Raw genomic sequence first — 72089 nt, forward strand, 5'->3', positions numbered from 1 at the left:
CTAAGATCACAAATTTCTTACTTCGGACTTGGCAGTCTCTAACTAACCTAGTCTAAAATCTTTAATTTCTTTTATAACAATCCTCTCTTACTTGAAAACATGTTTGCAAAACTGTCAAAAGCATTCCTAATTTTTAATAACTTTTTACATTTACTTTTTAATGTCTTTTTTCAGGCACTGCGGTTGGTGTCCTACTATTTAGTAATAGTATTTTGTCCTACCCTAAAAAAACTGACATAACTATCGCCTCTTTATCACATATTTTTCCGTGAGTCTTGAGTATGGCACCTTGCATTGTAGCGTCCATAACACACCTCCGTTCTCCACTTATTGGTCCCTCCATGGTTTACATGGATTGCTGTCCCTGAAACCATACTTCTGTCTAAGCCTACTTCCTTTATATACATCCTAATATACAATTACTTATAGTATAGGAGATTATTTACATTTTTTACTATTTGGTTTAGCTTGAATTCAAATGAAAGTAGATTAACAGAGTATTGCTTACTCAAATCAGCAAGATCAAATCTGTTCGAAAATCTTTTCTAAAATTTACTTCTTTTCCAAAAACTTAATGAATATAAAAGAACTAGTTGCTATTGCAAGCAAAGGTTATATTAATTTTTTTCTGTTTAACTTTCACTCCACTTGAAAATATTTAATGGTAAAAAACACATTTGCTATAAAGCAATTATTTACAAACATTTTTATAGTACATAGTTACCACTTTTTATGTAGTGTCTCTTTTCATCACTTCTTCCTCATAGTTTCACCACTATGTAACAGAAATCAAAAATTGTATGTACAAAATATACATATATTTTCCACATTCATTCAAACTCCACTTGCAAGAAATATTCTTCATCTAGATCTCCTTTATTAACTGCCCTTGTCACGTCCGGTTATTCTCATATTTGTACATGTCACTCAGCCTTCAATCACAAACTGACCACCATCTCTCTCACCACAAAACTTACTTCATCTTAATCCCATGACTCCATCTTACACCTACAAACACACCTTCCCTGATAGAGAAGAATATTACAGAAGATAGATTCAGCTCAGAATGATTAGAAGAGGAAGACTGGAAATACGAAAAGAAAATGAAATAGCACTGCCAGTAACTTGAGCACCTAGCATTGCATAGGTTGCAATGCCCTCTGAGGCCTCCAAGCTTAATTCACATCTACCTCAGGATTAATGTATCTTTTTAAATCAATAGTATTTCTTAAACCCATTGGTTTCCCCGACTTCCAGTACACTAATCTATATGCATTTGGGTGTGGTTTTTCAGTAATTCTAAATGGACCCATACATTCATCAGTGAACTTTTTCGTCTCTGCTGTAATCTTTTTTGATTTCTAACTGAGAAATATAACCACCATCGGAAACTTAACCGAAAAAATGAAATTGCTGGAATGGACTGGCTACATTTATTCTTAAAAAGAAATCAGGAACTCTCAATCCGCAAATCGGAAGGAGTTTCACAAGCACGGTCAAGGGGTTTAAGTACGAAAAACGTTTCAGACTATTTTTCATTGCTGCAGAACATCTTGATAGAGCATAACCTCCTTGATAAGCCTGGAAATACATTCAACGTAGATGAGTCTGGACTTCAGCTGAATAATAGACCAGGTTACGTGTTGGCAGCAAAGGGGTCTAAGAACGTTCCAGCGATAACATCCGGTGAAAAGTGTGAAATCACATCTGTAATCGCTTGCTGCAATGAAGATGGCATGTTTTTACCCCCATCTTGTGTTTTGAAGGGAAAAAATGAAAAGGCCGAGTACAAGGACGGTATGCCGTCGGGTTCCATAATATTAATGCCATAAAAGTCGGCGTACGTAACAACTGATATTTTTCTTCTGTGGCTAAGGAACCATTTTGCACCGAGGAAGCCTGAGGGAACAGTCGTGATTATTTTGGATGGACATAGCTCTCATTGCAGCAGCGTGGATACATTAGAGTTTGCAGAAGAAAAAAATCATAATTTTGCTCTGTCTACCTAGCCACACCACACACTATCTACAGCCGCTAGACAAGAGTATTTTTAAAGCTCTGAAATCCTATTATTACAATGCTTGCAATTCGTACATTAAAATGAATCCAAATAGAAAAATTTCCAGACTAGTGTTTGGGGGACTGCTTACAAAGGCATGGGTACAAGAAGCTACGGCAGAGAATGCAATATCGGGCTTCAGAAGCACAGGAATCATCCCGTTTAATCCTGATGTCATCCCCGAATACACGTTTTTAACATTAGCTTCAGATCAACATCAGGAAAACAACGAACGACATGAAAACAGACATACTTCACATCGATCAAGTTGTTCGCACTAGCAGGAGATACCCAATCCCTCGGAAGAAGCAACTGCAGACGTAGATAACGATCAGGGACTTGAACACATACAAGCTTCACCACAACTGGGTTGTTCGCAACGGGAGGAAAATCCACAGGAAAGCATGCAGTATGCATCAGAAGCAACAGATACGACCTCGACAGTGGCAACAGAAGAATCTCAAATAACCCCTGGCAAACTCTAGGTCCATATTTCGCCGATACCAATCCTAGACATAGTTGCATCTGCAAGGAAGAAGTTCAGAGCTTTAGCTGAGGTTTTTACTTCTCCAGGAAACATCAACAACCTGCGAAACAGAAAACGACAAAATGAGTGAGTGAAGAGTAGAGAAAATACTAAAAAGAGGACCAAAGGAGAAACCGTAACCAAAGGAGAAACCGTAACCAAAGAGACTACCAAGGGAATTATCAAAAAGAAGCAGCATAAGAAACGAAAAGCGTCTACCACTGACACCGAATCCGACTCGTCGCTGGATATCCAATTGCAAGACGATGATGACGACGCGGATGATGAAGAGTGTTGTTGTGTAGGGTGCAGTGAACTGTACATTTGCACTAAAAATGATGTGGATTGGATCAAATGTATTAGCTGCCAACGTTGGCTGTATGAAGACTGTTCAAAATATGAATCTATGTGTGACGTATGTCGCAAAAAAGCAGGGGAAATAAGTTCACCATTTCACCCAAAGGGCATTCGCCATTTCACCCATATACATGGGTGAAAATGATAAAAATAAGTATGTTTTTTAACTTTTGTAGTGCCTTAAGGAAGATGTGGTACTGTTAATGTGTTACTTATGTATGTTGTGAAAGGAGAGTGTTTTTATTTTCTTTAAATAAACAATTTCTTGTCTCCTACTAGTCCCAAATTTTTTGTTCACTATTTACCCTACCAGACCGACTGCAGATGGTGGCTCAATCGTCCTAAAACACAGGGTGCTATTTTTCTCTTTGGGAGACAATGTTTCCAAGGTGGACAGAGACATAATAATGGTCGAATCTGCTCGCAGAATGTGCTGTATAATAGGTATAGCTAGGGGCCTCACCATGAATCTTTTCCCAAACACCAAGAAGCTGGAAGTCATTGACCAAGGTACTCAGTGTTGGGCATGGTGAATAACCGTGTGGTCCAGTCTTTTGGGTGGAGAATGCAGTTTAAATGCCGCCCACGTAAAATGATCATAGCATCTGGAAAATAGAGGGGTCTCGTCTTCCGCGAAGAGTGTGATCTGTTTCTGACGATTTGTAGAGCCAGATGGGGCATAGACATTGACGACACACATCTCGAAGATGGTTGCAGCCATGCCCCGGCCGTATCTGTGACTGAGATTTATTCACATATCTCCTACATATGTGTAATAATCACAGCCATAAAGTGTTGTAAGGGTGCAACATGAACTTTCTGAAGATGGGCAACATTGATTTCATAGGCCGGAAATACATCACGGAGGAGCTGCAGCTATGGTGTGTTGCTGATCATGTTGATGTTCAGTGTGGCGAACTGGTACGTCTGTGCTAGCAGTGGTGGATGTGGGTCTATCATCACCAGGGGCGGTGTGGGGTATGGACCTCAATGAGAGCCCATCCCACTGTCAATCATGCATTGAATCCGATATTAGCGAGCAGCCTCGTCGGGAGTGGTAGACAGTTTTGTGGAAGAGAAATTCCGTCCTCCACATCGTCACCACATGCCCCTGTGTTAAGGGCCTGTCCAATATACACGTCAACATCATCTTGGTGGAAGAGATCATTAGGCATCAGTAGGGAGACAGGTGTATCGGCGCACTGGTCGGCACTACGTTCGTGGCGGCCTCTACCAGTTGCTCGTATGGAACAACGTGTTGGTCATCGCTAGTGGCGTCCGCCGACATCTGCATGACACCATCGGGTGGTTGGGCTGCGTCTCCATTTTCTTCCATAGGACTGTCACGAGGACCTGTAAGCGAACAGCGACGGCATTTGCAGCGACGAGGCGAACGTTTGTTTGCACACGTGTTCCTCAGTTTCGGACGTTGACAGGGGGACCGTCGACTTGATTCGAAGGCCACTGTCGATACAATGGAGGAGTCAAGCGGATAATGTGGAGATGTACCCATTTCTGTGGCGTCCTTGGCTGGAGTCTAGCTGGCCACGATGTCGTCAGGTGGAATGACTCCACCGTCCGTTCGCCCCCGGTAGCTGAGTTGGGCCGGCACGGTAGCTCAGCGTGTTCGGTCAGAGGGTCTAACTGCCCTCTGTAATAAAAAAAAATGAGTTAATCGATTAACAAGGAACTTAAACGGATGTCTTACGACGTCCGCCCCGATCAGATGAAGCGAACAAAATGAGATTTAAAAAAAAAAAAAAAATAACTATGGTCAGCGTGACAGACTCTCAATTCTAAGGGCCCGGGTTCGATTCCCGGCTGGGTCGGAGATTTTCTCCGCTCAGGGACTGGGTGTTGTGTTGTCCTAATCATCATCATCATTTCATCACCATCGACACGCAGGTCGCGGAAGTGGCGTCAAATCGAAAGACCTGCACCAGGTTAACGGTCTGCCCGACGGGAGGCCATAGCCACACGACATTTCATTTTTCACTCCACCGTCCGAAGGCTGGTGGGATGGAGGGACGTGCCGATCGGAGAGGCAATGCGATGGACTGGGAGAAGCCATAGGCGTGGCAAGGCCCGCCGCGTAAGTTCCTGGTAGGGCGGTCAGCGTGGGTGGCACAGACGCACTGACAGTAGGAGCTGTGCAACATGTTCTTGGACGCAATCAGACCACAAATGGCTCTCCCGCCAGATACTGGAACAGGTGGAGGGCTGACCGTCATACATTATGATGAGACGGCAGCTTCCGATACGAAGGTACCAGGGCAGGTTACTTTACAGATCGATACGAACCTGCCTGACACCATTAAGACGGGATAGGTTAAGAATTGTACTCATTGTTCGGCTACATGTTCCAGGACGCCGTCATAGGATTGCAATGCCGTCCCTCAGGACTCAGCTACACAACTTCTGTCTCGCCTCATGTTTTTATGCACAGATTCAGGCGTCACGATACAGACCTTTTTATTGCATCTGGAGGCCGGCATATTTTCGCACGTTCTTCCATAAGGTGACAGTATGTTGCACAGGTACTTTAAGAGAAATTAGAGATCTGATACCGCAGTAACAGTCGTAGAAATATTCAAAGAACTTGTTAGACAACCCACATGTAATGGAAATATTTTATATCTTGTAGCTACAAACAGGCCTGACCTTACCGAGACTGTCATTATAGTTGGGAACAGTTGGTTGTGGTGGAAGAGACCAGACAGCGAGGTCAACGGTCTCATCGGATTAGGGACGGATGAGGAAGGAAGTCGGCCGTGCCCTGGAGCGATTCAGGGAAATCGCGGAAAACCTAAATCAGGATGGCCGGACGCGGGATTGAACCGTCGTCCTCCCGAATGCGAGACTGTCATTACAGAGACAAGGATTAGAGATCATGACGTCATCATAGTGGCGATGATTACTAAAGTGAATAAATCCATCAATATGTTAGGAGAGTATTTACGCTATAAAAAACATACAAGCAGTTGTCAGCATCCCACTTAGGTAATGAATAGATACCATTTGCCACCACCTACAAAAATTATGGGCAAAGTTTACACTGACAGTAAATCGCGTCCTGGAACAATGTAATTGAATTATGGGGGAAAAGGACCCTCGGCGGTTCAATTCGGACAGTATGGAGGGAACACAGATTGTTGCGCTCTCGGTTCTAAAAAGGACGCGCAAAAGTCGACAGGCTAAAGTTAGCACAAATTCTTGCGCCAGTAAGATGATCAGTGCGCGACGCATACAACAACCTCCACAGTCATACCTGTAACGTTACATGTATTTAGGCGAACTAATCGGCCGCGCAGTATCGGTACGAGGTAAGACGAATTTGTAGCGCGCTGCGGACAACGTGGCTAGTTGACCGTTTCCGCCACAGGCGAGCTCAGATGCAGAGGCAATAAGCGCGTCGCCGGGAACGGGTAAATCCCAGGGCTGGGAATTTGGACTGCTGATGCTCGCATTGCTTTTGTACAAAATATGCTCCAGGAATTGGCGGAGTATCAGAAGCTCTTAAAGATGACCAACTTGCAGTTCTTTGAGACTCGACGATACCTCACATCGGGTACTAATGCAAATCTTAATACATTTGCCATCTCAGAAAAATAAGGCACATACAGTAACACAATAATACCTCAATATATTCCCAGCTGCAGAAGTTAATGTCTCATAGCACATAAACATTTTGTAAATGACCATCTGGGTTAATAACTTTTAATTCCTTCGCCACGTGGGGCAGCCGCTCGGTCTCAAGCGTCGTGTCACGGTCCGTGCGGCTCCCACCGTGGGAGGTTCGAGTCCTCCCTCGGGCATGGGTGTGTGTGTCGAACTTAGAGTAAGATAGTTTAAGTTACATTAAATAGTGTGTAAGCTTAGGGACCGATGACCTCAGCAGTTTGGTCCCATAAGACCTTACCACAAATTTCCAAATTTCCATTAATCCTTTCGTCCGATAGGAACAAACATTATCTCAGATGATATCATTGCACTATAACTATTAACCCTGAAAGCTACGTACCTATATGTATTTTACTTATTGATTTACGACGTATTTTATATCTTTCCCATTATGCAAATGTTTGTCAAAACGTCGTATTCGCCACATTTACACAGCAAATGAACAAAGCATCAGACCTTTACATTCTGTTATACTATTGTTTTTACTTAATGAAAAGTTTACTATTTTGCCAGTAATTTTATTGAAATGTTGACAGCAAGTGCTATTGAAAAGCTGTGCTAATTTAAAAGTCGTCAGTTGCATGTGTTAGCGGACACCGCAATTGAAAAGAGTGCCAGAAGACGCTTCTGTCAAGCAGGCATAAATAATTGTTGAGGCAATTTTTAGCGACAATCTGTTGTCATTTAAAGTAAGCGCACTTGTGCAAGGATGCTGCCTTATGTATTAACGAACAAACCGTTATTTATAAACATTGTGAATAATCTGTGTGTGAGGGAATGTTTATGACATTTATTTATTGACATATTGTTGTAATATATTAGTTAAGTCTGGGAAGTGGTTATGTTGAATCAAATCATGTCTGTAGAGCTTGAGAATGGCATATTTTTGGTGGGGATGGCCTTCAGCCAATGAGAGTTGTGCAGTGGCAGAATACCGCTGCAGTCAAATGGAGACTGGAACTTTTCGAGTGATGAGCTCAAGGGATCTATCTTCGGCACTTTATGTCAAGTCCCTGAAGAAGGCAGACATACCTACGGTAAAGGGGCGATTCGATCATTGCGGTATTTTAATCTGGGCGGTGAACGTCCGCTGTCATACTTCTTAAGGGACTTTATAATTCGAGAGGTATGAATGTGCTCCAGAGTAGGACTCTAACTTATTATTCTTTACATAGCGTGTGTCAGTTTGTGAATCATCGTGTTGAACTCTGAACTACCTTGATCTGGACAATCTTTCCTATATTGTGATCACGAAATGGGCTTACATTTGGCGAGTGTTTAATGACTATTTAGTTTGGAGATTTTGTTACCATTATCGTAACGCACTCAATAAACGTCACCGCATTTGATAAGAGTATTTTCTGCCTGTATTTTAATTGGATATCGTAGGATCACTTTACATTTATTTGAGATGTCCTTTTTTGTATAAACATTATTCAATATAATCCTCTGTGGTCTACATCAGTTAAAGATCTTAAAGTAGAACATTTTATACTAAATTATTCATTTATCTCTATATTTCTTAATAACTCACAATTCTAGTCAATGTATAGACTGTTTGACTGGATGATCATAGCTGCAGGTTATCTATCATTTCCAGAGGATTAGCTGCAGGCATCTCTGGCGAAGAGAGATTCCATATTCCTAGATTTTCGGAATGTGTTGGATACGTTGCCCTACTGCAGACTGTTGACGAAAGTCCGAGCATACGGATTAGGTTCCCAGATATGTGCCTGGTTCTAAGACTTTTTAAGTAACAGAATCCACTAGTTTTCCTCGACAACGAATGTTCATCAAAGACAAAGGTATCGTAAGGAGTGCCCCATAGAACTGTGATAGGAGCGCTATTATTCTCCATATACGTAAATGATTTGACGGACAGGGTGAACAGCACTTTACGTCTGTTTCTTGATGACCCAGTCGTGGAAGGAAAGGTTTCGTTGTTGAGTGACTTAGGAGGATACAAGATGATTTAGGCAAAATTTCTAGTGGGTTTGATGGACGGCAGCTTGCTCTAAATGAAGAAAAATGCAGGTTGATACGGATAAGTAGGAAAAACAATCTTGTAACGCTCGCCTGTAGCATTAGGAGTGTGCTGCCTGACACAGACACATCGATTAAATATCTAGGCTAAATTTTGCGAAGTGATAGGAAATAAGTGAGTACGTCAGGCTGGTAGTAGAGAAGTCGAATGTTCGACTTCGATTTTATGGAAGAATTTTGGGAAAGCATAGTTCATCTATAAAGAAGACGGCGTATAGAAAGCTAGTGCGACCCAATCGTGAGTACTGTTCAAGTGTTTGGGATCCGCAACAGGTCGGATTAAATGAAGAAATCGAAGCAATTCAGAGGAGTATTGCTAGATTTGTTACCAGTACGTTGGATCACTATGCAAGTGTTACGGAGATGCTTCGTCAGCTCAAATGGGAATCCCTAGAGGAAAGACGATACTTCTTTCAAAAGACACTATTGCGGAAACTTAGAAAATCGGAGGCCGACTGTAGATCAATTCTACTGCTGTCAAAGTACATTTCGCGTAAGAACCACGAAGATAATATGAGAGAAATTAGGACTCATACGGAGGCTTATAGATAGCTGTTTTTTCCTCGCTCTATCTGCGAGTCGAACAGTAATGGAAATGACTAATAGTGGTACGAGATACAGTCCACCGAATGCCGTATAGTTGCTTATGGAGTATGTATGTAGATGGCGATGTATAACACGCATTTTCACTTCGATCGTACTACACAGCAAAGCTCTTAATTTTCTCTACCGTCCGTGGGTCATCTTGCAGCGTCCACTGTTGTAACTACGAGCTCTGTTACTAATAAGGTTTGTCTTATTGTTGTGTACTTGATCATATCTAATACACAAACAGCAGAAATAAAATAGGTTGACGTAATGAATCGGTTTAGACCACTTTCGCGTGTAATTTTTTTTTTTTTATTTAACTTTTCTCCAACACACTAAAGTCCAAATCACATTTGAACACTTGCCATCATGTTTAACAGCGCAGTTGAGTGGTAGCGATCCCGACCGCCAATATAATTAAGGCAAATGGAGTGACAGCGAAACTATTATACTAACATTACGTTCAATAACGCAACTGCACAGATGATGATGATGTTTGGTTCGTGGGGCGCTCAACTGCGCGGTCGTCAGCGCCCATACAGAATCCCAATTTTTACACAGTCCAATTTAGACACTGTCATGAATGGTGATGATGGTGAAGATAACACAAACACCCAGTCCTCGGGCAGAGAACATCCCCAACCCGGCCGGGAATCGAACACGGAACCCTGTGATCCAAAGGCAGCAACGCTCGCCACTAGACCATGAGCTGTGGACCAACTGTACAGACCTAACCCAATCTACGCTTGTGTACGCCCTATTTCTTAATAAAGTACAACAGGACAGAATGGACATACGCAAACATAATTTCGAGCCAAACTGTTGTCATAGGGTTGTTACTGTCTTCAATAGATAACGTTGGAAGTTCTATAAAACTTCTACCAGACAATGCTAGTCTCAATGCTAAGGTTGCGAAATCACGAGACTGTATCAAAACACAGGAAGATCTGCAGAGGATCTATGATTGGTTCAGGGACTTACAGTTAACCCTGAATGTAAATAAATGTAGTGTGTTGCGTGTATAAATGCGTGAGGCTACAAACGTTTTTTTACTACTAGATAGGTGTTTTACTCTAGCATAGGCTCTCTACAATGTATGGATGATGCATTTTAGAGAAATAATAAAACAACTAGACGTGGCCCTATTAGCAGAAGATGGGAAACGTTTTCTATTGGTAGATGATTTTTTTATTGTAGCAATGAGGAAGCCGTAATGAAAATGATCCTAAACGTAAATAAATTTACCGCAGTTTGTGTGATAATAGTCAAAGACGACAAACGTATTGTACTGCAAGATACATTTTTTAACCTATCATGGGGGATGACATAATATATGGCTGACTTCGAACTCGGTTTCATCTGAAGTAAGACATGTTTATGACAAATAATACACATAACTTAGACTTGGGAATAACATTGTTTACTTTGGTACGAAGATCAAACAATTCCAGTTGAATAGTGCGCTTTAAGTTGTAAGTTAGATCAGTGATAGCACCGTGTGACTTTTGTAATGTTATAGAAAATACACTCCTGGAAATTGAAATAAGAACACCGTGAATTCATTGTCCCAGGAAGGGGAAACTTTATTGACACATTCCTGGGGTCAGATACATCACATGATCACACTGACAGAACCACAGGCACATAGACACAGGCAACAGAGCATGCACAATGTCGGCACTAGTACAGTGTATATCCACCTTTCGCAGCAATGCAGGCTGCTATTCTCCCATGGAGACGATCGTAGAGATGCTGGATGTAGTCCTGTGGAACGGCTTGCCATGCCATTTCCACCTGGCGCCTCAGTTGGACCAGCGTTCGTGCTGGACGTGCAGACCGCGTGAGACGACGCTTCATCCAGTCCCAAACATGCTCAATGGGGGACAGATCCGGAGATCTTGCTGGCCAGGGTAGTTGACTTACACCTTCTAGAGCACGTTGGGTGGCACGGGATACATGCGGACGTGCATTGTCCTGTTGGAACAGCAAGTTCCCTTGCCGGTATAGGAATGGTAGAACGATGGGTTCGATGACGGTTTGGATGTACCGTGCACTATTCAGTGTCCCCTCGACGATCACCAGTGGTGTACGGCCAGTGTAGGAGATCGCTCCCCACACCATGATGCCGGGTGTTGCCCTGTGTGCCTCGGTCGTATGCAGTCCTGATTGTGGCGCTCACCTGCACGGCGCCAAACACGCATACGACCATCATTGGCACCAAGGCAGAAGGAAGAAGCGACTCTCATCGCTGAAGACGACACGTCTCCATTCGTCCCTTCATTCACGCCTGTCGCGACACCACTGGAGGCGGGCTGCACGATGTTGGGGCGTGAGCGGAAGACGGCCTAACGGTGTGCGGGACCGTAGCCCAGCTTCATGGAGACGGTTGCGAATGGTCCTCGCCGATACCCCAGGAGCAACAGTGTCCCTAATTTGCTGGGAAGTGGCGGTGCGGTCCCCTACGGCACCGCGTAGGATCCTACGGTCTTTGCGTGCATCCGTGCGTCGCTGCGGTCCGGTCCCAGGTCGACGGGCACGTGCACCTTCCGCCGACCACTGGCGACAACATCGATGTACTGTGGAGACCTCACGCCCCACGTATTGAGCAATTCGGCGGTACGTCCACCCGGCCTCCCGCATGCCCACTATACGCCCTCGCTCAAAGTCCGTCAACTGCACATACGGTTCACGTCCACGCTGTCGCGGCATGCTACCAGTGTTAAAGACTGCGATGGAGCTCCGTATGCCGCGGCAAACTGGCTGACACTGACGGCGGCGGTGCATAAATGCTGCGCAGCTAGCGCCATTCGATGGCCAACACCGCGGTTCCTGGTGTGTCCGCTGTGCCGTGCGTGTGATCATTGCTTGTACAGCCCTCTCGCAGTGTCCGGAGCAAGTATGGTGGGCCTGACACACCGGTGTCAATGTGTTCTTTTTTCCATTTCCAGGAGTGTATTTTTAATACTGTCATTATGTGAGACGTGATTTTTTTGCCGTTATAGAACAACTCAGTTATAAAAGTAATGCCACATGTGTTTTGGACTCGAAATCTTATTTATTTTTACAATTTTTTTGTGCAAGATTGCAATTCGTCATTCAGTATCAGAGATTTGTTATCATACTTGCATACTACAACAAGCAACATGCGAGTATTTTGTATACATACTCTTACTTTCTACCCAAAACATCTACTCAGAGAGGAAACTTAGTGGTGTACACTTATGAAAGTATAGATAAACCGCAGATGGAAACCAATATCTGAAACCCTCAGCCACCGAGGCAAGAGAGCATCGTATTCATAGGAGACAATGCCCGCCTACGCAGCAGCTAGCCCCATCTTCTCCACTGGTGATCGTGGTAATCAGACATGATCACTGAATAACAAACAACATTTCTAGATGTTATAACTACGTTTCGCCAGCGTACAAAATCCCGGTTGTTGCCGACGAGATGGCCTAATGGCAGGCGGCAGCACCTATTACTTCAACGCTCTGTAGCGTCATTGGAGGACGTTTCCGGACACGGGTCCCTGTCCTCGATTAGTTCCTCAAGACATCCGCTACAACTCCTCGAAGTCTGTCGCAACATTTCTGGGACACTCTCTATATGTGGCATTACCTGCATTTACATTGTCGCTTGACAACTATTAAATGGTGTGATCAGTATTAGGGAAGGCGAATGGAAGTGCTCAGGAAAAAGGAAATGCATCTGAAAAAATAATCGCACACAAGGTGTCGGTGCTAACAATTATGGAATATTGTTCCAAGATTCGGAGACCTAATCAGATAGGTGTAACAACTGATATCAAATTCAGAGATGTGTTGCTGATATTTTAACAGGTTGATACAGTCCCGAATGAAAATATAACAGAAAGGTTCGGGTACCAGTTTTCTTTGGCATATTGATCACGTAGTGACTAAATTTAAAGGAGTAATTTCTTTAATAGATAATGGTGTTAACTCTGTTTGATACACTGGTTCCTTTTCTTAAGACCTCTGGAATAACACTATTCATGGGAACCAATCCTAATTCGACAACATCTATATTTGATGGTATTGTGAGGTATAATGTGCTGGATTGGGAAAAATATGTTTCTCTAGCCTTAACACAACGCTTGTGCACAATACTCACGTCATCTTTTTTGGAGTCTGTATTAACACTTTATACATAGCATAAAGGTCAGTTATTACAACTGGCCGAACGAGGTGTCGCAGTGGTTAGCACACTGGACTCGCATTATGGAGAACGATTGTTCAAACCCGCGTCCCCTCATCCTGATTTAGGTTTTCCGTGATTTCCCTAAATCGTTTCAGCTAAAAGGGGGGATGGTTTCTTTGAAAGGGCGCAGCCGACATCCTGCCCCTTTCTTCCCTCATCCGATGGGACCAATGACCTCGCTGTTTGGTCCCCTTCCCCAAGTCGACAACCAACCAATTAAAACTGTAAGTGTATAGAACACAGCTTAAACTTTTTTCTAATGCTGTATTGTCTGCAAGATCTACTTGTCCACCTGCCAACTTCATATACGCTTATCAACTCAGTAGACAAACTGTAGGACAATATTAAACACAACTCAGCAACTATTATGAAAGCTTTCCAATAGTTTATATCACATAGAAAAAATTTGTACAGAATACAGTGGAACGTATTGTAATTACTGTAGTTCACATGTAATACATTTAGACAGTCTTTGGCACGGTAAAACGCACTATCTATCCTTCAGCTATAAATCCTAGCTTCTAGTCCGGTAATACCATGTTCTTTAACCAAAAAAGACGTAAAATTTTCTCATAGAGATATATCAGAGCATTATATAAAATCAGTAATATGGTTACCGGTATCTTTGTTAAGTTCAGCGCTTGTGATTTGATACATAAATTTATTATATATCTCTCTCCGACGGTTGCAACCCACCCATGTCATCATTCTGTTGCAACGGTCTTATCGTTGTCCATAATCATACTGCTATTTCCTTAACAGTCTTCTTGCACACAAAAGTCGTCGTTCGACGTAAGGTAGTCACACTTCTCCATTTTGTTAAAACTGCCAGTAAAGCCTTGCATTACATCCAAGTATATGAGGTTATAGTCGTCTACATGGAGCTCCTGCAATATCGCAGGAAGTTATTCCATTAGTATAGCCAATTTAATGTTGACCTAAGCCAGTTTATGTGGGATAGCCACAGGATTTTTGTATTTTCTCGAAATGGCTGCCAGTGCTTCCTTGTTAGCTTTTTCCCAGTATGTCTCCTTGAGCCATATTTAGAGTTTCTGTTTGTACGTGTCTGAGAGCGTGCGTGTGTGTATTGGTGATTTAAGGGTGCTCAACGGCAATGCTATGAGCATCTCCAAGACAATGAGTAAAAGCGAATATGGTTTTAACTTTGAAACTGTTGTCAAAGAATAGAAAAACACTCTGATTCAAGATTACAGTCACTCTCTCCTCGTCACACCCATGATCACCTGCACTATCACATTTGTTCACATCCCATAAGATAGCGGTAAAATGGTCAGATTTTCTGAAACTGTCTGATAAAATACAATTAAAACAAGAGGAAAACTAAAATAGATACACAGGAATAAGTGGCTGGTTGACACCCTGAAAACACATTAAAAATTTCCACCTAAAATTTTAGGAAACAAATGTGACTTTTCACAAAACCTCAAAAGTCATACCTTATTCCCCTGACTGTGAGTCAAAATGGATGACAAGTCTGTCAGTGAATGAGCTGCTACGCTCTTATCTGATTATAAAACACAGCCTACTAAAATGTGACGCCCTATGATCTGAACGCCACAAGCACCACACAATGAAGGATCATATCGAGTGAGGTGCAGCAGTGATTAGCATACTGGACTCGAATTCACGAGGACGACGGTTTACACCCGCGTCCAGCCATCCTGATTTAGGTTTTCCGTGATTTCCCTATATCGCTTTAGCAAATACCGGGATGATTTCTTTGAAAGGGCACGGCCGACTTTCTTCGCCATTCTTCCCTAATCCGATGCGACCGATAACCTCACTGTTTCGTCCCTTCCCCCAAATCAACCAATCACCATGAAGGATACTCTCACCAGAGCAAGAAACCATGAGTCAAAGGGTTATGGTGTGAGAAGTTCATCATCCTGCTTGCGTGACTGGAAAGATGTGTGTCATGGACGAGTCATTAACTTTAACAGACTCATTTTATCCTCTGCCCCTTCCAGCCACTCTCCTTCCAATCGACGCATTCCTCTGTACCTCAACAACGTGGTGATACCATGTTGGGGGATGGCGCATTAAAGTATCTGAGGACAGTGAAACGCCGCCTTGGCTGCTACCTCAGCCATTTCGTTAGCCTTAATAGCCATGTACCCTGGCACCCAGAAAAAAGACACCTACTCTCCCAGTCACTGTAGGCGGAGAAGGGCGTCCTGGATATCCTGGATTACTTTGTCTGCTGGATGCAACTGTTGAAGAGAGTGAATAGCACTCAGGAAATCACAGCGGACGAGGAATTTAGTGGTCGCAACACATTGTCCACATGATCACGTATAATTCCATATCGAAGACAGTGAAGTCTTGAGGCAGTTGGATCTTCAAGATACAGTTAGGAAAAACCACAGAGCAAAAAGCAGAGTTCCACTGTCTATACCCATCGTGGATACAGGCATACAGTTGTGGTGCTCATTTAAAACCTCATAAGATATTGTATTAAAGACAGATGCAGGAGCAGAGCCTCTCCTGTACCTCACAGTTTCTAAAATTACACTGGGCCCCTGCAGTAACCAGGACGGCAGTCGTTTATGACCCCCAATTTGGGTTTGTACTTGCACCACACCGATTGACTCCAGCACACACTTCATGGGATCCCAAGCGCCCTTGATGGTCGTGGACGATTGGCGAAAAGACATTCCATAGCTGGACAAGCAGCAGGTTGGTATGGTGTTGAATTGGGAGTAACGAGGGCCTTATAAGCTGGTTCTTTAGGTGTGGTATCCAAGACAGTTTGGAATCGAAAATGAAGCCCAAAAACCACACCAATTCTCTAAAAACGTAAAATGGTACACTCACATGCAACTAATTCAAATTAAAAATACAATGACAAAGATTAAAATTAAGGCATACACACTTATCTGCGGAAAACTTCAAACCCTTGCTCGTAACCTATTCCTCCGACATCCTCACTAGAAATATAAGTTGTGATTGACGAGTCGCTCTTGCAGTGTTGTAGGAAGAACAAAACTGTAGAATTGTCAAAATATATAGAGCTTTGTACAGGACTTCCAACCGTACACGTTATGCAGATTATGGCCAAGGCAAAGAGGGTACTATTTAAAAGAATTCTCTGAAGAACGTAGTTCTCCTGCTCAAAACAATTCGACAACATGTCACCAAACTGGCACATGAAACTCGTTTAGATAAGAAGGACCGAATGAGTATCTGGGGCGGCCACGGTAGCGCGACTGGTGGAGCTGTCCTAGAGTATTATGCATCTAAGTAGTGTCGTACGCCTAACTGATGTCAAAAAAATATCCCTAAACAATGTTTTTTTTTTGTTTTTACGTAGGAGACACTTCTGTTCCTTCCTCCTTTTGAGGAGATATATAAAAATGTACTTCCATCGCGAGTTTGGTATCCTGTGCTCAGGTTGTCGACTGTGGATCGACCTCTCCTCAATCCACACAGATAGTGGCTAAGGAGCTGCCTAATCTTTAATATCCAAATCGAACGGCAGTTCATCATTCGCTCCAACGTTTTTCTCACACAGCACGTTGATGCAACGCAGCGATAACTACTGGGACACTTTAGTTCCTTTCCCGTTTTGAGGGGATATATAAAAATGTACTCCCATCCAGAGTTGGGTGTCCTGTGCCCCATCGCATTAGAACAGTCAAGGAGGACTTCCTTTGATGCTCTTTGCAAGTTATAGAGTTTGCTGTATAGGATTTTGTCCTGACCATGTGCATTATCATGAGCCTCAGACAGTGCCTAATCCACCTTCCACATGGAGAAAGTATTATTGTAGGACTCTGAATTGTTGGACCTGATGTCCAACTCAGTCCTCCCCATGGTCGACTGTTGCGGTGGATATCTGGATCCTGGCTGACTGGCTGGCATCAGATAACAAAATAAAGACAGCATGGGATAGAGTGAAGGAAGAGACTGGTAGAAGCAGAAACAAAGAGGAGTACATAATATTAAGAGTAAATGATACATGGGTAACAGATGTATGCAGTGTTGCTGAACTTTTCCATAAGCACTTCATAACTGTTGCTGAAAGCGTGGAGTTGTCAGGTTCAGCAGATGCTGTTACGGAATATCTCAGACTAGTCACTACAAACAACTGCAATAATTTGAGTATGACCATCACAACACCAGTAAAAGTAATGTTCACCAAAAATCCTTAAAATCCAAAAATTCTAGAGGCTATGACAAAATATCAACAAAGTCAATTAAACAATGTGCATCTGAGTTTAGTGGTATTTTAAGTTATTTATGTAAGCTGTCTTTTGTCAGTAGAAGATTTCCTGAGTGGCTGAACTACGCTGAAGTTAAGCCTTTGCATAAGAAAGGGGAGAAAGAAATACCACAAACTTAAAGGGTTCCAATATTGAGAAGGCTATATATACATACAGTGAGAATGTATATTATTTGTCAGACAATAAATTACAGGTTAATGGAATATTTTGTGATCTACCAAAGGTATTTGACTGTGTAAATTCACAATATCCCTAAAAGTAAATTTGAATATTACAGGGTAACAGGAAATGCCATAAAATGGTTCAAATCCTATATGTCTGACAGAAAACAAAGGGTGTCAATAGAAAAGATACGTGTATTAAGCTATGAGGCATCATCCAACTGGGAACCAATAACATGTGGTGTCCCCCAAGGTTCCATCTTAGGGCCCTTAGAGCCTTAGAAAGGTCGGCTAATGAAATTTTCATAAACATTATTAAATGGTTCCTAGCCAATTTTCTGTCACTAAACCTTGAAAAAACATATTATATGCAGTTCAGAACTTGTGAAGGGTTTCCTGTCACTATATGCCTAAAATATGACGACAAGCAGTTGACAGTGTTAAATTCTTCGGATTACAGCTTGACAACAAATTTACCTGGGAGGAGTATACCGTATAACTAAATCTCTGTTTGCTATGCGAATTTTGTCAGACGTGATTGATACGAAAATAAAGAAGCTAGCGCGCTATGCTCACTTTAATTCCATAATGTCATATGGGATTATTTTCTGAGGTAACTCGTCAAGACAAGCGCAGAAACGTGCAATACGAATTATTTGTGGTTTGATCTCCAGAACGTCCTACAGAGGGCTGTTTAAGGAACTGAGGATACTAACTACAGTTTTCCAACATATTTATTCTTTAATGAAATTTGTTATTAAAATACATCTTTTTTTTCAAACCAACACCTCAGTTCATGGAATCAATACTAGAAATAAGAATAAATGTCACAAAGATTTAAATTCACTTACTTTGGTTCATAATACACATTTTCAATAACATGCTAGCAACCATAAAAAGTTTAACTAATAATAAAATTCAGCTTGAGAAGAGTCTAAAGGGTTTGTTGACAGCCAACTCCTTTTACTCCGTTAATGAATTTCTTAGCAGAACCAACTGATGCATGTATGTTATAAATAACTTCACATAATGTGAATATTGTGTACAATCTGACATCTGTACTAAATTTTGGCAGTAATGTGCTCTTTGCTGCAAAATTTTTTTTTTAATCTGATTATGCGTGGCTACAATAGCTTAAGAATTATAATACCCATCTATGTGCACTGATCATGTAATATTTGGCGACAAGTTTTATATCCTTTCAAATGAAAGTATGCTTAAGACTTTTTTTTGACCGAGTCCAAATCCACAAGGGGAATTTCATATTGGAGTCTGTGGAAGGTACAGTAACATATCAGTTCTTATTTTGTAAATACTTATTGCATATCCTTGTTTCGTGACATGTTCGACCTCCCAGAGGATCTCCTCATTATGGATCAACTTGAAGGGGAAAATAAACCTAATATAATATAATGTAATGTAGGCTTTATTCGTCACAAAATTCTCTGCCATTGTCTGATCGATGTCTCTAAGCGTTGTTTGGAGACACCTGTCCTGCTGCACCACTGCTATAGGTAACCGACTGAATTTACTGGAAATCATCTTGGTGGCTTCTCATTCTTGCGTATAACAATTAGAGAGGTTGACAGAGTCCAGGAACATTTGCCATGAGCTATTCTTGTTCTCCTTGATAATCCATCCAGTTTGCGCTCTCGCTATTCGAAAGGCTCGGAGGTCTTCTGCCGTTGGGCGGAACTGAAACCGCTGCACAGCCACACTCCTGACGAAGATTGATGAGCGGCACCCATCAGTCTACAAAGGTACAGGCTACCTTCCAAGCTGACTAGAGGACTTTTGGGTGGATTGGTCAACGGCATGGTGGATCACACGTGTGGTGTGATCCACCCATTCCTGGACGCTGCTTCAGTGTGCATACCCAGCCAGTTGGCTGGACAGCACTCAGTTAGTTAAGCTGATCATCCATCTTGGCAGCTTCTTTTAAAAGACTGCTCCATCTGGTAAGTGGAACGAGACTGGGAAGTGGTAACTGGAATGAAGTTCATCAGTAACTTCCCACTGAGCAAAATTAGCGGAGACTGGGAAGCAGAAAAAGAGGGCTGTGGACGACTATGATTCAATACTAGCATTAAAATGGATGAAACTGCCCAAGTCAAGAGTGCACAGCTCCAGAGACATTATGAGGTTCTATACAACTCGACCCCAGGGGAAAGTAGAGTGGAAGCTCCATAATTGACTACGGGCATTGAAGTCTCCCAGATGGAAAAATGGTCATGGGAGTTGGCCTATAATATCTACGAGAATCTCAGAATCTGTCGCTTCTAATGCAGGGAGCATATAGTGATCCTTTGACCCACTTCAACGTCAGTGGCAGTTGCTAGCAGGGGGATGGTACGTATTATTGACAAACACAGCTATCTCTCCCTTGCAACTTTTACTAGTCAGGTCATCTCTGAGCTGGAGATCATATCCCCTAGTAGCGGGGTATCATAAGTTTAAAATGTGTTTCTTGTGGACACAATCACGTCTGTATTACCCATCATGACACAACGCCTTTGCTATAGTGCAGGCTCCGTTTCGATGGCACTTTCCACGAGGCATTTAACTCTCTGAAGGTTTGTTGCTTGTTAGGAACTAGACATTTCTATCAACAATATCTCATTTCTCAATTGAGTTAAAAGTTTTTAAAGGGCCAGAAATGTCCTCTAAATTCTTCTAAATATGGAAAGCTGAAGCTTTTTCAATGCTGCCCTCCATTTTTAGCTAGCAAAAACACATTCTGTTACCAGGCTGTGTTCCATTATTGTTAAATGAAGTACTGAAAGTAGTTCCAGTATTGTAAGGGCTGGCAACACGAACCCTCTTGTTGGGTTGGGTGTAGATACCTACCAGTGGTGCACCCATTCCGCTGGGAGTTGATAAGTTTAGGGGGTTCTATATCGGTCTCGCACTCAGCTAGGGAAACAAGGGTCCATGCAGGCAAAGCCCTGCTTGCCTGTGTAAACCTCAGGTATTGTAGTTTTCCCAGACGTTGCCCGTTAACGACTATTTCACCTCCAACAGCCATGCGTCTCATTGGCGTGCGGCACACCTACACATTAAGATTTTTTTCTATAGAAGTCTGTTCCATCCGCAAGATCCAGGCGGCTAATGCAAGATTTCCGTTCTCTGCACCGCACAATACCCCACCACCGTGCTGCACAGTGCGGGTTGAAGCATACTCATAATCATGTTAACACTCTCTCCAACTACAGAACACTGATCAGATGCAGCTATGAGGGCTTGTTACATACTGTAAAAATCCTGCTTTGTGGAATTTCCGATCACATAATCACCGCATTACTTTGGTTATATCTTCTAAATTTAGAAAGCTGCCAGGTGCTTCTCTTTGTTACAATCAATTTTAAAAAATCGTTACGTAGAGTATGTGAGGCACGTATGTTGCCACAACACAAAGTACAGTATCTCTATATGCCTCTAATAGATTTCCTGCAACTGTCTGCAATTTATTGGCGGCTGTCCTGACAGCTACAGGACCAAGTCTGCGCCTAACATGTAAACAGAAATTATGACCTAGAGATTACTTAACCAATGTATTCCATTTTCATATTGAACAAGGGAAAGACTGACTGTGCCATAACCATTCTCTTCTTATGGACCCTCCAAGAGATATATGTGTACAACTGCAGTAGACATAAGATGCCACATTCTTCTTCGAGTACATTTTATAGAACTTTGTTTTACATAGTCTCGCGAGAGATGCATTATATTTCTTCCATGGAATCCCTTTTCGTTACCCGAGCATTTCTGTTACACCTTCGTATAAGACTGTATTAACTCGTTAAGATCCTAGCACCATGTCGCTCATTTAGATGTCAGTTGTCGTACCTTATTGATTACGTCGCTAAACACTGGAACACTACTCCAGAATTGTTCGCACTAGCAGCGTGCATGCGATTTCCTTTCCAGATTCAACTGCTTTTCTCAGTGAACTTCCAGTTGCCTTCCCTAATACTGATCATTCCGTTTAATATTTGTCAGTCTACACTATCTATGGGCCTGAGTCACCTATCTATGCTTTAATAAATATAAAACACTATATATCCTCCAGAAGTAGATATTTTGTGGTAGAAAGTAGCAGTATATGTACAAAACACACGCATGTTCCTTGTTGTAATATAAGAGCGATTCCAAATCTGTGGCTGTGAAAGACAGAATTCGTTCATGTGCAAAAAATAAAATTGTGAAAATAAATGTCGAGTACAGAATGGCACTACTGCCTTAACTTAATTGTTCTATAGCGGTAAAAAAGTCATATGGCTCGCATACTGACACTACTGAAAATCAAAATATCTTCTATAACATTACAAAATACGCAAGGCGCTACTGCTGACCTAACTGACAGCTTAAAGTGTACTTGTCAACTGCAATAGTAAACAATGCTATTCCCACATTTAAATTACTTGTATTATTTGCCAAAACGTGTCTTACCGCTCCTAAAATTGATAGCAAAGTCAACTATTCATTACAACATCCCCCATGTTAATAAAAAATGCATCTTGCAGTAGAAAACATGTGTTGTCTTTTGCTGATAATGCTAAATCTAAATTTTCTGTAGTATTTTTCAAAAAATCGTCCTAGTTCGGGTGAAGCCAACTATACATTATAGTGACCCCTTGCTAGGTTAAAAATTTATCTTGCAGTAAAAATCATTTGTTGCCTTCACATATTTATACACACAGTACATCACATTTATTTATATTCAGGGTCAACTGCAAATCCTAGCACCAGCCATGGATTTTCTGCACGTCTTCCTGTATTTCGATACAGTCTTTTGAGATTGCAGCCTTCATATAGATGAAGCTCTGACAGAAGCTTTATGGGGCTTCAAATCGTATCTGTTGCAGACAACAGGCAGCCTATAACAAGCGTTTAATGGGAAATCTTGTAATGTTTTATATTGATACAGAGATAGCAGAAGCGTGGATTGGGTCTGTGCAAATTCACTATTAAACATAGTGTGAGTACAATTGTTTCGCTGTCGTTCCAGTTGATTAAATGATGGTGGTACTCAGGGTCGCTGCCACTCAATTGCGATGGTGTTAAACAACATGATAAGTGGTTGAATATGATGTAGATGTATTCCACGTTAAGTGTATTGAAAAAAGATTAATTTTGAGAAAATTAGACAGAACATCATGGATCGAACATGATTCACATCAGCCCATTATATACATATTTTTTTGATAAATTAGATATGTGCAAGTACAAAATATTAAGATAAACCTGATCATTAGCAGGGCTGTTACTTACAACAGTCGCCAGAATAAGGCGACCCATGGAAGGAGGAGATAATGTGTAAGCTGGCGACGTATCTTATGGTCTTTATGCAAGTGGATAACGTGTCTTATGTGCCAATGGATAATGTATCTTAATTGTCATTTGAAGCCCAGGGAAGTAAACAGGCATTCCACATTGCTATAAATTTTGGCCCTGTCTCAAAAATAATTAAAATGCCACTGTGACATTACAAGAATACTCAAATTAATATAAATGTCAAGTTTGGGATTTATCCTAAAATGATAACACAACCTTTCCCTTTCTCATTCTACATTTTAATTTATCAAAACTTTCAAGGTTCAAGTCATAAACAACAAGAGGGTTGAATTAATTTCAACTCTCAACAAATTAATTAACATTTAGGTATTGAATATGTGATTATTAAAACTTTATCTCTATATATGAAAGTATTATGAAAAATGAAACAAATAAACCTTTATCAATGATATTTACATCTACGTTGTCGTAGCTGAGCGATGGGCTAAGTTGGTGGAGAATGAACTTTATCTTTTGACCTAATCAAAACTCTCATGCACTCAATGGAGGGTATGTTAGTAATTAACTCTTGAATTTCTATATTCAAAGTTTACACAGGTTGGGGTAAACAAAATCTCGACTCAACATTTAATCTCGCCTATCGTGCATTGGTACGTTACCAATCGGGAACTGCGGTGGCGTTGTCTCCGCTAGTTCCCTTCTCTGGCCTTGACTGAATTCAATTAGTCTTAACTTTCCTGCGTTCTGCAGAACGTTAAATTTTCCCTAGTCGAAATTAATGGCAATTGCACACTCGCTATGGGATGGAGCGACGTGCACAAATCTCAGCCTGCAAAAATTCCCGCAAGAATATGAACCGACGCTTTACGTTTGTCGCCACGATACGTGAAGCATACTGCCCTCACTTCGCAAACGTAAAGTCTGAGTCTCAACGTCTTCACTAATTTTACCACAAGCATGTGTGTGGCCACCCGCGAGACGAGAGCTCTCTCTGTGTTAATTTAATTCTCAAACTGCTTTTATATGACGCTACTCTCCCCACCGCGATTCTATTATGTCACATAGTATGGCTTCGGCCAACTGCTTCCTCCTTATAGGCGAATTCTTGTTTTTCTTGTCCGGGTCGCCGCTAGCTTCGTTAATGAAGTATATTCTACAAGGTATTATATTGTACTCGCTTTATTTCTTTCTGCGGTGCATCTGGTCCTTCTTTTGTTAATGTTAATTGGAGTTTACCAATGCCATTAGCCACGTTAACTGGTCTCCATGCTGCGTTCCCATTATCTCATTTACGCATGCCCCTGTTATTATAAGGTAGATATTGTTTTGTTATTCGGTACATGAGATTGCCATAATTACACTACTGGCCATTAAAAATGCTACACCAAGAAGAAATGCAAATGATAAACGGGTATTCATTGGACAAATATATTTTACTAGAACTGACATGTGATTACATTTTCACGCAATTTCGGTGCATAGATCCTGAGAAATCAGTTCCGGCCTTGATACGCTTGGGCATTGAGCTTGGATGCCATGTACAGGTACAGCTGCCCACGCAACATCAACACGATACCACAGATCATCAAGAGTAGTGACTGGCGTATTGTGACGAGCCAGTTGCTCGGCCACCATTGACCAGACGTTTTCAATTGGTGAGAGATTTGGAGAATGTGCTGACCAGGGCAGCAGTCGAACATTTTCTGTATCCAGAAAGGCCCGTACAGGACCTGCAACATGCGGTCGTGCTTTATCCTGCTGAAATGTAGGGTTTCACAGGGATCGAATGAAGGGTAGAGCCGCGGGTCGTAACACATCTGAAATGTAACGTCCACTGCTCAAAGTGCCGTCAATGCGAACAAGAGGTGGCCGAGACATGTAACCAGTGGCACCCTATACCATTACGCCGGGTGATACGCCAGTATGGCGATGTCAGATACACGCTTCCAATGTGCGTTCACCGCGATGTCGCCAAACACGGATGTGACTATCATGATGCTGTAAACAGAACCTGGATTTATCCGAAAAAAAGACGTTTTGCCATTCGTGCACCCAGGTTCGTCGTTGAGTACACCATCGCAGGCGCTCCTGTCTGTGATGCAGCGTTAAGGATAACCGCAGCCATGGTCCCCGAGCTGACAGTCCATCCTGCTGCAAGCGTCGTCGAACTGTTCGTGCAGATGGTTGTTGTCTTGCAAACGTCCCCATCTGTTGACTCAGGGATCGAGACGTGGCTGCACGATCCGTTACAGCCATGTGGATAAGATGCCTGTCATCTCGACTGCTAGTGATACGAGGCCGTTGGGATGCAGCACGGCGTTCCGTATTACCCTACTGAACCCACCGATTCCATATTCTGCTATTCCATATTCCATATTCTGCTATTCCATATTCTGCTAACAGTCATTGGATCTCGACCAACGCGAGCAGAAATGTCGTGATACAATAAACCGCAATCGCGATGGGATACAATCCGACCTTTATCAAAGTCGGAAACGTGATGGTACGCATTTCTCCTCCTTATACGAGGCATCACAACGGCGTTTTACCAGGCAACGCCGGTCAACTGCTGCTTGTGCATGAGAAATCGGTTGGAAACGTTCCTCATGTCAGCACGTTGTAGGTGTCGCCACCGGCGCCAACCTAGTGTGAATGCTCTGAAAAGCTACTAATTTTCATATCACAGCATCTTCTTCCTGTCGGTTAAATTCCGCGTCTGTAGCACGTCATCTTCGTGGTGCAGCAATTTTAATGGCCAGTAGTGTACTTCCTGTTGGCAATATAGACTCATTTTCTGAGGATTTTATTCTGTATCATACGTATGAAGCTTATGTAAGGTCCGAACAATCTGTAAACCTTAAAAATGAGTTTTAGCACGTAGTACAGTCAAAATAAAAGTGCATATATTAAACCCCTAAATCTTTTCATGTATGTTCTGATTTCCCTTAAGGTACCCTGTGATGGCCTGCCACCTTGTGGTTGTGCAATATAATTGCAGCTTCCAAAAGATTCAGTAAAAAGATAATATTATAACGTTTGAAAACTCTGTCTGCGTCTACGCACAAGAAGCGAGGCGAGACGGAGGCTTTGTGGTCAAGTCCCCGGACCATGTGCGGCTGCAGCTGGCAATCTCAGAGGTGGTGGGGAGAGGGGGGTGGGGCTCAAAGTGGCCACACAGTGGGAGCTCAGGAGACCATTGTCAGACGGCATGTAGCTGTGTCTCTCGCGTTGTGCTGGCACGCGCCCCCGTGCCGTAGTTCATGGCACAAACAGTCACAAGCGGCATGGACATAACTATTTATAACAAAACCGCCGTAACTGTCTACAAATAACAACCCTAATTTCATTACTTCCTACTACTCCTAGGGAATGTCCCTGCAGTGCAGCACTACCACATAAAAACGCCATAACAATTTAAAAAATTAATGTCCAATCACTCTGTATACGCAACATCTGCAGTAGACCTGTGTGCGAGGCCTGGTTACATGCTGTGACAGTCCTATGTAAAAGATTACAAGGGGATTGGTTTCCATTCTCTGCCTAAAATTCAGTGGTGCTTACAGGATCCTGGATGTCAATTAAATCTGACGTGTATGAAGGTGACGAAGTTAAGTCTACGTCAACCTAAAATTCTCAGGTGCGACCAACAGGAGGGGTCACAACATATTTTTAAATTTACAGGGTTAACTCTTGTGCCACTTATGAATTGGTTTTAACTTGATCTTTGATTGCCTGGAGGCCATTTAACCTTGAGGAAACGTTGGCTAGTCTACCATCAGGGAGAGGGAGATGGTGAGGACTATGTGGGGGGAGGAGTGGAGTGAAGCAAGTGTGACAATAATGCTGGTTGGGCTTGTATGCCTAAATCTCCCCTACTTGCAAGCTGCGACTGTTGGTCGAAACCAGCAGTCTTCCAAGTGGAGAATTATGTGACTTGGTAACCGACCGTTTCAGTCATCTAACCTGCGTTGTGGCTGTAAGACTCAAATTTAATCGAGTATGGTGAATATTGCAGGAGATGGGCTCCAGATATTCACTGCCTCTCTCATGCAAGTCTTGTAAAGCACCATTTGATCATATGCCAAGTCACTAATCAGAGACATCATCAGACTGGCTCCCAATAGTAAGGTTACAGCTAAGGCACTGGAACTGTCATGCACTAATCTTAGTGTTGTTCTTAAAATGGTTCAGGCTTTCGAAATAGCATTCACAGCACAGCAAGCATTCGTTGATGAAGTAGAAGTAGCACAAATGGCAGCGTTTCAACAGGCGTGCATCTGAAAACACTTTGCTGTCATCATCTTCTGATTCACCACCTTTTGCCACGACAGCAACAACGGTCAATAAAGTATTTACACAGAGCCCCCTGCCGTCGATAGCAAAGTGGGCTTAGTACGATGTCGATCTCGTGTAATCTTTGTGACTGCAGATAGAAGTCACTCTTTCACTTCACTTCTGGAAACGTAGCCCAGACGCATAAATTCCTGGAAATCATGTCCAGACTGCCTTCACAGGCACTATAAACATCAATGTCTGTGTTATGACAGGGAAATGAGCAACACGGTGGTCTGGTGCCCATGTCAGCGCTATCACACCGATAGTCACGTCAACCTACGTAGCTCCGGCCATGTTAATGATCATGTTAGTCATCGACAACACTGAGATGAAGTTTCAGGTCCATACTGGTGCTGATGTACCTATTTCAGCTGTTGTAAGCTTTTGGATGGCCTCCGTTCACCGCTGCTACACAAGCCGCAGAGGCTAATTGTGAATTACAGCAATCAAAATATTGCGTTAAAAGCCCAGTTGTCATTTCCAGCTAAGTACAAAAATATAGTTCCTCACTCACTGTTTTTGGTAGTGACTTCACCGTCGGCTACTTACGTATTTATGTTGGATATATTTCCTTTATTACGTATTGATATAGATGGCAGTCTAATGTCAACGTGTATACCATTCAATGACTTAGGTAAGGTATCTGAGTTTAAGGAAGCTTTTCTCACTCACTTGGTTGTGCTAAGGATTTCGCTACGCACATATCCTTTAAGGCAAGGATGCGACCACGTCTTTGACACTCCCATCCATTACCACTCTCAATGTGAGACACCGTCAAAAAGGAAGTGACTATTCGGAAGAACTCAGTGTCATCTCCCAAATTTCTACTAACAGATGGACGACGTCAATGGTCGTCAATAAGAAACCAAATGGTTCTCCACGTATTTTTTTCCGATTTTAAACAACTATTAACTCCCACTTTACTATAGCCGTCTACCGAATTTTGTATGCAGAATAGGGGGGTTAGTTCTTCTCTAAAACAGACCAAGCGGGCGTTTATTTGCTGTTACCTGTGGATGCAGGAACAAGGGATGCACTGATGCTCAACGCCCCTTTTACGTTATACCAAAGTAATAGGCTCCCATTTGGTGTGGAAAGCAAACGCCCCCCGCCCCCCTGCCTTCCGCTCTTATTTCAATGATATTTAGAGTAACTCGCCATGAACACATTTCGGTATGAAAACTACCTGCATGACAAATGTTTCAGATGGCTCTGAGCACTATGGGACTTAACTTCGGAGGTCATCAGTCCCCTAGAACTTAGAACTACATAAACCTAACTAACCTAAAGACGTCACACACATCCGTGCCCGAGGCAGGATTCGAGCCTGCGACCGTAGCGGTCGCGTGGTTCCAGACTGTAGCGCCTAGAACCGCTCGGCCACTCCGGACGGCCCTGCATGACATTATGAGAACACGAGCAACACCAAGCAAATTTGAAAGCCCTATTAGATATATCGAAATAAAGTGGCTGGACAAATGCAGTTTCTTCCAACCTAGCATTAAGTACCTTGGCCCAGTTTTTAGCCGGAACGGATAGAAACCAACAGACGAGGATGGCAACGCCATACTTCACTTTCCTGCTACCGAAAATCTTAAAAAGCTACAGCGTTTCTTGGATAAAATTAACTATTACACCAAGTTCATACCGAAGGCAGCACAAACAGTGCACCAACTAAACCATCTACACAAAAGGGGTTACGTTTGTACTGTCAGAAGCGTGCCAAAAGGCATTTCTCGGTGAATAAAGTTTCTGAAACTCATTCCCTGTCTCGTTACTTTCACGTCAGATAACGACCTCGTACTTACGGCGGACGTATTACTCTATAGGATAGAAGCTGTAATGCCACGCAGAAAACGCTGACGGTGAGATCACTTTCATATCTTTTTGCTTTTCTAAACTGTTCTTGGCTCTTGTCACTTGCTAAATATTTGCGAATACAACCAACTCCTCGGAAAGAAGTGTGTCACTGTTTCCTTTAGGTCTGCGTGCTTGATAAACGATAATCTGTGTCCGCAACCCTCACTCCCTTGCTAATCCAACAAATATAAAATTCCAATCTGACAAGAGACTTCAAAGAGGTAGATTAATAAAAGGAATATAGGGAGATGCTGGCGTCTGTCTCTATACTTCCACCTGGTGTGATTAAATGTGGTTAGGATTGATTTCCGTCAGTAATTTCAATGTGAAATAACCAGAAACAATTGCAGTCACCATCTTAAGTGGATTCTTTTAATGGAATTTACACTAATCAGCCAGAACATGGGGATAGGGGTTTGTTAGTTATTGGGAGCTCCAATGTTAGGCGAGTCATGGAGCCCCTCAGGAACATAGAGGCTAGGGCGGGGAAGAAATCCAGCGTTCATTCGGTGTGCTTGCCGGGGGGCCATGTTCGGGATGTGGAACAGGCTCTTCCGGCGGCTGTCGAGCGTGCGGGGTGCAGCCAGCTGCAGATTGTTGCACATGTCGGCACCAAAGATGCCAGTCGTCGGGATTCCGAGGAAATCCTCCGGTCCTTTCGACTGCTGGTTAAATTAGAAAAGGCGGCCTCCATCTCTCGAGGAGTGGAAGCCAAGCTTATGATTTGCAGCATCGTATCCCTGGTGGACCGGGGTCCTCTGGTTTGGGGTGAATGGAGAATCTAAACCAGAGGCTACGTCCACTCTGTGACGAAAATGGTTGTACACTCCTCGACCTCCGCTATGAGGTGGAAGGTTGTAGGCCGCCCCTCGATACATCAGGGCTGTACTACAACACAGGAAACATGGGTAACACAGAACTTGTGGCGTGCACATGGGGGCTTTTTAGATTAGGTTCCTCCCCACGGGAAACATACCGTTAGCCTGAAAAACTACCAGTTCATGACACTGATGTGGGTGTGCCAACTGTAATTCTAGGAGCGCCCAACAACATGCAACCTTGAGCAATTAGTTACAACACCAACTCGAGATGGGAACATATTAGATATCTTGGCGACAAACAGACTTGATCTTTTTGAGGAAGTTAATCTAGACGTTAGCGAGCATAATGTTGTTGTGGCTTCTATGTCAGTGGAAGTAGCAAAAAAAAAAAAAAAAAAAAAAAAAAAAAAAAGAAAGAAACAGAGTAGAGATTTCTTGTTTGGAAAAGCAGATAAAAGTGTGATTAATGAATATCTTCATAGACAGCTCCAAGCGTTCACCGCGGGACACAAAGATATTGCGCATATTTGATCTGAATTTTAAGGTATTTTCCACCACGTGCTAGAGAAATATGTGCCTAGCAAAAATATAGGGGAGGGAAAGGAGCCACCTTGGTTCTTCAAACACATTAGAAAGTTGCTGGAATAGCAGAGAATTGTGCACAGTCCTTTTAAACGTAGTCACTGCCCCGCTAACAAACAGAAATTATGCGAAATGAAAGCAGCTGTCAAAAGGTCAATGAGAGATTCTTTTAACGAATTTGAAAGTAATATTTTATCTGCAGATTCTAAAAATAACCCCAAAAAATTTTAGTCGTACGTAAAATCTATGAACGCTACAAATAATTCAATACCTTCTCTTGCTGACAGTACGGGTAATGTAACGGATGACGATAAACACAAGGCCGAAATTCTAAACCTAGCTTTCAAAAACTCGTCTACGGTAGAGTACTGCAGCACCATTCCCTCTTTCAATTGTCAAACAAACGTGTGGATGACTGACATAGTGCTTATCTGGGATTGTAAAACAGTTAAGATCCTTAGACGCCAGGAAGGCATCTGGCCCATACGGTATCCCCGTAAGATTTCAAGTTAACTATGCTACAAATATAGCACCATTCTTATACATCATCTATCAGAGACCATTGGAACAGCGGAAAGTTCCACGGGACTGGAAGAAGGCCCAGGTCATAGCAATCTATAAAAAGGGTAGAAAATCGGATGCACAGTATTACCGGCCAATTCCACTGACATCAATGTTTTAGAATCATGGAACATATTTTGTGGTCAGACGTAATGACATCTCTAGACTCTGAGAAGCTCGTCTGCAGAAACCAGAACGGGTTTAGGAAACAGCGGTCATGCGAGACACAGCTGGCCCTCTTTGTGCATGATATACAACAGGCTCTAGACACCGGCTCCCAGGTTGATGCCATATTCCTCGACTTTCGAAAGGCGTTCGACTCAGTTCCGCACTGTCGCTTTCTCCAAAAAGTGCCCGCTTACGGTCTATCCGATGACATATGAGGCTGAATAGAAATTTTTCTAACAGACAGAGAGCAGTATGTCGTCCTGAATGGGGAGACTTCAACGGAAACAAGCGTAACATCAGGTGTGCCCCAGGGCAGCGTAATAGGTCCGGTGCTTTTTACGATTTACATAAACGATCTGGTTGATGGTATTGACAGCGGCATTAGCCTGTTTGCCGAAGATGCTGTAGTCTACAGGAAAGTAGTATCACACGAAAATTGTGAATAAATCAATGAGGATTTCGAGAAAATATATAAGTGGTGTAATGACAGGCAGTTATCTCCCAATATTAGTAAGTGTAACGTACTGCGTATAACGAAGAGACAATCCCCATTGATGTACGAGTACAAAATAAATTCCCAGTCTTTGGATGTGGTAACATCCGTCAAGCATCTGGGTGTGACTATTCGAAATGATCTCAAATGGAACGATCAGATTCCACAAGTAACGGGTAAGGCGAACTCTAGATTGCGGTTTATTGGTAGAATCCTGAAGCGATGCAGTCCTTCAGCATAGGAAATTGCTTACAATACTTTAGTTCGTCCAGTCTTAAAATATTGTTCGTCTGTATGGCACCCTTACCAATTGGGTCTGATTCAAGAGATTGAGAAGGCCCAAAGAAGAGGGGCGAGATTCGTGACTGGTACATTTAGCCATCGGGAGAGCGTTACAAATCTCTGAGAATGTATGAAGTGGGACACACTTGCAGATAGACGACGCGCCAAAAGGAAGGGGCTGCTCCCTAAGTTCCAAAATCTGATCTTTGCCGAGGATGTAGAGCATATAGTATTACCACCAACTATCAAATCGCGCAATGATCATAGTTCAAAGGGAAATTAGAGCTCGTACTGAGGCGTTCAGACAGTTGTTTCTCCCTCGCGCGATCTGCAAGTGGAACAGAGGAGGGGAAATATGACTTTGGCACGAATAGTGCCCTCCGCCGCACACCGCTTGGTGGCTAGCTGAGTGTATATGTAGATACAGATGCATAACATCGTGACCACTTACGTTTATAGCCGGTATGTCCACTTTTGGCACGGATAACAGCGGTGATGATGATGTTTGGTTTGTGGGGCGCTCAACTGCGCGGTCGATAGCGCCCGTACAAAGTACCAATTTTTACTCAGTCCAGTTATTTCACAATCCAATCTAGCCACTGTCACGAATGATGATGTTGATGATGGTGAAATGATGAGGACAACACAAACACCCAGTCGCCGTGGAGAGAAAATCCCCAACACGGCCGGGACCCCGTGATCCAAAGGCAGCAACGCTAGCCTTTAGACCACCAGCTGCGGACGACAACAGCGGTGACGTATCGTGCGTGGAAGCAATGAGGCCTAGGTAGGTTGCTGGAGGGAACTGGCACCACATCTGCACAAACAAATCTCCAAATTCCCGTAAATTCCGGGGAGGGGAGGTGCGATGAGCTCTGACGCAACGTTCAGTCACATCCGAGAGGTGTTCGATCGGGCTCACATGTGGTGACTTGGGGGCCAGCACATCAGTTGACTGTGTTTCCCGAAGTGTTAAATCCTGCCTACTCGTCAAAGATGGTGTGTCTAGGAAACCTGATCTCTCGGATCGCTAGACAACAATTCAAGCAAATCAAAATAGTGAGTTTTATTAAGAAAAGTAATTGACAATACTTAACTTTGAGAATCACATAGATGTGTCGCGGGCAAAGGGCGACATCCGAAATAAACAAGCTTCTTAAGTATAACAATTCTAATACAGGCGAAGTAAAGAGCTTTGACGCTTATATGCACGTCGCTAGTCTTGAGGTTGCTCTTCGACTGGGCCGAGACCAGTCGGGCACGGCGCTTATGTCCTCTTCGCATAGGGGCCGCTGCTGTCACGTTGTCGTCCTGGATAGGGGTCAGTCAGCGGGCAATTGGCTGACGTCTTGTCACTACCCTCTCTGCTCTATCGTTCCCAGCTGGCCTACCGGCGCTTGACTTTACGCCGTAACTTTCCTCCCCTTCTCCCCACCGTCATCGTATAGGACCACGACAACGGTGGGGGAGGCAGGGGCGTGGATGCTGCGATGGACTGGAAGTTGTGGCTGCAGGGGATGGCAGACCTTCAGTCGTACCTTGCCATCCAGCCTTTGCTCTGGTGGGAACGTCACCCGGAAAACGACTAGAAGCGTAGGCGTCCACCTCCTGTGGCCGAAAACAAGATGCAGAAGGCGTCGGCTGCTGCAGCGTGGGCGGGTCCAACTCCATCGGTAGGACGAGAGGAGGCGGAGGAAGCGAAGACTCCGTCTCCATGGGGTCATCCCATGAAGTCGTGATGACACCCTCTGGCAGCTGCTGTGGCCGCGCTGTCCTCGGGATCCGTAAATCTGGGGAAAGAGACACAGAAGAATCATTGTGCACATTACAGTGGCGAATTTGATTGTGATGTCGGCGCTGCAGTCCGACGGGCCTGAAATGAGATACATGCATACGTCAAGTCGATGAACGGTCTCGCCTCGTGCTCACCGTCTGCTGCCACTAAAAACCCTGTAAAACACAATATCATGCGGCGCGAAGCAATACTTGCGGCCTTCCTTCGGCGCCGGATGCTGAGGAGGGCGGAACAGGTGGAGCAGTGTCCGATGGCGGTGGCCGTGAACCAATTCCGCCGGCGATGGTCCATCTCGTGAGTGCGAACGATAGGAGGCGAGAAACAGTTGCAATACATGATCCCTGGTGTGTGCGGTGCGAAGTTGGGCCATCTGATGCTTGAATATTCTGCCAAACGTTCTGCGTCGCCGTTTGACTGTGGATGGGACGGTGTAATAGTTAGATGCTGTATGCCATTGCGTTCACAGGATGTTTCAAATTCATTTGACATGAACTGAGGGCCGTTGTCTGACACTATGACTTCAGGTAAATCTTCGAGACAAAAAATAGAGGACAACGCCTGAATTGTGCTACGTGACGTTGACGAGCTCATTAGCACAGCAAAAGGAAATTTGCTGTAAGGGTCAACCACAATCAACCGACGAGTGTTCCAAAAAGGACCCGCAAACTCTATGTGAACACGTTTCCATGGTGATTGCGACTTAGCCGAGCAGAGAATTTTTGTGATGGAGCGAACTGATTTTCCGCACATATGTGACACTGTGACGTCATATGTTCACTTTGGGTGTCCATACACTGCCAAGTAAGGTGTCGACACGCTAACTGTTTCATACGAACAATCCCCCAGTGTCCATGGTGAAGTAACTGAAACACTTCTTTTTGGAGAGTTTTGAGGATCGATACACGTGACTGTCCACTGTCGTTCTGAACAAAAATCGTACGTTGCTGTATAGCGAGGCCATGCCGACATGCAAAGTATCGGCGCACTACAGAGTTCTTTATGCTATGCAATGAGCGAGTCCCAGATGAGCGAATGTGTTTTAGCAAAATGTTCAAATCTGAATCAGCTTCCGTGGCCTGTGCAATTTTCCTTTAGTTCAGGGGAAAGTATTGAAGAATTCAGAATCCTGAGCGTCGATGTGACAACAAGATGCAACAGAAGCGTCGAAGTGTGTATCAGGGCCAATCGAAAGACGTGAAAGTGCGTCCGCATTACCATGTTGAGTTGTTGGACGACACAAAATCTCGTACTGACTCTGAGACACAACATAGCCCATCTTTGCAATTTTTTGGCAGTTCATACAGAAACCGGCTTCGCCGGCGGAAACAAGGACTGCAATGCCTTGCGATCCGTTGTTAACTAGAATTTTCAGCCATACAAATTGTAGTGCAATTTGGTGACACCATACACAATACTCAAAGCCTCTTTCTCTATTTGTGAATAGTTACACTGAGCTTTGGGCAACACTTTTGATGTGAAAGCAATAGGCCTTTACTTATCACCAATTCTGTGCGGAAGCATTACACAGATTCTGTAAGAAGCGTCAACTTTGCAAAACAACTGGTTTGTCAGGATCAAAGTTAACTAAGCATGGATCACTTAGCAATGCATCTTTAAGTTTTTTAAAAGCTTCTTGGCACTCTTCTGTCCAAACAAAGGGGACACTCTTGCGTCGCAAGCAATGCCATGAAACTGATTTGTGCAGCAGTCGGTATCGGTATGAGCCGAATATAATAGTTCATTTGCCCTAAAACTGACTGCAATTCTGTGACATAGCGAGGAACTGACAAGTCACGAACGGTTAACAAATGTGACTGAAGAGGATGTACATCTCGACTGTTTATGAAATGACCAAGATACTGCAACTCAGGTTCAAAAAAAATCGTACTTGTCCAGTCTGCACTATAGTCCTCCATTAGGTAACACACGAAACAAAGCACTCAAATTTGAAGTGTGTTCTTCAGGTGTACGAGCTACTACGACAATATCGTCCAAATAGTTTGAACAGTTTCGTACTTGAGCAGTCAGCTGTCCCAAATATCGCTGGAAAATGGCAGGTGCGGAAGCACTACCAAAAGGCAAACGCAAATATTTAAACAAGCCCAAATGAGTGTTCACAACACACACTTTTTGAGCTTCGTCATCTAGTGGTATTTGAAGATATGTGTCGCGCAAATAAATTTTTGAAAAGTAGCGTGCAGCGCCTAATCTGTCCATGAGATCTTCCGGGCGTGGCAATGGATAAGTATGAATCACAGTTTGTGGGTGGACTGTTGACTGAATGTCATCACAGAAGCGAATGCGACCTGGAGGTCTGGGGAGCAAAACCAGTGGACATGCCCATTGAGTAACTTGTATGGGCGCAATAGTTCCGCTGTCTTGCAATTCTTTAAGTTCAGCAGCTACTTTGTTTCGGAATACAATGGGAACAGTTCTGGTCCGGCAAAATTTCTGCTGAGCATTGTCTTTCATAGTAATATGTGCAACAAAATTCTTATCCTTGCCTAAACCTTCAGAAAATAGTTCAGGGAGTCCTTTCAGCAAACTAGATACATTGTCTTTGGCACTGAGTGCAGTCACTGACGACACATTGTCCTGAATTTGAAAGCCAAACAAATCAAACGAATCAAGGCCAAATATATTCTCACAACCGCGTAATTGTAGCACAATGAAAGTCACTGTTTGCGTATGCGAGCGATACATAGCAGGCAAAGTACATCTTCCGAGAACGGGAATGTCTTGTCTATTATAAGCTGTCAGGTGCGTGCTAGTTTTAAACAGGTGTGGGGAGCCTAACAGTTCATGTGTATTACGATTCAGCAGCGTAACAGAGGCACCCGTGTCCAAAAGAAAATTCACATGTTTTCCACTAATATGCAAATGAACACAAAGTTTGTTAGACTGGCGTAGTACTGGAGAAACTGTTCGTTTGCGAGTTTTGCTAATGTCTGTAGGAGGCTTTGAAATACACTGCATTGATTATATGGGCCTTGTGACTAGATATTTGTGAGTGGGCAGAATTCTTATGTTTGTTCTGTTGCAAACATACGGATTGTACGTAACCTTTACAGCCGCAAGCATAACACTGTGCCTGTCTGGAAGGGCAGTCGTGGCGTTCGTGCCGTGAATAGCATCGCGGACATTATTCAATTCTGTTTGCCTGTGTAGAGAACTGTTTACATGGCGTGACGCGCACAAGCTGTTGCTGCCTAATGGGTCGATCACGAACAAGAGACGACTCAACTCGAGAAATTTGTGCCTGCTCAGATTTATCGGCCAGCATGGCACCTGAATCGTACTGGTCTAGAATTTGCACGACGTGTTGAAATGATCGATCAGACTGTTTCAAAATCTGTTCTCTAAGTTTGACATCAGTTACGTTGTACATGATCACATCACGCAACATAACATCTGTATATAAAACACCACAAACACATCTGAATTTGCATTTCCTCGTCATACCCTGCAAATCTGTTACTCACTGCCAGCCGGAGTGGCCGAGCGGTTCTAGGCGCTACAGTGTGGAACTCCGCTGCTGCTACGATCGCACGTTCGAATCCTGCCTCGGGCATGGATGTGTGTGATGTTACAATACTGTTCGAACAGTACTTATATACCGCCACTGTAGCTTCTGGTCATGTGTTTCTATGCTAGTTTCGATTTGTACAGCTGTATTGGTTTCGTCTGTATTAACTGCCACGTACCTGTGTAGTTGTATTTTGTATTCTGCATCTATGTACTCGTTTCTTAAAACTAAGTCTGGGATACTAAAACGAAATTATAAAACATGCATGTAGAGTAGTGCAGCCCCTATTCACGTTCCTTTTTTCTATGCTAACTAGCCACGATACATAATACCGGCCAGCGTAACCGGTACGAGATGAATGTGGGTGCTGTCTTTGCTCGCAGTGTCACACAAGCCGTCGCTTGACACCGCATGCCCCGCCTTCTCGCAAGCGGCTAGACTATCTACAACACTCGCATGTTGTGCCTTGTTGCTGATCTTCCCCTTGGCCAATGTCGGTGCACAGTAACACCCAAAAGTCTACTTCATGTTTCCAGAATTTTACCATTCAATTGCATTGTCATTTATTGACATAGGAACACGCAGAATACGAATTTATGTTTTTAACTCAGTGTGTGATAATTTGCACGACATAGTTTTCCTCATTTATGACTCAACCTGTAGATAGACAATTAAAATACTCCTCTTAGCGGGTCAAGGAACAAGCAAGCTAGGTCTTATTGAAATAATAGCTTTTAATTCGTATGAGGTAATGTTAGGATGTCCAAGTTTCACATGTGAGTCACACGCTCTTTCCGACAAGGTGGCCTCCTTGCGTCCATCAAACAATGGTTGTTGTTGTTGTTGTGGTCTTCAGTCCTGAGACTGGTTTGATGCAGCTCTCCATGCTACTCTATCCTGTGCAAGCTTCTTCATCTCCCAGTACCTACTGCAACCTACATCCTTCTGAATCTGCTTAGTGTATTCATCTCTTGGTCTCCCCCTATGATTTTTACTCTCCACGCTGCCCTCCAATACTAAATTGGTGATCCCTTGATGCCTCAGAACATGTCCTACCAACCGATCCCTTCTTCTGGTCAAGTTGTGCCACAAACTTCTCTTCTCCCAATCCTATTCAATACTTCCTCATTAGTTATGTGATCTACCCATCTAATCTTCAGCATTCTTCTGTAGCACCACATTTCAAAAGCTTCTATTCTCTTCTTGTCCAAACTATTTACCGTCCATGTTTCACTTCCATACAATGGTTAACCTTTGCATAATGCATTCAGAAGATCCACTGCCCAGTGCAGTCGATTTACACACCCAGCTCGAGTTCGGCGCAGTCCGTGCTCAGCGGAATGTACCGGGCAGAACATTTCACTGATTAAAGGTGGGGAGACGCCTCTTGCAGACGCAGTGGCTCCAGCCCCGAAAGACAGCTCCCCAGCCGACATACTGGCACCAATAAAAAGTAATGAGCCTGCTGATTAGTTACGAAGTTACACCCCCGTCATATGTATTGATGTCAAAGGTGTTTGCCAAAACTCTGGGAGGAGTTAAGAAGCTTTCGAAAAATATTCAGGATAGTAGAAGGAGAAACGAACATTTTGATCGTGCCTCATACTTTAACGTGAAGACTACAGCTCTCATTGGCCGCTAATACGTAGCGTAGATCATTCTGATGTTCTTCTACATCTACATCTACATCCATACTCCGCAAGCCACCTGACGGTGTGTGGCGGAGGGTACCTTGAGTACCTCTATCTATCTTAAGACGAGAAGAGGAGATTCACGTGGAAAATTTCTGCTCTTATGATAGGTCAAACAGGGCCGACGCGAATTTTTGGTGGAATTATTTTGTTGAGACACCAGAGTTAGTGAAACGCAAAACATTCTGTTCTGTGAGTGGTGAAAAGATGATTCCGTTTCAGAAAGCAGTACGATGAAGATTAGATTTCGTAGAGCAAGCCGGCCGCTGTGACCGAGCGGTTCTAGAAGCTTCAGTCCGGAACCGCGCTGCTGTGACGGTCGCAGGTTCGAATCCTGCCTCGGGCATGGTCGTGTGTGAGGTTAGTTAGGTTTAAGTAGTTCTAAGTTTAGGGGACTGATGACCTCAGATGTTAAGTCCCATAGTGCTCAGAGCCATTTGAACCATCGGAGAGCAGCAGAGAGGATATTCTGTTTCGGAGAGTGGTAGAGAGAAACTCTGTTCTGAGACTGATGGATAGCAGTTAGTCTTCGTTCAGCAGCCACGGCGACAAGGAGAATAGTGAGTATTCTCACTGCAGTATTAGGATCTAGCCACGAGGAGTGCCCATGCGGTCTAGGGTGCCACGTCGCGGATTGCGCGTCCCTCCCACTGGAGGTTCGAGTCCTCACTCGGGCATGGATGCATGTTTTGCTCTTTGCATAAGTTATTTTAAGTGGTGTTGTAGCCGTCACTGTCAAATGTAGATGTTGGCGTGCGGTGTAGGAATGACGTGGATGGAAACTGTCAGGATGCGCCATATTAAAACTCGGCTGTGATCTTCAAGTGTTTTATTATTCACAGCTACAGTGCCAATTTCCTCCCTGTCTGCGTCACAGGGTCCTGCGATGCCATTTCGCTGTCTGTAAAACAGCTTGCCGTGGAAGGGCTACCTCAGCAACCCGTGCAGCGTACTGCAGTGTGCCGGCCATGTACAATGCCAGTATGCGCCGGCAGCCGACTCAGTGGCCTTCGCTTTGGGATGCCTCTGCCGTGTGTTGGGAGCCGCGGTAGCGAGCCGTCGAGGGGCCCGCCCCTGGCTGGCTATGGGCCCCACGTTGGCCTCAGAGGGTCGAACCAGTGACCCGCCGTGGACTGGAATACTGGCGTCCCATCTGCTGCTGCGTGTAGCCGGTGGTGTGATACACCCGCCATCCAGGAGAGCTGCCACGCTTGAATCGCCCTCGTTATAAAACCAGCACCTATTTGTACGTGGCTGTCCGCCTCTGTTTTCCTAACGCGTCGCTCTGAGTCATGTGTTAATAACACCTAGGTTCCCCAGTGCCTGTAACTTGCGCCATGCAAACCAATGCGTTTACTCTTTTCAGCGGTTCGACGGCCCTGTGGCTTCCATTCTACTTTGCAACCTCTGGTCAGCGTAACTTACTGTCGACAAGCCCATGCCTGGCTGTAACGTGTGCACTCCCAAACATTGCACTGTATTTAACTTTCCTATCTTAAACTGTCGTGCCACTACATTATTCCCCCCTTCGGAAAGGCCCGGTCCCTGGGTCGACCTCTACGTACTCTTAAACTTGTTTGGGTTGGCACATACTTATGAAATATTTACTATTACTATTAGAAAACTTAGATGTGGTCTAGTGCTCTTAAGCACATGACATGACACAAAACCAAAAAATTCCTTACTGGATGACCGCTCTACTTAATGCTCGATCAACCCCTTACCTACCCATCTTCCGCACTCGGTATCCAATCCACTGGTATTTGGACTACCGTTGGTTTCCTCATGGAATTGGCTCTCCACCTGATCAGAATGAAAACAACACACAACAAAGTTAAGGCTGCGATGGCACAGAGGTGCTCAAAACAATCATTACTTGTCGTTGCCTTTACCTATATGGAGCAACATGGTGCACAAGCTGGTCAGTTCATATGCTCCCCTCTTGCTCCGGTTTACGGATCTCAACAGACCTGATTCCAGAGTTTGATTTGGCAAGATCAGATTCTGCCTTGGAAAAAACTCTAAAGTTGCTTCTGGCCAGTACAGCTGTGGCTGTGTAACATTCAATTGCGTGACACCTGAAATTGACACTGGCAGATGGAAGGTTGGTCCTACACTCCTGGTAATGGAAAAAAGAACACATTGACACCGGTGTGTCAGACCCACCATACTTGCTCCGGACACTGCGAGAGGGCTGTACAAGCAATGATCACACGCACGGCACAGCGGACACACCAGCAACCGCGGTGTTGGCCGTCGAATGGCGCTAGCTGCGCAGCATTTGTGCACCGCCGCCGTCAGTGTCAGCCAGTTTGCCGTGGCATACGGAGCTCCATCGCAGTCTTTAACACTGGTAGCATGCCGCGACAGCGTGGACGTGAACCGTATGTGCAGTTGACGGACTTTGAGCGAGGGCGTATAGTGGGCATGCGGGAGGCCGGGTGGACGTACCGCCGAATTGCTCAACACGTGGGGCGTGAGGTCTCCACAGTACATCGATGTTGTCGCCAGTGGTCGGCGGAAGGTGCACGTGCCCGTCGACCTGGGACCGGACCGCAGCGACGCACGGCTGCACGCCAAGACCGTAGGATCCTCCGCAGTGCCGTAGTGGACCGCACCGCCACTTCCCAGCAAATTAGGGACACTGTTGCTCCTGGGGTATCGGCGAGGACCATTCGCAACCGTCTCCATGAAGCTGGGCTACGGTCCCGCACACCGTTAGGCCGTCTTCCGCTCACGCCCCAACATCGTGCAGCCCGCCTCCAGTGGTGTCGCGACAGGCGTGAATGGAGGGACGAATGGAGACGTGTCGTCTTCAGCGATGAGAGTCGCTTCTGCCTTGGTGCCAATGATGGTCGTATGCGTGTTTGGCGCCGTGCAGGTGAGCGCCACAATCAGGACTGCATACGACCGAGGCACACAGGGCCAACACCCGGCATCGTGGTGTGGGGAGCGATCTCCTACACTGGCCGTACACCACTGGTGATCGTCGAGGGGACACTGAATAGTGCACGGTACATCCAAACCGTCATCGAACCCATCGTTCTACCATTCCTAGACCGGCAAGGGAACTTGCTGTTCCAACAGGACAATGCACGTCCGCATGTATCCCGTGCCACCCAACGTGCTCTAGAAGGTGTAAGTCAACTACCCTGGCCAGCAAGATCTCCGGATCTGTCCCCCATTGAGCATGTTTGGGACTGGATGAAGCGTCGTCTCACGCGGTCTGCACGTCCAGCACGAACGCTGGTCCAACTGAGGCGCCAGGTGGAAATGGCATGGCAAGCCGTTCCACAGGACTACATCCAGCATCTCTACGATCGTCTCCATGGGAGAATAGCAGCCTGCATTGCTGCGAAAGGTGGATATACACTGTACTGGTGCCGACATTGTGCATGCTCTGTTGCCTGTGTCTATGTGCCTGTGGTTCTGTCAGTGTGATCATGTGATGTATCTGACCCCAGGAATGTGTCAATAAAGTTTCCCCTTCCTGGGACAATGAATTCACGGTGTTCTTATTTCAATTTCCAGGAGTGTATTATGTTACACGCAATTCCATTGGTTAAAATTGCCCTCCCCTCGAGCTCTATACGTTTCGCTTCTGCAAATACTCCCTGCTCAAAACAACTTGCTACTACTACCAAATTTTCGAGGGTGGAGAAGATCCAGTGCATCCCATCCCGTTGCAAGCTCAATTTTGACTCCACGATGTTCCTTGGAGGGTCTATTTCTTTCCTCCTTGCTAAAAATAACTGCACCGTGCACGTGTCCGGATTGATGCTTATCACCCTGGCTGGACATACCGTTACCTTCCTCTATGGCAGCTCTGTAATTCCTCCCTTGTCTCTCAGCGTACTGGCTGCTAACTGTCGAGATCAGCAATACCTCCTCGCCTTTTTACTTCTACCAACTTGCTCAACGCTGCGCTTTTCAATGACCTTCAAAAAGACTGCTGTCCCCAGCAGGCTCACAATACTCGAAAAAACATACAACATATGAAAATACAATGCCTAATTAATCTACACAAACGCAATGATACATAACAAGAAAACAAAAAACTACAAATACTCTACTACTTTCTGGATCACAAAGCATACGGTACATCATGCTGTACTTTACCTTCCTGGTTTTCCCTGCGCTTAACACCTCTCTCCACTCTCTCTTTCTTCCTCTTCCCTTCCTGTGACATGCCTGGAATCACATCCGGACAACCCTTAAATGGCCGTAACCGCCCAATGTGTACCATCGTTGTTCTAATTGGTAGCTGAAGCTTAACATTAACGTGGGATGTGGTTTCAACTACTTGGTATGGCCCTTGATACCTCGTGACGAACTTTTTCGTTTTCCCTTTTGATATATAGGGGCTGGAGAGCATTACCCATTGCCCTATTCTATACTGTGGTAAACATCCTTTCCACTTCACTGCGTCTTCCTGCCTTTCCAAAGCTTTCGTATTCCCCTTTTGTACCCATTTCCAAACAACCCGAATTGTCCTCGCGAATTGATGAGTAGATTCACCAGCCCTTCCTTTCTGCAGCTTCACTAAATCACACGGTGGTGGCATTTTTCGCCCGTACACTAGCTCAAAGGGAGATAAAACGGTGTTGGTATGCACTTTTGCATTGTATGCACATACAATATGCTTCAAATACTCGTCCCACTGACGGTGATGAGAATCTACGTTAAATAAAAACTCAGCATCTTCCTGATTGTTCTGTGTACCTGTTCTGTCCTTCTGTTCTCCTGTGGTTGCAACGCCCTCGTCCTCAACTTCTTTAGGTTCAACACTTTACAAAGTTTCTTCATTAAATCCCTTGGTCAGTAATTATTGTCTCCAGTACACCAAACTTCAAAATCCTGTTGTTTATTAACGCCTGCGCGACCATTGCTGCCCGTTGATTTGGCATAGCCATCATCTCCACATACCTCGAAAAATGGTCTATTATTGTCAGAACGAATCTGTTCCCCGATCGTGTTAGACTGTGTAGCGGCATCACCGATTAGGATAAGGAAAGTTAGTTTTGTGCGATATTCTGAGCACAAGTTAGAGCCAGGTGCAGGCCGGATTGTAGTGAGTTACGCATACCAGCAGTTGCGAAGACAAACAGAGGGCACATGGGCGTAGAACCGCTGGAGAAGGCACACACAGCAGTTTGCATGGCGCAAGTCACAGGCAGAATGGAGCCACTGGCCAACCTAAGTTCATGCGTATGTGACATGAAGCAGCAAAATTCAAATGTTCAAATGTGTGTGAAATCTTATGGGACTTAACTGCTAAGGTCATCAGTCCCTAAGCTTACACACCACTCAACCTAAATTATCATAAGGACAAACACACTCACCCATGCCCGAGGGAGGACTCGAACCTCCCCCGGGACCAGCCGCACAGTCCATGACTGCCGCGCCTAAGACCGCTCTGCTAATCCCGCGCCATGAAGCAGCGCATTAGTGAAACAGAGGCACACAACTGAGTATAAATAGGTGCCGTTTTTTAACGAGATTCATTCAAGTGTTGCAGCTCTCCTGGACGGTGGGGCTTGTCACACCACTGGCTACACACAGTAGCAGATTGGGCGCCAGCGTTCCAGTCTATGGTGAGGCCGACGAGGGGTCCGTAGCCAGCCAGCCAGCGGTGGACCACGACACGGCTCGCGACCACGGGCAGTTGTCCTGGCTTCCAACCCATGCCGGAGGCATCCCGAGGCGAAGGCCGCAGATTCGGACGCCGGATCGCAGGCGCTCGTTGTCACCTCATTCTTAGCCATGCCGGTGAGGAGGATTCAGCTGGCTGCCTGCAGCTCACACTGAGCGGCTCTGAGTTATCATGGACGCAGACCACTGAGCCAACTTCCGGTATCCTGACAATGCCACAGCTCCACTGGCGTACAAGGCCGGCTCAACACAGCATTGCATTGCACCGGCTGCTGGGGTGCTTCCTCAGCATTGCAGGGCCCCGTGACACAGACTGAGGTGTACAAGGGCACTGTAGTCGGAAACAATAAATCATTTGGAAAGTTCTCGCTGTGTTTTAATACAGTACCCCCTGGCATCACCCACTACATTTGGTGTCAGAACAGCGGATGTTGTCTGTACAGTATGACGTTCGTGCCCACCGCTTGCATTATGGTCGCAAGATGTGGTGAATTTTGACCAGTTCTCTTTTGAGTATTGGACGTTTTCTTGCCTTTTTTTGTTTTTTCGAGTATGGCTCCTGGCAAGCCATATTTAAGGTGTTCTGCGTGGGCATAGTATTTTTTGTTATCAGAGTAAGTGTTAGTGTATTTGAGGCGGTAGGTCTGTTAGTTTTTTCGTGCCATTTAATTATTTTTGTATTTCTTTGAGTATGATCTTCCTCAGTATGATGATAGAGAACTGTAGGAAGTCAAATTACTCTTGTACTTAAATGTTTTGTTTCGTGAATAACTAGGAACGAAAGCAACACAATGGCAGAGTCAGGGACGCGAGGGGTGTCGGTCCCAGAAGCGGTATGGATTTTGTTGGAAAAAGAAGCACAATTGACAGCAGACAATACACAGTTGAGGAATGAATTAATATCTAGAAGTGAGCGGGAAACTGCATCGAATCAGTCCTTGTTGCCTTGTATGCCATAGCAGGAGATTGATCTAGCTGCCATTTTCTGGCAAGGCATCTGAGGATGTGCGTTCATTTGTGAAGAACCTGGAAATTTCAGCTGTGATGAACGGTTGGCCTGATGAGCAGTTGTTACATATAGCCAAGATTAGATTAACGGGTGAAGCGAAAACATATGTAAGGTGTTCTGAGGCCTTAAGGAAGGCAGGATAGTTTAAGCAGTTGAAGAAGGAGCTTCTACAAAGGTAGAAGAAACAGAATAGCGCTCGGTACTTTAGAGAGAGGTTAAGTACAATGACAAAGAGACATGGGGAGACAATGGAGAAATTTGCGGACAGGATAAGGGAAATTAATGAGTATACTTACAAGTTGAGTCAGAGCGATGAAGCGAATAGTGTTCTGTTGCAGGAGGCCGAGCAAAGGACACTTGATGTACCGGGTGATCAAAAAGTCAGTATAAATTTGAAAACTTAATAAACCACGGAATAATGTAGATAGAGAGGTAAAAATTGACACTCATGCTTGGAATGACGTGGGGTTTTATTAGAACCAAAAAAAAAAAAAACCACCCCATATTGCTAGACGCGTGAAAGATCTCTTGCGCGCGTCGTTTGGTGAAGATCGCGTGCTCAGCCGCCACTTTCGTCATGCTTGGCCTCCCAGGTCCCCAGACATCAGCCCGTGCGATTGTTGACTTTGGGGTTACCTGAAGTCGCAAGTGTATCGTGATCGACCGACATCTCTGGGGATGCTGAAAGACAACATCCGACGCCAATGCCTCACCATAACTCCGGACATGCTTTACAGTGCTGTTCACAACACTATTCCTTGACTACAGCTATTGTTGAGGAATGATGGTGGACAAATTGAGCATTTTCTGCAAAGAACATCATCTTTGCTTTGTCTTACTTTGTTATGCTAATTATTGCCATTCTCATCAGATGAAGTGCCATCTGTTGGACATTTTTTGAACGTTTGTATTTTTTTGGTTCTAATAAAACCCTATGTCATTCCAAGCATGTGTGTCAATTTGTACCTCTCTATCTACAGTATTCCGTGATTTATACAGTTTTAAAAAATTTATACTGACTTTTTGATCACCCGGTATTTTTGAGAGGATTGCAGACGCATGTGTCACGGAAATTGCATGAAGGGAATCCGAAAGATTTGTATTGGGCCATTCAACTGGCAATTCAATGTGAGGGAATAGACGTGGCAACAGGAATACGCGAGAGGCAAACAGTATTTGCAGCTGGTGTGAAATGCTTTAAGTGTGGTCGTACGGGACTTGTGCAGAGGCAACGTACCTAGTCACTGAGGAATAGAGGAAGTGGTGGAAATCGGCAGCGTGGAGGATGGAGAAGTAGTGATAGGATAGTTTGACAAGCGTTAAACGGCAGAGGGGGCCCAAGACCCACCTAAGAGAACTCCCGTTCAATTTCAGTGCTATGAATACGTATGCAGAGGTGGATTGTTCAGTGGTAGGATCCATAGGACCTAAAAAGTTTAAGATTTTGTTGGACACATGGGCGCAAGTGTCAGTGGCTACTAGGAATATAATGGGACAGAGGAAGTTAGACCCACCACGTTATAGGTTACATGGAGTGGGGGATAAGGAGGTCACACCTTTGGGGTCGGTGACAGTTGACTTTCAAATAGAGAATGTCCGATTTAATGCATGCATGGAGGTAGTACCATGTGTACACGATTCTAGAAGTAAATTTCTTGCATCAGCATCATGCCAGAATTTACCTTGGACAACGAACTGTGGAACTCGGTAGAATGTTATTTCAGCTAGGGGAAACTGTTGTCAATGCAGAGCTATCGCGAGGTAGGCGAAGCGATCAACCACTAACTGCCGATAGAACTGCATTGCCTGACAAAATTAACCATTTGAAAAGAGAAGAAAGAGAGAATATGGAAGAATTATTGTGGGAATTCAAGGATTTTTTTCCACAAGGGCCGTTACCAGCAACTACATTAGCTCAACATAGGATACCAACAGGGAATGAAGCACCTGTTTACCGTAAACCATACAGAACACAGAGGTATTTGCAGCCGATTGTGGAGGATTTCATTGATCAGCAGCTTGTGGGCCGTATTATAGAGCATAGTAATAGTTGCTGGGGAGCGGTCATTGTCGTTGTGCCTAAAAAATCTATGGATGGAACTAAGAAATACAGATTCCATTGTGTCCACCGATACCTCAATAATAAGACAGTAACGGACGCATACCCCATTCCAAGCATATCGGAGACTTTGTATCACTTGGGACAGTGACAGTACTTTTCTACGATGGATTTGCCAAGTGGTTGTCATCACTTAGATGTGGCTCCAGAGGATCGTCCGAAAACTTCTTTCTCTACACCTGGACGCCATTACCAGTACATTAGAATGCCATTCGGTTTGTAAAAAGCTCCAGCGACGTTTCAGAGGTTGCTAGACAGTGTGTTAAGGGGTTTGAAACCACGGCAGTGTCTTGTCTACTTGCATGACATTATGGTGTTTTCAAGTAATATGGAGCAGCATTGACAGCGTTTAAGGGAATTCCTTATGAGGTTTCCATTTTGCGTCTAGGGGCTGGACAGCATTACGAATTGCCCCACTCTATACTGCGCTAAACTTCCTTTCCCTTTATTGCGTGCCGGCCGCGGTGGTCTAGCGGTTCTGGCGCTGCAGTCCGAAACCGCGGGACTGCTACGGTCACAGGTTCGAATCCTGCCTCGGGCATGGGTGTGTGTGATGTCCTTAGGTTAGTTAGGTTTAAGTAGTTCTAAGTTCTAGGGGACTTATGACCTAAGATTTTGAGTCCCATAGTGCTCAGAGCCATTTGAACTATTTAGCCTTTATTGCGTCTAAAAATGGCTCTGAGCACTATGGGACTCAACTGCTGAGGTCATTAGTCCCCTAGAACTTAGAACTAGTTAAACCTAACTAACCTAAGGACAACACAAACATCCACGCCCGAGGCAGGATTCGAACCTGCGACCGTAGCGGTCCTGCGGTTCCAGACTGCAGCGCCTTTAACCGCACGGCCACTTCGGCCGGCCTTTATTGCGTCTTCCTGCCTTTCCCAGAGCCTTTGTATTGGCCTTTTGTACCAGTTTCCCGAATTTTCTTTGCGAATTGACGTGCAGATTCAAAGGTCTGTAGCTTCTCTAAATCAAACGGTGACGGCGTTTTTCGCCCGTACACTACGTCATATGGAGACAAACCGGTATTTGTATGGACTTTTGCAATGCCTCAAATACTCGTCCCACTTATAGTGATGAGAATCCACATAAAAACTCAGCATCTTCCCGATTGTTCTGTGTACCCGGTCTGTCCTTCTGTTCGCCTGTGGATGAAACGCCCTCGTCCTCAACTTCTTTACGTTCAACAATTTATATAGTTCCTTCATTAAATCCCTTGGTCAGTAATTATTGTCTCCGGTACACCAAACTTCAAAATCCAGTTGTTTATTAACGCTTGCACGACCATTGCTGCCTGTTGATTTGGCATAGCCACCATCTCCACATATCTCGAAAAATGGTCTATTATTGTCAGAACGAATCTGTTCCCCGATGGTGTTCGACTAAATGGTCCTAAGACATCAGTCCCCAACAAAGAGAATGGACTTGTTGCTTCCGGTAATCGTTGTAGCTGTATCTGTTTCCGGTCAAATCTGCTCTCTGCGCACATGGTACATAATTCTTAACATACTGATCCACATCTACTTTCCTACCTTTCCACCAATACCTCTCCGCCACTCTCCTGTTCGTCGCTCTACACCCTCCATCACCAGAAAACACGTGATTATGTGCTTCTTTCAAAACCTCATCCCTCAACTTCGCTGGCATTACTACCCTTGGCCCTAACTTCGTTTCCCTGCACGGAAGACCGTCGTACACATTAAATTGTGGCTATGTCCGATACAATTTACAATCATTGTCAGTGTCCTGTAATTCGAGCCATACTGCTAGGTCATAACCTATGACTTCTACTTTTGCCATCTCTCTACTCAGTGCATCCGCATTACCATGCTTGTTCCCAGGCTTGTGCACCTCCTCGTAGTCGAATTCTCTAAACCTCACAGCCCACCTAGCGAGTCTAGTGGACGGATCCTTCAACCCCAACAACCACTTCAATGTAGCACGATCTGTCACTAACCAGAATTCTTCTCCTATATGAATAACATTTAAAATATGTGATTCCATAGATTACGGTAAGCATCTACCTCTCTGTTGTTGAGTAATTCCTCTCTGCTGCATTCAACTGCCTAGATACATAGGCTACAGGATGTTCTTTCTGTAGTGACGTAAGAAGACTGTTACGCCACACGGTAGTAGCCGATTGAAAGGCACGCGTACACACACGCCGACTGGCGTCAAGTCTGGAACAGGATAACTATTGAATGGTAGCAAGAAAAGTACGGAGCTGCTTTATACTTAACTTTAATGATGCCTTGTGATACATCTCTCTTGACTATACAAATGCGACTCGTAAGATACATGCACTGTTACAATTGGCGCCTTGCTAGGTCGTAGCCATGGACTTAGCAGCAGGCTATTCTAACTGTCTCTCGGCAAATGAGAGGAAGGCTTCGTCCGTATTGTCGCTAGCAATGTCGTCGTACAACTGGGGCGGGTGCTTGTTCGTATCACGAGACCTGCCTTGTGGTGGCGCTAGGTCTGCGATCACACAGTGGCGACACGCGGGTCCGACATGTACTAAATGGACCGCGGCCGATTTAATCTACCACCTAGCAAGTGTGGTGTCTGGCGGTGACACCACACTTTCTCGTCAATTTATTTTTTTATTTTTTATTTTTTTGTCCAAATGTGAGTGAAATCTTATGGGACTTAACTGCTAAGGTCATCAGTCCCTAAGCTTACACACTACTTAACCTAAATTAACCTAAGGACAAAGACACACACCCGTGCCCGAGGGAGGACGCGAATCCCCGCCGGGACCAGCCGCACAACTCACCAATTTCCTGACTAAGAACACACCCTAATGCTTGATTCGATGCATCGCATGCTAGAATAAATTCTCTTTCAAAATCTTGGAACACAAGAACCGGACTTGATGTTAACACTTCTCTCGGTCTGCCAAACACTTTCTGACACTCTTCTGTCACTCAAATTTCAAAGTCTTCCGTAACAATAGCGTCAATGGTTGTGCTAAATCTGCAAAACCCTTCACGAATTTTAGATAGAAATTGCAAATTCCGACGAATGATTGCACTTCCTTAACTGTTTTCGGCTCCCTAAAACCGCTTAGAGCCTGTACCAACCTCGGATCTGTTCATACTTCGTCGTTACTGATGATATGACCCAAATACTGTATTTTACTTCTTCTAATGCAAAGGCTCTACGTCAAACGAGTTGCTCTTAACCTCTTAAAGACTTCCCTTAACCGCTGTCTATGGATACACGTAGAGTTTACTGTATGCCTCAAGCGGCACCATGTGGCTTTTAGTTGTGGATGCACTGTAACATTTCCCATAGGTGGCTGGATGTCACCTACAATAACAGCGATTATAATCCGGGCCTTAGCGACAATGTATGTAACAGATGTTGTGCCACAGACCCTGACATTAAATAACGACCCACAGTTCCTCTCATCTGTCTTCCAGAAATACTGCAGAAGGAATGGAATCATGCACCGGACTACTATCCCCTTTCACCTGGCCTCAAACTCACTCACAGAGCGGTTGGTCATAACATTCGAGTCACGGATGAGAAAAAATCTCCTAATGGCACCAGACAAGTATCTATATACCATCTTCCTCGCTACATATCGTTCCTTCTCCCCCCTCCCCCCCCCCCCTCCCACCACCACCACTCCCTGCTGACGATAGTAGCCTGAACAAAATCTTGCTTGAACACATACTTCAGTCGCTCTTCCATCTTTTACCCCTATCACATCAATCCCAAAGCCCCGTGCAAAACTGTTTTTTCTTGCAGATTCTTGGATATGGGTTTTCACCTATGGATAGACCCCATGGTGAAACGAAGGTGTCGTTTCAGGCCTTAGGGGGCGGCAATTGTTGATGTTGCAACTGAGGAGGAGCAACTGGCCTGCTGGCAGCGCAATCAGCTTCGGCCGCGTCACCTAATACTGAACATCTCCCAAGAGAGCAGACACAGCGCCGGAGCCACGAGCAGGCGCCCCCAGCTGGCTGGCATAGGCCGCAGGACCGCCATTGCCTCCTCTCAGAAGGTAAATCTTCCGTCCATGGAGTCATAAAGAGATCACCGTTCGTACGTGGATGTCGAAGGAGGCTGCGACGGTACCTAACGGTTAGTGCAGAGTGGTTGCTCTTCCTAACAGAATCCCACACGAGCAAACCAGTTGTGTCTTTACCTGTGATTACTCGTACTTTAGGTACCTGGGCTATGTGTAGTTCTTTTTAAAAGGAATAGCTTAATGTAGTCATAGGGTCGAGCCGCGCATTTCTCCTTTCACGCCCCACAGCTAATTCACTGCAAATAATAAGCTGTATCTGTGATCCTGCAGTCAAATAGTCTGTGTGTCGGCTAGAATTGCGAGTTAATAAAATACACAGAAATAAAAATAAAAGTTAAATGAATATTTTAATAACAAGAGTTGTATTCTAACGTCTGTAGTTGATGTAGACGACAGAACATTATGTTGAATAATGTTTATTCAGAAAAGGACATCTCAAATAAACGAGAAATGGTTCTACGTTATTCAGTTAAAACACATACAGAAAATACCCTTATCAATCGCAGTATTGTTGCATTGAGAGCCTTTCGATAATGTCAGCAAAACCCCAAACTAAATAGTCGTCCCCACAGGAAATACATCGTCCTTATAGTCTACAGACATGATTTGATTCACCTTGCCACTTTCCCGCACCAAACTAATATATTATAACAATATCTAAATAAACGAAATGTTATAAACATTCGGTCACACTCAGACCATGCACAATGCATATAAATAAAACTTTCTGCATTAATAAATAAGCCAGCAGTCTTGTTCCAGTGCGCCAGCGATAGATGACAACATACTGTCGATAAATACTGTTTAAACAGTTATTTAGGCCCGCTTGTTAGAAGCGCCTTTTGGTATTCTTTTCAACGGTGGTGTCCGTTAACAGGCACGATTGACCACTTTTAAATTAGCACAGTTGCTTAATAGCATTTTCAACCAAGCATTCACAACACTGCTCCTCACACTCTTAGACCTTTGCTTCAATTGTGAGTTCTGGCGCACTACAAAATACATGCACTAAAGTAACAGAATATATAAATACGTGAAATACACTGACAACCGCGATAAAATAAATAAGTAAGTATAAGAAAAGATGGGGGAATAGAATGAAACAAATGTAAAAGACACTGTGGGAAAAACTGCTGAAATGTGGACCCTCCTTATCTCATATTTAATAGTCGTAATAGTGGTATGTTAAGTCTGCATCTTCTTCCGAATTGAAAATTTCCATCCCGATTAACCCATTAATATTTCTAAATAGTATCCAATAATGTCATGCCTACTGTTTCTTACATAACTCAGTGGCACTATTTGTTTGTCCATACTCCTCACACACTGTGACTTCATTAATATTTATTAACAGTGTAACATGTGTGAATCAAGTTCCATGTTAACAAACCACCAGTATTTTTAATTTCGATACTTCCCCTTTGGTAAGAATCTATTGTAGTACTCCGTTTTGGCAACTATGCTCAGTAAGAGATATTTTAAACACCCCCACATCTAACCAATCATTAGCTGTGGGAACATAGTGCAATTGTGTGGTTTCGCTGTACACCATGTACAGAATCTAATCACGAAGTTACCCTCCACTCGTATCAGTATTTTTAATAATTCTTTGGCGCCAGACGTAAACACGAAATAGTAAACCGATTAGTAAGAGGCTACGTGCAGTAAAGGTGCCTAACATGGAACAACACACATGAAGACAAATAAATTCGTTATTAGCTTGTGTTTCCCATTCTTCTTCCTCTTTCGGTGCTTATCCGGTTCGGATGTTGGCGATCATGATGGCTATTTTTCTCTTGTTGGTAACAACAGGGAATAGTTCTGTTGAAGACATATTGATCCAGCATCTAAGGTTGTCAAACCAAGATATTCTTCTTTTTCCAGGACCTCTATTGTTGATTTTCCCTTGAAGTACACTCCTGGAAATTGAAATAAGAACACCGTGAATTCATTGTCCCAGGAAGGGGAAACTTTATTGACACATTCCTGGGGTCAGATACATCACATGATCACACTGACAGAACCACAGGCACATAGACACAGGCAACAGAGCATGCACAATGTCGGCACTAGTACAGTGTATATCCACCTTTCGCAGCAATGCAGGCTGCTATTCTCCCATGGAGACGATCGTAGAGATGCTGGATGTAGTCCTGTGGAACGGCTTGCCATGCCATTTCCACCTGGCGCCTCAGTTGGACCAGCGTTCGTGCTGGACGTGCAGACCGCGTGAGACGACGCTTCATCCAGTCCCAAACATGCTCAATGGGGGACAGATCCGGAGATCTTGCTGGCCAGGGTAGTTGACTTACACCTTCTAGAGCACGTTGGGTGGCACGGGATACATGCGGACGTGCATTGTCCTGTTGGAACAGCAAGTTCCCTTGCCGGTCTAGGAATGGTAGAACGATGGGTTCGATGACGGTTTGGATGTACCGTGCACTATTCAGTGTCCCCTCGACGATCACCAGTGGTGTACGGCCAGTGTAGGAGATCGCTCCCCACACCATGATGCCGGGTGTTGGCCCTGTGTGCCTCGGTCGTATGCAGTCCTGATTGTGGCGCTCACCTGCACGGCGCCAAACACGCATACGACCATCATTGGCACCAAGGCAGAAGCGACTCTCATCGCTGAAGACGACACGTCTCCATTCGTCCCTCCATTCACGCCTGTCGCGACACCACTGGAGGCGGGCTGCACGATGTTGGGGCGTGAGCGGAAGACGGCCTAACGGTGTGCGGGACCGTAGCCCAGCTTCATGGAGACGGTTGCGAATGGTCCTCGCCGATACCCCAGGAGCTACAGTGTCCCTAATTTGCTGGGAAGTGGCGGCGCGGTCCCCTACGGCACTGCGTGGGATCCTACGGTCTTGGCGTGCATCCGTGCGTCGCTGCGGTCCAGTCCCAGGTCGACGGGCACGTGCACCTTCCGCCGACCACTGGCGACAACATCGATGTACTGTGGAGACCTCACGCCCCACGTGTTGAGCAATTCGGCGGTACGTCCACCCGGCCTCCCGCATGCCCACTATACGCCCTCGTTCAAAGTCCGTCAACTGCACATACGGTTCACGTCCACGCTGTCGCGGCATGCTACCAGTGTTAAAGACTGCGATGGAGCTCCGTATGCCACGGCAAACTGGCTGACACTGACGGCGGCGGTGCACAAATGCTGCGCAGCTAGCGCCATTCGACGGCCAACACCGCGGTTCCTGGTGTGTCCGCTGTGCCGTGCGTGTGATCATTGCTTGTACAGCCCTCTCGCAGTGTCCGGAGCAAGTATGGTGGGTCTGACACACCGGTGTCAATGTGTTCTTTTTTCCATTTCCAGGAGTGTATTTTTGTAGCAAATCATATCTATTTATAGTACGCATGATATGTCCTAGATATTGCAACTTTCGGCATTTCACTATCTTGATTAATTTAGGTGTTGCGTTCATTCTTCTCAAAATTTCTACGTTTGTCACTTTCTGAGACCAAGATATTCTCAGGATCTGCCAATAAAGCCACAATTCAAAGACCTCCAGCTGCATCTTCGTGTTTTTATTGAAGGTTCATGTCTCTACCACACATTCTCGTAGAAGGACAGAATATACATAGCAGTGTAAAAGTCTAATTTTTGTTCTTACAATTAGGTTATGGCTTTTGAAGACAGCACTCATTTTCTGAAACACACTTCTTGTTTTCCCGATGCAAATCTTGATTTCTTGCGAGTTATTCTAGTTTTCATTCATTATGGTTCCAAGGTAAGTATATTGTTTTACCCTTTCGATAGTTCTTTGGTTTATGATTAAGTTTACTCCTGTAATATTTTCCTTACTTAGGATCGTGGGCTTTGCATTTGTTGTGTATATTTCGAGCCCATACTGCCTGCTGACTCTTACATTTCTATCCATTAATTGCTGTAACGCTTGAATAGTGTCAACAAACACAATACTATCACAGCATATCGAATACTGTTTAATCTTATTCCATTTATCAAAATTCTTTCTTCTACTTTTTTCAGGGATTCGCCAAATATTTAATAGTATCGGTGCCCAGATACATCTCTGTCATATTCCACTGAAAATTTTGTCTGTTTCAGTGTGCCCTCCATCAATACGCAACACCGCTGTTTCAATCCAGTACAGGTTCTTGATGATGCGCAGTTCTCTTTCCTACATTCTAATATTTCTCAAAATCTGCATCAATTTGCCGTGTTTTACTCTATCAAAAGCCTTCTGGTAATCTATTAGGAAACCAAATACATTTTTATTTACATCTCTACATCTCTGAAACAATACTTATACACTGAACAATTCTTTCTCGTACCCACGGCATTAACAAACCCAAACCCAAACTGATGGTGTTATCTGTTCCTCACGTTGTCTACATATTTTTCTCTGCATCACCCTCAAAAACAATTTTAAGATATAGCTCAATAATCTTATCGTCCGATAATCTTCGCATTGTTTTGCATTTGGCTCTTTGGGCAGAGTAATGAACTCTGTCAGCCACTCCAATTGACTGTTTACATGCATAAATTTGATTTAATATTTGGATTAACGATTTTACGTGATTTTCATCCATCTGTTTTAAGAACTCTGCTTCTACTTTATGGGATCCTACAGCCTTCATCTGATTGATGGCTGAACCTCTACTTCTAGTACATCTGTACCACTTATTTCATTTGTAGTCGAATTAAAAGCACACCTAGTGTCATGAAATAAAGTTTCTGTATAATTTTTTCACGTCTTTTTCTTGTGTTCTAACTCCACTGTCAAGTTCCCTGCTCATCCACTAGTTTTCCACTAATTAACTGTCCTTCCCTGTTATTTCCTTGACTTACTTGTATACCTTCAAACGATCACAATTACACTGACTAAACTCTATTTCCTTCCATTGCTCCACTTTTTCAATTTCTTTTGCCACCTTTATTTTTCTTCTGTTGCCCGTATTTATCCTCCTGTATTCCGTTTGGTTTCGCTTATTTAATCTCCTTTCCACCATTATAGTCGGTATCCTATCCGTCATTGATGTCTTCCTCTTCTTTCTCACTATTTTCATGTATTTTTCTTTTATTTGCTGTTCAACATTCTGTAGTCTGTTCAATTCTAAATTGACATTGTTACTTGTGATGTCTTCTGTGTTAATCGCCGAGTTGAGTTCTGTTTGTATATTATGTTTTACTGTCGGGCCTTTCATTTTCCTTGGATCGTAGATTTGATTTTTCTTCCTCTTCACTCTCTTTATTCTAACGTTAAAAACTCCTACAAGTGGTGTGTGGTCAGAGTTTATGTGTTCTCCTGGGCATGTATTTACTGATATGCAACTGTTCCTAAAACGTTTATTTACTAGTGTGAAATCAATCTGGTTTCTCACACATTTCCCAGGTCTGTCCATTGGAGGCTTCCACGTACACAGTCTTCTAGGTAGAAGATTAAACCAGGCGATCGTTATCACTAGATCATTTGCCACCAGAAAAATTTTCAAAATCTTCCGCTCTAGAATTCCTCTCTGCTAGTCCAAATGACCCTACCATGACTGATGTTGTACCTTCCCCTATTTTCGAATTAAAATCTCCCATCACAACAGTTAACTCGTATTTATTATTATTTATTTTATGGCCTTCTTTGGACCACTCTAGTCAAAAATACAAAGTTCTAAACAAGTTGTTACACAGGGATACAATTTGGTTCAACAATAACTTAATATGATATTTATGTAATACAATTATTAGAGTCTATTCTTTTATGAAAGGTGTTTTGCTCTTCTGTCTGCCCAATATTTCTTCATTCTTTCAGATATTTTCTTTCTTTCTTCATCTGAGACCACTCTTCCTGTACTCCTTTTATTGATTTTCATTTGTAGTCTGGTTTGCGGGTCTTGCAGTATTCTGGCTTTCTCTGTCTTGTTTTCTAGGTCATCTATTGTAATTTGAAGTTCTTTTATATCTTCCTTAATTTCTATGTTCCATTTAATGTCGCTCTTGCTATTCCACAATTTTTGTATTATTTTTTTACTAATTCTATTTCCTGGAGTTCTCATCAGATGTCCAAAGAATGAGATGCGTTTCTTCCTGATTGTGCTCATGACTGGTTCTATTTTCTTATATACTGTTTCATTTGATGCTATTCTCCAATGTCCATTTATTTTATACTGTTTATTTATACATGTCCTAATTATTCTTCTTTCTATTTTTAGTATTCTGTCAATTTCTGCTGTATTAGTTGTTTTGAAGATAGCTTCAGCTGCATACGTTATTTCTGGTTGTGTAGCTGTTTTATAGTGTTTTAATTTTGGATCTATAGATAGGCTTTTTTTGTTGTATGTAGTTTTGGTAATGTAATTTGCATAGTTCAGTTTTTTTATTCTATTCTGCCATGATGCCTTCTCATTTAGATTGTATGTTATTATTTCGCCTAAATATTTAAATTTATCAACAATTTTGATTTCCTGTTCTATTGTAATTTTGTTTGCAAGTGGTGGATCAGTTAGCATAATCTCCATTTTTTCAAATGATATTCTAAGGGCTACTTTCTCTGCTATTTCTTGTAGTGATTTCACTTGTTGCCTGGCTTCTTGAACGGTGTTGGCTAGGAGAGCAAGATCATCAGCGAATCCCAAGCAGTTTAAGCTAATATCATATTTTGCACTTCCAATTCTTATCCTCTTTGGATTGTCCTTGTACCATTCTCTCATTATGTATTCCAGTGCACAGTTGAACAATAATGGTGATTGGCAATCACCTTGTCTTAAGCCTGTTTTTATGAGGAATGGTTCCGAAATTTCTCCTCTAAACTTCACTTTTGATTTGGTGTTGGTTAGAGTGAGTTGTATTATTTTTATTAGTTTTGGATGGAGTCCAAAATTTCTTAAAATTTTTAATACTGAAGGTCTGTGGTCATATGCCTTCTTAAAATCTACAAATGTTATTGCCAGAGGTTTGTTCCGTTTCTTGTAGTATGCCATGATGAATTTTAAACTAGTTTTACCCGCTCTGCACAGCTTCTCCATGGTCTGAAACCTCCTTGATATTCCCCTAACTTCTGTTCTAATTGCTCCTTGTTTCTTTCATATAGGATCTTGGATAGAATTTTGTATGTGCAATCTAAGAGAGAGATTCCTCTGTAGTTGTCTGGGTTGCTCTTATCTCCCCTTTTGTGTAGGGGGTAGATGATAGCTGTGGTCCAATGTTCAGGAAACCGTTCTGTTACCCAAATTTTTTTTAGAGCCGTGTGTAAGGAGGTTTTGACTGTGTCACTTGCATATTTCCACACTTCAACAAAAACCTGATCTTCTCCACATGCCTTATAATTTTTTTGTTCTGTAAGAATTTTTTCTACTTCTTGGAAAGTTGGAGGGTCTAGTTTGTTAGGTTTGGTTTTTATTGGGGTATTTATGTGGATTTGTAAGGGTTCTTTGGGTTCCTAGCAATTCAGAAGTTTGTTAAATGCTTTTGCCATGATTTCTGCATTTTCCTTGTTACTGTGTGTCACTCTTCCATCTTCATCTTTCGGTATTAGTGTAGGGGCCTCATACTGTGGTAGTTGTTTCCCAAAGATTTTGTAGTAGTTCCTGGAGTTGGTTTTATGATAATTACCTTCTACAGAGTTTATAATATCTTTATGAAATCCTCTCTTAATTCTTCTAATATTTTGAGTGAATTTTTTCTTTCATTTTTTAGGTTGGTGGCATTTTCTTCAGTTTTATGTGTCTGAAACTTTAACGATGCTTGGTGTCTATCTTCATGGAATTTGTCACATTCTGATGTCCGCCATGCATGTTTCCTTCGTGGGTTCAAGGGAACTAGATTCTCTGCTTCTTTTTTTAAGATTGGGCGCTAGTTGTTCTAGATCATCTGTTAATTTGATGGTTTGTGTTATTTGTTGGTACTTATTATTTTTAATTAGCTGATGTGGGTCAAACCTCCGTTTTATTTTATTAGTTTTTCCGGTCCTCTTCTTTAATGGAGTGAATTTGATTTTAATTTTAACCATATAATGGTCTGAGCCTGTGTCTACTCCTCTCAGTACTTTAACATTGTGGATCTCCTTATGAAAATTTTTGTCCATACAGACATGGTCTAGCTGCCACTCGCCCTTCCTCCAGTCTGGATGTTTCCATGTTTTAAGTTTATTTGGCTTCCTCTTAAAGTATGTTGACTTAGATATAAGGTTGTGTTCTCTGCATAGTTCTACAAGTCTTTGACCGTTTTTGTTCCTAAATTTATGTGGACTCCATTTTCCAATTATATCTTTATATTTCCTTTCTTTTCCCAACTGAGCATTGAAATCTCCCAATAAGATTTTTACATTCTTTTTATTTACTCTGTTCACAGTTTGTTCTAGAAAGTCCCAAAATTTATCTACCTCTTCCTTTGTTTTTGTTAGACAATTTTTTTCATTTGTTGGGGCATGAGCGTTTATTATTGTATAGGTTTTATTCATTGTTTTAAAGCTTAGAGTCGTAATTCTTGGTGATACTGCTTGGAAATCCGTTACTGAATCTATTATTTTTATGTTTACTAAAAACCCTGTTACAAACTGGGGGCATTGTTTCATTGCCCTCGGTCCTGGTTTCCCATTATAAATTCTGTATCCTTGTGATTCGAATGGGTCCTCTGTGGTGTTTCTCATTTCTTGGATCCCTGTTATTAAAATTTTCTGTTTGTTTAGTTCATCTGTGAGCTCCTTGAGTTTTCCGGTCTGAAGTAGTGAGTTTATGTTTTGTGTTGCTATATAATTTATTTGCTCATGTTTAATCTTCTTTTTGTGTTTTAGTTCGCATTTGGATGGTTGCAAACGCTGCGATTCGTTGCTGTCTTCTAGTTGACTACCCACCGAATCCGATGTAGCCTTTTCCTGCCTTTTAGAGCAGGACGGTGGAATTTTTTTCCTAAAAGACCTTTCCATTTTTGATTTTCGAAGGTTGTCAACCTTAGTTGGAGCAAGCTACGATTTACAACTACGGTTGTTAACCGCAGAGGGTGTGTTTGGTCCGCGAGAGCTATTTTATTTCACTCAAGTCCGTCAGTAAACCGGCGAGGACTTCCCTATCCGCCACCAGGGACGCGCCAAATAGGAGTATCACCTCTTCTCCTACTATGACAGCATAGTAGGTTCGTGGCAACTCGTATTTGTTAAGTGTCTCAAAATTATATTTATGTTATCAAATTATGTTTCTATCTCTTCATCTTCCTTGTCCATTGTAGGGGAACACACTTGTATTATATTTATATCACTAGGGCTACCATTCAGTTGCAGTAGCATTAGACGAGCTGAAATAGATACGAAACTTTTGAGACATCTTGCTAGTTTCTCTGATAATATTAGACCGACTCCATGCTCGTGCTTCCCGTCTGCTCTTCCTGAGTATAGCCACTCTATGTCCATTTATGTAAATATCGCCTGTGTTCACCATTCCATCTCCCTAACTCCAAGTATCCATATTCCCATCTTATCCATTTCTTGAATTGTGTCATATATTTTCCCTCCTTGACTCACTGATCTTACATTCCAGGTTGTCATTTTTATTTTTTCTTGACATTTGTTTTTCTTCACGTCTCTACTCACAACTGTTCCTCCCGGAGATTCGGCTGAGAAACTTACTCCGGATGCTAATTTCGCCATGAGTATAGCCATGAGAATTACAACGGCATGCCATAAGGCCTTTAATGTAGTCTGATTCCAGTGCATTCTACATCCTTATGCCGTTGACCATCTTCATGGTTCCTCCGCCTTTAGAGCCAGTTTGAAACTTTAATGGCAAAATTTCAGCTACGGGAAACTGTCGCCAACGGGTTACTGCCACAAGGTTTGTCCGTCTTAAGCGGAAAATCGATTGAACTGTGAACAAAACCGCTGAGACTTCATCCCTATGACATAGTGCCGTTAGGCACCAAGAAGTTGCCTTGGAGGAGAGGGGGTATTAAAAAGCTGGGCATTTCCACAGGAATTAAGTCAGTGATTATCACTACAGTGAGAAAGATAAGTGGGAATGCTTGTCAGTGTATTGTCAGTGGTAGCAACGTACGACGTTCTTGTGTGAGGATAGGCTTGGGGATATGTTTTTTTGGACTGCATAATGGTAACTGTTGACACACGAATAAATCACCGTTTGATGTTTCTAAACAACAACTTAAAAAGCCACCAGATAGACAAGAAAGATGCCAGCGTAAGAGCTTAATGGAGTCAGGTGATTTGTTAAGGATACTTTATTAAGACGGGAAGAGTTTTTCAGTGGCATTCATAGTCCGTAAGTGAAACGTGAAAAGTAAAAGATGGTTGTTGTGCTTGTCAGCATTATGATGCGAATAGTGATAATAAATATGTTTCCAAGTAAACAGGATGTTAAAAAGCTACTGAGTAGGGCACAGGAATCTTCAGAGATGTTGTGAGGTGTTAAGCGACACATGGGGAGATACCATGAAAGTGAAAACAGATGTAAGTTGTTTTATGAAGAACTGCTTGACTGTTAAAGATGAGCAGAAAATGTTACCTCCTAGCTGTAAGAGAAGACTAGGGAGAACTGTACATCATATAAGAACTTGAATCCAGAGGAATGAAATCTGTAGAGTAAATTCACAGCCCCTGAACCTTGTGGTTCAAGCCAGCTAGAACGTAACCCAAGATTACTAAACCATCTTAAAATTTACGATTGCAGTTGGTATCAATTCGTGGTTCCCGCCAATCAGGTATTGTCAGCGTAGGGTGTAATACAGGACATTTTGTACTTATTTTGTATGTGACGTATCACTGGAGACCTTATAATTATAATTAACTAGAACATATACTATAAATTATGACTTCCTTTGAATAAAATACGGATTAGTAACAATTGCAATGATTTAGTAATAAGGTAACATTTTTCCCCTTGAGTGTTCTAGGGTTATACTGTACCTTCTACCTTGTTGTACATGTACACTGAATTTTGTTGCCGAGTCTCACGAAGGATGAAGGTATTGTTGCACCGCCAATAGTTTTCGGGCACTACTGCAGAAACTAGCAGCTCAGCTAGAGCAATTGCGGAAGGCATAAGCAGCCAGCAGGCGGCAAGATGCCGGCATGACAGTTGCAGCAACAAGATTGTTTAAACGCTGTTAGACGGTCTAGGGTAGGCTACGCAATCCTACTAGTGCAGGGGTACGACGGTACTCTTGCAGTATGAGTCAAGCTGTTTCCACATTTCTCTGCATCGGATTTGCTGTCCCGAGAGCGGCTGGAAACCATATCGGCGCAATAACTTGTCCGCTAACATGTATAAAAAACTGTCAGCTTCAACAGAGGCATCATCAGTCCGGCAGAATCATAGAGCCCTTTAAGAGGGTGCTGTTGATCAACAAATCCTGTGTGACAGATTGCCTGCGCATATGGAGGAAGTTAACTCTTTCAGAAAGGCAATGGACGTGTTTTTAATCGACATCTTGTGCAACAGTATATAACACAAATGTTAAAAAACTGATATATTGTTCGAGAAGGTCCAGTAGCATTGCCTACCCATGTATAGGCATTAGTGTATTCCACAGATGCACACGGTACAGAAGGGTGTGAAACATACATGTGATCAAATCGGTGGTCAGCCAGTGTGTCCTTCGAGTTCGTGATTCTTTGAGAAGTAGCACTGAAGGATTGCAATTATACTGAGCATTTCCTACAGTGTCAGCAGATAGATAAATAGCGTAGTATTTTTTCCCGACATACATTTATAATATTTTTCTAGTTTTAATTAATACAGTCCCCTTCATGCATACATACACTTCATTTTCAGCACCCTCTGTATAATGCATCATAATTCGGTGGATTTCCACTACATTCGATATTATGAAATTAGTCAGCTTACGTACTATTTGTCTTGTAGCCTTTTAACGATCTTTACGTTCATAGTAGCTCACCCGTGTTCTATTTTCTTATTCGTGATTAGGCCTATTCCTGAATTACCCCCGTTTGATTTTGTACTGACCTGACTTTATCTGACTGGAAGTTCCGTTCTTCTTGCCAAAACGCTTCACCGATTCCCACTATATATATATATATATATATATATATATATATCTCAATCTGTCCATTTCCTTTTTAAAATTCTCCGATCTACCTACACGATTAAAGAATCTAACGTTTCACACTCCGGCCTGTAGCATACCAGCCTTATTTTTTTCCGAGGACAGCGTCCTCCTGAGTATTCCCCAATTGGAGGTCCAAATGGGGGACAGTTTTACCTCTGAAATGTTTTACCCAAGAGGATGCCAACGTCATTAAACCTTATAGTAGAGCTGCATGGTCTCGAAAAAAGTAATTGCTGTTGCTCCCGCTTGATTTCAGTAGTTCGAAGTGGCAGCACAGCAGGGCCCCGTTTGCCAATGTTATAAAGCCATGTCACTCAATCGTCCAACTGTTGTCCCTGCAGCTACTAAAAAGGCTGCCATCCTTCTTCAGCAAAATTCATGCTAGTCAGCCTCACCACAGAATAAGTCATTCTCTCTGCATCTGAGTGTGCGTTTGAAATATCTTGACAACTTAAAAAATTATGCTCCGAACCGGATTCGAATACGAAACCAACAAGACATGCAGGAGACCTTCTTTGAAGTCCGAAAAACAAGAGAGACGTACTAGCAAAATTGGAATGTGTGGTCGGACCACGAGTGTTCTCTGTATTGCTCGGAAAAAGCAAACGTCCAGGTTCGAGTCGCAATGTGTCACACACTTGTAATTCACAAGGAAGCTACAAAAGGGCGCACACTGTGCTACAAGCTGGAAGATTCGTTCTAAAGTGCTGCTTTAGTCACATTGTTAGTTGAGTGTAGTGGTAATGACTGAACCACTCACATGAACAGTGAAAAGGAAAACCCTAAACTTTTAAACTGTGAATTAAGTACAAAACCTCAAACCCAAAAATGAAACTAGAAACGCAGTCTGACACGTAATGTTGAACGTAATATTCATATACACACACACTTACATAACCTACGTGCAACTGAAAGGGTGTTTTGCATAGTTACCAGTTGAACGGTGTGTAATAATTTATCAAGGATACATACCGAGAATAAGTGATTGCTTTCTGCTTACAGCTTCCAGCACTTCACAAGAGGATGTATACACAGATTTTTAATCATTTACTCTAGATTTGGAGAAATAATTAATCTGTTAAGATCGGCACAGGAGATAAGAACAAAATTTCCTCCTAATGTTATCATTAGCTAGCTACTCGTTGTCCTGTATATCACAATGCATTTCAGAAAACTACAAGATCACTTCACTATGTGCCGGCCGGAGTGGCCGAGCGGTTCTAGGAGCTACATTCTGGAACTGCGTGACCGCTACGGCCGCAGGTTCGAATCCTGCCTCGGGCATGGATGTGTGTAATGTCCTTAGGTTGGTTAGGTTTAAGTAGTTCTAAGCTCTAGGGGACTGATGACCACAGAAGTTAAGTCCCATAGTGCTCAGAGCCATTTGAACCATTTGAACTTCATTATGTAGCACTCGCCCGTAACAGCAGACGACAGCCTAGCTTTCGTCATCTGAAGCTTACATTCATGCAAACAAAATCTACTTACTGCCAGTGGTGTGGAATTGCAAACTTAAGTCAGTAAATTGCCTCTCATGTATTAAAATATTTACGTGTCGCAGTCGCCAACGTCAAGTAGTAGCAATGAGGCGACGAGGGAATGCTGCGCGGTGTCACAAAGAAAACAGTAATGACCCAACTGAATTACAAGCCCAGGTGAACCCATAGAGCACTGAATACAAAAGTGAACCTCACAAGCGTAATCATAAAAATATGTTTTCAGAAAACAAGTTTAAACAAAGCAATAACTCTTTCAAAATTGAGGAGAGGATGTTAGCTGTGAATCTAGAGCACGGCCGATTGAGAAAGATATTTGTCCCTATAATCAGCTTTCACTTCACAAAAGTGAGCGACCTGCGAGATTCTATTTCATCACGCATAAGAAGACCACTTCAAGTTGGTACTGGGAGAAATTGTAAGTAAACTGCGGAGAGATTCAGATGCACTTCCGAAATAACCTGATCAATTGTCTAATATTCACAGCGGAATGTAACTGAAATGATCTCACCCAATTTATTCATCATTTTAAATCTCCAAACCAGCTTAGATCGATACCAGACAAAGCCAGTCCTCCATCTAAAGCAAAAATAGAACAGAACTCGGCGAAATACGGCACTAGAATGAGAAAAAACATAGAATGGCGTAAGCACTTTCAAGCAAGGAATACATCGTGATTTCCAACCAGTGGAGGTTTCCTCCAAAAGAGGCGAAACTTCCCCAGTGGGCATGTAAGCAGGTTGCTCAAAGAGCTTATTTCGGTCAGTCGAAGCTGAGTATAACAGAGATACGCAAAGCACTACAAAGCTAATTGTGGCGATCTACTAAAAGCAAAATACATTCGTCAAAAATGAAATTTCCGAAAAAAAAAACAGGCAACTTTCAACGTAAGATACGAAATCGCTGTGCATTCAGAGACTCTGACCTGAATCCTTAGCAGCTGCGCTACAACGCCACCCACACAGATCTACTAATGATGCGCAGAGTTGCCACGTTCTGCGCCAGCAAATGTTAATATGAGCAAGTAAACAGATCTAACCCAACACAAATTGTAAATGAGACTCTAAAGATTACACAGGTGCCACGTATGATGAACAGCATACTTGTGTGCTTTCCCACAGTCTCTTTCGCTTTTACTCAGTCTCTTTCTACATCTACATTAACCTTTACATGATTACTCTGCAGTTCACAATTAAGTGCCTGGCGGAGTCATCTACCGTTCCACTCTCAAACAGTGCGACGGGAAAAAACGAACACCTACATCTTTCCGTGTGAGCTCTCATTTCCCTTATTTTACTGTGATGATTACTTCTCCCAATTAAGGTTGGCGCCAACAAAATATTTTCACACTCTGGGGAGAAAGTTGGTGACTGAGATTTGGTGAGAAGTTTCTGCCGCAGCGAAAAACCCCTTTGTTTTAATTACTGTCACCCCATTTCATGCATTATATCCGTGCTGCTGTGTCCCTTAGATCGCGATAACACAAAACGAGCTGCACGTCTTTGAACTTTTCCAGTGTCCTCCGTCAATTCTATCTTATGTGGATCCCACACTGCACAGCTGTACTGCAGAAGAGGGCGGACAAGTATAGTGTAAGGAGTCTCTTTAGCAGACCTGTTATATTTTCTTCTTTAGCAGACCTGTAATATTTTCTAAATGTTCTGCCAATAAATAGCAGTCTTTAGTTTGCTTTCCCCACATTATCTATGTGATCATTCCTGCTTAAGTTACTCATAATTGCAATCGCTAATAATTTAGTTGAGTTTACATTCTATACTTCTGCTTTCTTAAATATAAGTACCTCGTGCTTATTTTTGGTGTGTTTGGATGTTACGGTATTAAGTCTAGTTGTAAGGCTTCCGGATTTTACGGACCTTACATAAGCTTAATCCATGACAACAGTGCGATACATTATGAGATCCTCAGAAAATAATAACTATATTATGTCAGCAAAAGGCAAATGCAGTTTATCTCAGGTACCGAAAACTAACAAAACAATATCTACCAATATATGGACAGGGGCATGAATAAACAAGTTAAAGTGAAACGCATTTTGGAGACGAACCGAGCAGGTAGTTAATGACATCAGAAAACCCCATTTAGCAAGAGAACAGCGAGCTGCAGCGCAGAAAGGGATAAGGCCAGACCAATGCATTATTCCTTTTAACATAAATAAGGCCGGGACCGAAGGTAAGTGGCTGCACGGCATTAACAGGGCTAAGCTACAACCCAGCAAGAAAAATAAAATTCACATCTAGCAAGACGGTGATTGGCTGAAGACATACTGGACGAAGCAGACGCAGCACAGTGGGTAGATCCCCATTATATAAAAGCATTTTGAGAAGTACAGGGTGATTCAAAAAGAATACCACAACTTTAGGAATTTAAAACTCTGCAACGACAAAAGGCAGAGCTAAGCACTATCTGTCGGCGAATTAAGGGAGCTATAAAGTTTCATTTAGTTGTACATTTGTTCGCTTGAGGCGCTGTTGACTAGGCGTCAGCGTCAGTTGATGCTAAGATGGCGACCGCTCAACAGAAAGCTTTTTGTGTTATTGAGTACGGCAGAAGTGAATCGACGACAGTTGTTCAGCGTGCATTTCGAACGAAGTATGGTGTTAAACCTCCTGATAGGTGGTGTATTAAACGTTGGTATAAACAGTTTACAGAGAATGGGTGTTTGTGTGAAGGGAAAAGTTCTGGACGGCCGAGAACGAGTGATGAAAATGTAGCACGCATCCAGCAAGCATTTGTTCGCAGCCCAGGAAAATCGACTCGCAGAGCTAGCAGAGAGCTGCAAATTACACAATCAACTGCATGGAGAGTCCTACGAAAAAGGTTAGTTATGAAACCTTATCGTCTGAAATTGGTTCAAGCACTGTCTGCAGCTGATAAGATTAAAAGAATCGATTTCTGTGATTTTATCCTTGCTCAAATGGAAACGGATGAATATTTCGTTTCAAAGATTGTGTTTAGTGATGAAGCAACTTTCCACACTAACGGGAAAGTCAACCGTCACAATGTCTGTATATGGGGCACTGAGAATCCGCGGGAAACAACTCAGTATGAACGTGACTCGCCTAAGGTGAACGTTTTCTGTGCCATTTCAGCCAATAAAGTTTTTGGTCCCTTTTTCTTCGAAGGTGCTACTGTAACTGGACTACAGTATCTGGAGATGTTAGAGAATTGGCTGTTCCCTCAGCTCGAACAAGAAGCACAACAATTCATATTTCAGCAGGATGGAGCTCCACCACATTGGCACATTGTCCGTAACTACCTGAACGTCAACTACCCGAGGCGATGGATCGGCCGCCAGGCAGCCCGTGACAGAGCACTTCATCACTGGCCTCCAAGAAGCCCTGATATTACCCCCTGCGATTTTTTCTTATGGGGGTATGTTAAGGATATGGTGTTTCGGCCACCTCTCCCGGCCACCATTGATGATTTGAAACGAGAAATAACAGCAGCTATCCAAACTGTTACGCCTGATATGCTACAGAGAGTGTGGAACGAGTTGGAGTATCGGGTTGATATTGCTCGTGTCTGGAGGGGGCCATATTGAACATCTCTGAACTTGTTTTTGAGTGAAAAAAAAACCTTTTTAAATACTCTTTGTAATGATGTATAACAGAAGGTTATATTATGTTTCTTTCATTAAATACACATTTTTAAAGTTGTGGTATTCTTTTTGAATCACCCTGTAATATGGCTAGATCTCTCTCTTGTCTCGCGGCGCGCCGCGCAAGTGTGTGGAAATAAGCGAGGGTGTTGAGAGCTTTGCTTTCTGCAAAGTGAGGACGATACGCTTCACGTATCGTGGCGACAGATAGCAAAGAGGTAGATAATTATTCTTGTGGAAATTTTTGTGGGCAAGGAAATTGTGCGCGTCGCTCCAACCCTTAGCGAATGTGCAATAACCATTATTTCAACTAGGGAAAGTAACGTTCTGGGCAATGCAGGAAATTTGAGACTGAGAGAATTCAGTCAAGGCGAGAGTAGGGAATTAGCTTTTCAGATTCAGAACGGAGACACCACCGCTGCAGATGCAGCTTGGTAATGTACCATTGCACATAAGGCCACATTAAATGTTGAGTCTAGATTTTGCTCACTCCAACTTGTGTACACTTTGACCATTGAATATCAAAAGCTAGGATACTAACCTACCCTCACATTGAGTACTTTAGAGTTTTTTCGTTGGTTCAAAAAGTAAAATTTATTCTCCACCAACTCACTGCATTCACCAGCTATGACAACGTAGATTTAAATGATCTTATGAAGATTTTTAATCATTCTTTCCTGTGATAACTTTTTTTTCATATGCAGAGATAACGATTTAAATAATCGTCAATTCAATATGTCCAAGAGTTAAATATTTTGTTATTGAGGTTCCAAAGTAATTGAGCATGATTGTTGTGTATCACTTGACCCCTCAAAGCATAGTTGATAAATTATATGTAGAGTAAGAAAGGAAATAGCTGTTTTGTCTTCCTAGAATAGATCCCAAACTTTCACTTTTATTAATTCATGCATTCTAGTTATGTGACAGCAGCATTTCTAATGATTTTTGTTAGGATACGCACCTAATATTAGCTGCCTTACAGTACCAGGTTCATATTTATTTAGAATGTCTGTTTGACACCCTGGGCTTGAGAAGACAGTTCAGATGTTTTGTCCATATGCGCCCTAAGTAATAAGCTGATTTTGCACACATTAGTACACTCACTGTGCAGATACAAACCTCGGAATATGACATAGTTACAACAACGTTGTGGCCACTAATCCCTGTACCTGTCATGATGCTAGCTATGTGGTCAGAATTATTTGTTGCTAAGTGGTCAAGTATGTTTTCGGAACCATTTACACTTCGAGAAGACAACTGAATTAGCTATTCAAAATAATTTTCTGGGAAGTCATTCAGTACGATTTCGGACGACGTTTTATGCCTACTGCCGACTTTAAATATGAATTTTCGCCAACATATATAGGGTAGATTGAAGTCATCACCGACTACGAGTATAACTGTATGAGTGAGGTACCTATTTGAAATGACACTCAGGTTTTCTTTGAACTGTGCAGCAATTGAGTCGGGGGTTCGCTAGAAGGAACCAGTTATTAATGTATTCCGGCTACCAAACTTACTCACAGAAATTATCTACCTCAAGTACACCACAAGATGAACTACTTCTCGTGACAATAAGCACTCCACTACCAGTTTAATTTAATCTATCCTTTCTGAATACCGATAGGTCCTTTGCAAAATTTTCAGCTGAAGTTATTTCCCCCTTTAGCAAGCTTCCCATAGCAACAACGGTTTGAGATTCAGTGCATTCTTCGTCCTGTACCCTTTGCAACCGAAGCCATTTCTGCGTTTCTCACACCCTCTAATGTAAAAAACTACCCAGTCCCCTCCAGACAGCCCCCACAACCCATTTAGCCGCTTCCTGCGTGTAGTGGACTCCTGATCTATTTAGCTGAGGCTGGAAACCAACCACCATATTCGGCAAGTCGAGGAATCTGCAACCTACATGTACACAGAACCATCTAAACCTCTGATTCAGATTCTCGACTCGGCTCTATACCAAAGGACCACAGTCGGTTCACTCGACGATGCTACATATGGTGAGTCTGCCTTCATCTCGCAATCAGGAGTGACAGTCTTTACTTCTACAGCTAGCTGCAAGAAACACGAGAGAACCTCCTCTGATCCAAAGCGACACACATCGTCACTGCCAACATGAGCCACCACATGTAGCTGGTCAGCCTTGCGTTCTTGATGGCGTCTGTAAGTACCCATTCTGTGGCTGAAATGACTCCTCCTGGTATACACACAGAGTGCTCACTAGATTACTTCTACATCTACATCTACACAGATACTCTGCAAATCACATTTAAGTACCTGGCAGAGCGTTCATCGAATCATCTTCACAATTATATATTATTCCAGTTTCGCATAGCGCGGGAAGGAACGAACACCTACATCTTTCCGCACGAGCTCTTATCTTTCTAGTTTTATCGTGGTGATCGTTTCTCCCTATGTAGGTCGGTGTCAACAAACTATTTTCGCATTCGGAGGAGAAAGTTGGTGATTGGAATTTTGTGAAAAGATTCCGTCGCTTCCCGCACCCGGATTCCCGGGTTTGATTCCCGGCGGGTCAGGGATTTTCTCTGCCTCGTGATGACTGGGTGTTGTGTGATGTCCTTAGGTTAGTTAGGTTTAAGTAGTTCTAAGTTTTAGGGGACTGATGACCATAGATGCCGGCCGCGGTGGTCTAGCGGTTCTAGGCGCGCACTCCGGAACCGCGCGACTGCTACGGTCACAGGTTCGAATCCTGCCTCGGGCATGGGTGTGTGTGATGTCCTTAGGTTAGTTAGGTTTAAGTAGTTCTAAGTTCTAGGGGACTGATGACCTCAGATGTTAAGTCCCATAGTGCTCAGAGCCATT

The sequence above is a fragment of the Schistocerca piceifrons genome, chromosome X (genome assembly GCF_021461385.2).
Source record: "Schistocerca piceifrons isolate TAMUIC-IGC-003096 chromosome X, iqSchPice1.1, whole genome shotgun sequence".
In the NCBI taxonomy this organism is placed as follows: Eukaryota; Metazoa; Arthropoda; class Insecta; order Orthoptera; family Acrididae; genus Schistocerca; species Schistocerca piceifrons.